This window comes from Rutilus rutilus, assembly GCF_951802725.1.
Source record: "Rutilus rutilus genome assembly, chromosome: 18".
NCBI classification, from domain to species: Eukaryota; Metazoa; Chordata; class Actinopteri; order Cypriniformes; family Leuciscidae; genus Rutilus; species Rutilus rutilus.
Window position 1 is genome coordinate 4,616,244 of NC_140231.1, and position 72,089 is coordinate 4,688,332.

Sequence of the window (72,089 nt, forward strand, 5' to 3'; positions counted from 1 at the left end):
CCCCAAAAACACCTTAGACCCCAGAGGGTTAAAGATGGGCCTGACATTTTCTCTGCCCTCACCGGTTGGATCCAGTGACTTTTCTCAGGGTCGGGAAGCACGTGCTGCAGTTTCTTCCACCCCGATGAGGCACCGGTGTTACAATTATTCAGCTCTGAGGAGTTGGAGGACTCACCATCTCACACTCCTGCATATGAGGAGCTTATGGAGGCTGTGACTCATGCTGTGGCCAGATTAAACATTGACAGGCCAGCTGAGAAGCAGAACGTTCGTCCTAAGAGCAAACTGGATGAACGTTTCAAGCCCTCACGGTCATGGCCTCCTGTTTTTTTCCCTATCTCCATACTGAGGTCTGAGTCTGCATCATCCCTAAAGTCCCATACGTTACCTACCAAGCCAGTAAGAACAATGTCGGCTCTGGTGGGGAAAGCATATTCGGCAGCAGGTCAGGCTGCGGCATGTCTCCATACTATGTCGTTGCTGCAAGCTTATCAGGCTGACCTGCTAAGAGACCTTGATGAGGGTGGGGCTGTGAGCCTGGATGCTTTGAGAGAGGTGCGCCAGGCTACATATATTTTTCTCCGGTCCACCAAGGAGACGGCCAAATCCATCGGCCGTTCTATGGCAGCCCTGGTGGCCATGGAGAGACACCTTTGGTTAAATCTATTAGAGAATCCAGATCTACAGACGATATTTTATCGTTCCAAAAAAGGATTGGGGGTTGCATCCCATTTTGGATCTACGTCAGCTGAAACAGCCAGTTATGCAGCTCAAGTTCAAAATGTTAACCTTGAGACAAATCGTGCCACAGATCAGGTCCGTGGACTGTTTTTTTTTTAGTTTTTTTTTTACAATAGATCTCAAGGACGCCTATTTCCATATCTCCATCCTTACACAACACAGGAAGTTCCTGAGGTTCACTTTCGGGGGGCGAAGAGTACCAGTATCGGGTTCTTCCTTTCGGCCTAGCTTTATCACCCTGCACTTTCACCAAATGTGTGGATGCAGCACTGGCGCCATTACAACTCCAGGGCATTTAAGTTATGAACTACATTGACGATTGGTTGATTTTAGCTCAGTCAGAATATGAAATATTGCCCATATGAAAATGTTGGGGTTAAAGGACAATTCCGGTATTTAACACTTTGAGTCTATTTTGTAGTTTGTTTTGGATGAACAAGAGTGGTGGACAAAGAAATTTTGACAATGGTTACTGTCTTTACTATTTTAGAATTGCCCATGACTGCTTTAGAATGGGAGTCTATGGCCATGCACAAACATGCCCTTAAAACAACCCTCAACGTTCGTTTTCAAAACTGTGCAACTCACCGAGTGGTTAGTGGTGTTCGTTGATGTTCCAAAACAAGTAGCGTAGCGAAATACAGTTTCTGTCGTGTTTTATTTGGCATTTTGTAAAATCCCATTGATTTCCGTTGGAGGACTCATTGCTCGTTGATATTACTGCGCTACCGGAAACGGAAAGGGGGCTGTTTACATTTGGTTGTAGTCTTTTAGGTCTTTTCGCTCGGTTCTCTGTCTCTCAGAAGGCTAGCGTGAGCAGAGCAACGGAAGTTGCGGAAGAGCGGAAGTTTATACGCGGTTGTGAGGTATCTGAAAAAATTGTTCCACTATAGAAAAATAAACGGATTGAAATCATACATTACGCCGATATATTTGTTTTTAATCATCAACGAACACCACTAACCACTCGGTGAGTTGAACAGTTTTGAAAACGAACGTTAAGGGCATAGACTCCCATTCTAAAGCGGTCATGGGCAATTCTAAAATAGTCAAAAAGTCGAGACAGGAACCATTGTCAAAATTTCTTTGTCCACCACTCTTGTTCATCCAAAACAAACTACAAAATAGACTCAAAGTGTTAAATACCGGAATTGTCCTTTAAGGTTACACACCAAGAAGAGTGTGCTTTTTCCAGCACATATGACTTTATGTGACTTTTCCAGGTGTGGTGTGGGATTCAATTACGATGCAATCATATCTCTCTCCTGCACGCATTAAAATTATTATTTCTGTAATATATCTCTCCTAAGAAAATAATTTTCTGTTCTATTGTTTTCTTGACCTCAACTAGTTTAATGATTGTGAGAAGTTAGTATGTAGATCCCTCCCAAAAAGACTTTCAGATTTTTCTTCTTTTTAGAAGAAGCCCTGGTACTTTCCCCAAGGTGCTGTGTTGGGAGCTCCTTGTCATTGCAAAATGCTAATGAGGGATGCTTCCCTCACAGGCTGGGGAGCGATCCTAGACAGTAGCTCACCTGAAGGTCTGTTGAGTGGTCATCAGCTCTCCTGGCCCATCACATTTTTCTTGCTCTCAAAAACTTCCTCTCAGACTTCAGGGGCCACCATGTTCTTGTCTGGAAAGACAACACATAGGTGGTTGCCTATATAAATCTTCAGGGGGGGTTGTGTTCGGGTCCACTTTGCAAACTGGCGCACCAGATCCTCCTGTGGTCTCAGGGAAAGCTACTCACTTAGGGCAGCTTATATCCCTGGGTGCCAAAACCAGGGAGCAGACACCCTGTCGAGGCAGGGGCTGAGGCCCAGGGAAGCTGGCTCCAAGGGTGTTTGGCCAGGTGGAAGTGGATCTGTTTACGTCTCGAGAGACCTCATACTGTCCCCTATGGTTTTCCCTCATGCATCCAGCTCCTCTGGGGCTGGATGCTGTGGTGCAGCTGTGGCCAAGGCTACGCCTGTACACTTTCTATACGTTCTGGAGAGAGCCGGGACAAGGTGTGTCTTCTCTTAGTAGCCCTGCTGTGGCTGGGCCAAGTATGGTTCTCAGATCTTGTGTCTCTCCTCGATGGCTCTCCTTGGGAGACTCCTGTCAGGAGGGACCTTCTATCCCAGACAGGGGGTATAATTCCACAGCACTCATTTCCACTGTCTTCCAAACCATCTGAGATGAACTCAGGCCCAGAGAACTTAACGCGATCTCTGAATTGAACAGTTGTTTAGCTTCTTGCGTAACAGATATTCAAGTTGCATTTCTTGATGCAGCAGTAGACTGTGTTAAATAACAATTGTTTTCCAAAGTACTCCCGAGCCCATGTGGCAATATTGTACACAGTAGCATGATAGTTTCTCATGCAATGCCATCTGAGGGCTCAAAGGTCACGCACATTTAACAGAGGTCTCCTGTCTTGCCCTACACAGGCATAGACAAAATAATAAATAAAAAAATCTCATCTTAGCTGACTGTGTGCAAGAGACAGGGATAAATATCTCTCCTTTAAAGAATATAGTTGCTCAACATGTTGAAGGACTGAAACAACAAATCGGGTGTTATTTCAGTGAGGATTTAATTTTAATTGATTCTTTCATAGATCATTTCAATTTCCCAGGAAAATACCTTTCAGTTGACATGGAGGAGCAGTTAGTCTAATTAAAGAGCGACACCAGATTGTGACACCTCTATAGGTCTTGCTTTCTGCCTTTGTTTTGGTTAAGTGTGATGACTGAATATCCTCAGTTGTGTGACGCTGCCCTAAAATTACTTCTTCCACTTGTATTAACTTATCTGTGCGAGGCTGGGTTTTCAAAATTGACTGCCTTGAAAACCAAGTACCGAAATCGGCTCGAAGTGGAGGATGACATCAGGCTTACGCTGTCCAACACTGAACCACGAATTGCGGTTCTTTATAAAAAGAAACAAGCACGGGTGTCCCACCGATCGATTATGTCATGGCTAACGAGACACACATTTTGTCAGAATTTGCATAATTCGTATTCATATGAGACTGTTTTTACAATGCAAGATGAATCTAATGCAACATGTTTTACATGTTAAATAGTATGTTATTACAACCGAGTTCTCTTCTTCAAAGTAGATATGGTGTTCAGAAACTTTTTTGATAATTCATGTTCCATACCTGTCCGTTATATAGTTTTATAAAATCTATCTATCTATAATAAAAATGATAATAGATTAGTGTTATATATAGATACATTTTATATTGACAGGCCAGCTGAGAAGCAGAACGTTCGTCCTAAGAGCAAACTGGACGAACGTTTCAAGCCCTCACGGTCATGGCAGCATGCAAGCATGTATGACATTACAAAAATTATGTTTTCTATTATAAGTGGACATTATAATAATGTTAATACTATAGTTCCTATGATCCTGTTATTAGCATGTGTGATAGATTTTTAATTAATAAAATAGTAAACTGCATATTAAACTAACCATGTTTCTAACATCTAACCTTACTACCCTTTTTAGGCCTAACATGCTAACACCATGTACTAAAACATTCTGTTCTGTGTTTTTGGATGTTGTATTTTTGCCATACCCCTTTTACTTTGGTTGTGTGAGTGTAAAAATAACAAATATGGGAAATGAAACTAGACACATGACTAGGTTAGAATCTTGTGATTAACAATGAAGTAATCATTAAAACAAAGTTTGCTTTATCTAGTAACAGAAAGGTTTGCATATGAAGAACCAATCAAATTCATGTCATTTTGCCATACCTTCCTATTCTATAAAACTGTTGTATTCGTGTTTTCGTTGGGATTCTCAGTGGAATTTGTCTGAGATCCTCCGGCCTTGCTTCTTCTTGGGAGAGATTCCCTGAGAACTGCTCGGGAACTCTTCCGGCCGTGATTAAAGCATTTGAAGGACATTTGCTGAAGTCTGTTTGTCGATCATTGCTGCGCAGTAAGGAAGCTAGTTAGGGGAACAGGTATTACCACCCAGCTGACGTCGATGCGTAGACGCGCTAGGGTATAGGATTAGACTTAGGGGAGGTCGATTGTAGACTAAACCCAAGTACGTAGGTAGGTTTAGGGAAAAATCTACCACACATGCTCACATGTCTTTTTTCTTCTTTTTTTTACAGATGTGAGAATGACAGTGACCAGATACCGGCCCGGATGTGAACATGGACTACAAACTCTCCCTTGACTCTCTTCAAACTTTTTTTTTTCCCTGAGAGTGCTGTCTTCGTTCTGTGCACACAAATGCTCAGGCTGTCAGGGCAAATGCAAAAGGACAACAAAGCCCTGAACACAAAGGAAGATATTTGGAAGAATGTTTGTAACCAAACAGATCTCAGTCCCCATTAACTACCATAGTATATTTCTTTCCTACTATGGAAGTCAATGGGGACCGAGAGCTGTTGATTACAAACATTCTTCCAAATATCTTCCTTTGTGTTCAGCAGAACAAAGAAACTCATACAGGTTTGGAACAACTTGAGGGTGAGTAAACAATGATAGAATTTTCATTTTTGGGTGAACTATCCCTTTAAAGTTCCTGCTTTTGTTCAGTTCTTGGTCCAGTAGTGTTCATGTTATGTTTGCACGCTGTTTCGCATGTTGGCTCTTATCTTTGTATGTATCTAAAAAACCTTGTATTACCCTGATCATCTTCTTCCTTGAATTACAGAATACCGGACCAAAAGATGGATTTAAGAGAGAAATGTATCATCCTGGCTCAGGAGAGCCACAATTTAATTTCTTTAGTTAATGACTTTTGTTGTTTGGCTATCACCTGCCCCCTTGACGACGAGACCCTGAAGACCTTGTTCTGAATCAGGGCAACCTTCCACCACCCTATCGACCTCCCAGACACCACAGGGCTGGACTGGTGGGAGACCGTCATTAGGTGTCTGGAGAGCGTTGCACCCCGATTCAGAGCACAGCCAGACCCAGAGCCCGTTTCATCCCATACAGCTGCAAAGAAGTCAACTGAGTCCCCCGCAGACAGAGCACCGCCACAAGTGAGTCAGAGCCTGTGGACAAGAAGACAGAGCTTACCATCATCCCAGAAGTGGAGACCCAGCATGGATCTGTGGACCAGGGGTGTGGCCCGCGACACCAGCAGCCGAGGGAATTGAGACGGAGCTGATAGACTTCGACGGGGACTTGTCAAGTCCCACCCTATCCCACCTGGTATCTGAATCATCTTCCATGTTTGTAGAACACAAGAAAGACCTTAAAGACTATTCAGTTACTGCTTTGTCAACCTGTTCGGACAATAATCTGTCAGTTTGTTCGGAAATTCCACTGTCTATGAGAGACTGGGATTAATTATTTGCTTTAACTTGTGTGGACTGTGTCATAATTACTGTTGCTGGATGCTTGCAGCCATGCGCTGTCTCTGGGGCTGCCGGGACATCGAGCCTTGGATCACTTGGATCGCTTGGATCTCTCCATCTCGGCCCGTTGACCTGTCTGCTCAGTCTTGGCTCCTTCCACAATCTGCTCCACCAGAGACCCTCAGCTTAGTGGCTCCTCAGTTTCCCTCATCCCACCTGCTTCTCCTTGGTCAGTCGTCACACCACTTACGCCACAGACTCACGGGCCATCTGCTGAGCTCCGCCCCTTCACCCCTACGGCTGCAGCAGGATCCTCCTTCCCGTCAGCCTCGCCTCTGTCCTCGATCACACAAGATTAAGTCTCATTCACGGCAGAAGTGTGAAAGGTTCATTGAGTGAGAACAATATAACATGAATTAAACTGTTCTCCTCGGCAGACATTAGAAAATAATGGGTGTTTAAAGGGCAATAAAATATTTTATCAGCATCTTATCAGCCTTCTCTAAAAACTCAAAATATGATCTTAGAAAATGTTTAATAAAACTCAGTTTTAGAGAAATAATCCTCAGTTTTGAAATGAAGCATGACCACATCTTTTTTTTTTTTTTTATGTTTGAGCTTATATACACTCACCTAAAGGATTATTAGGAACACCTGTTCAATTTCTCATTAATGCAATTATCTAATCAACCAATCACATGGCAGTTGCTTCAATGCATTTAGGGGTGTGGTCCTGGTCAAAACAATCTCCTGAACTCCAAACTGAATGTCAGAATGGGAAAGAAAGGTGATTTAAGCCATTTTGAGCGTGGCATGGTTGTTGGTGCCAGACGGGCCGGTCTGAGTATTTCACAATCTGCTCAGTTACTGGGATTTTCACGCACAACCATTTCTAGGGTTTACAAAGAATGGTGTGAAAAGGGAAAAACATCCAGTATGCGGCAGTCCTGTGGGCGAAAATGCCTTGTTGATGCTAGAGGTCAGAGGAGAATGGGCAGACTGATTCAAGCTGATAGAAGAGCAACTTTGACTGAAATAACCACTCATTACAACCGAGGTATGCAGCAAAGCATTTGTGAAGCCACAACACGCACAACCTTGAGGCGGATGGGCTACAACAGCAGAAGACCCCACCGGGTACCACTCATCTCCACTACAAATAGGAAAAAGAGGCTACATTTTGCACAAGCTCACCAAAATTGGACAGTTGAAGACTGGAAAAATGTTGCCTGGTCTGATGAGTCTCGATTTCTGTTGAGACATTCAGATGGTAGAGTCAGAATTTGGCGTAAACACAATGAGAACATGGATCCATCATGCCTTGTTACCACTGTGCAGGCTGCTGGTGGTGGTGTAATGGTGTGGGGGATGTTTTCTTGGCACACTTTAGGCCCCTTAGTGCCAATTGGGCATCGTTTAAATGCCACGGCCTACCTGAGCATTGTTTCTGACGATGTCCATCCCTTTATGACCACCATGTACCCATCCTCTGATGGCTACTTCCAGCAGGATAATGCACCATGTCACAAAGCTCGAATCATTTAAAATTGGTTTCTTGAACATGACAATGAGTTCACTGTACTAAAATGGCCCCCACAGTCACCAGATCTCAACCCAATAGAGCATCTTTGGGATGTGGTGGAACGGGAGCTTCGTGCCCTGGATGTGCATCCCACAAATCTCCATCAACTGCAAGATGCTATCCTATCAATATGGGCCAACATTTCTAAAGAATGCTTTCAGCACCTTGTTGAATCAATGCCACGTAGAATTAAGGCAGTTCTGAAGGCGAAAGGGGGTCAAACACAGTATTAGTATGGTGTTCCTAATAATCCTTTAGGTGAGTGGTTATCCATATTAATAATAGTCTTAAACTGTAAACTCTCAAGTGTTTGGCTTTCTAAATATAAGTTGGTTATGTGTCTATTCAGAATGACTAATGCGCAGCCACCTTTTTATTTTGGGTACGGCATTTATGCCCCACTTGCCAAAATGGGGGGTGTGGGGTAAGGAATTAAAATATGGTGATTCTATCCTGTATGTGGATGGAGCTTAACCAGTATCAGATTGATTAACATTATTACCACCTTGTGTAAGAAACATGGGGGGAAGAGAACCCAGCGACAAACAATCCAGCTGTCGGAATCCATTTCCCCACCCATAAATCTCTCATCATGGAGGTGGGGGAATGGATTCCGCTGGATTGTTCGCCGTTGGAATCCATTCCCCCACCTCCATGATGAGAGATGTTGATGTAGTAGCTCAAAAGATGCTGATTCTATCCTGTATGTGGATGGAGCCTAACCAGCATCAGTTTGATAAATATTAGAACCTCATTGTGTAAGAAACATGGGGGGAACAGAATCCTACGGCAAACAATACAGCTGTTGGAGTACGTTCCCCCACCCATATGACGAGAGATGTTGATGTAGTGGCTTAAAAGATGCTGATTCTATCCTGTGTGTGCATGGAGCTTAACGAGCATCAGTTTCATGAACATAAGTACCACCTTTTGTAAGAAACATGGGGGGAACAGAATCTGACAGCAAACAATACCGCTGTCAGTACCCGTTACCCCACCCATATGATGAGAGCTGTTAATGTAGTGGCTTAAAAGATGCTGATTCTTTCCTGTGTGTGCATTAGGGGTTTGCCCGAAGCAAACTACCTTTTTTTGGAAAGGCACGGATAATGCTTCAAAATAATAACGATTAACGAATAATTCTGCCGAAAAAAAGACTGGCTAAGGCTGACACAGTCACTCCTCGTGTTTACTGGATAACAGGTTAGCCAGTGGAAAGCATGATGTTATATATAAACCTCTAAAATCACTAGGAATGAAATGAGTGCAAATCAGTTGCGGTTGTCTCTCAGAAATCAGAGCTTGGCAAGAGTAAATAAACTAAAATACTACATCATGCATATGTTGTACTACTTAAATAATTTAAACCTTGTATGATATGATACACAAATGGAACGAATGGTGTCTCTCAGAAACCAGCTCTCTGAGTAGCCTGATAATCAACTGAGATACATATAATTTTTTTAACTTTATGATAAGTCTATTTAAATGTTTTAAGCTTTGTATGATATGTTAGAGTGAGGCAGAGAAATATGTAGCCTCTCTCAGAGACAGCATTTTTGCAGGTATACACTTTATAATTTGTTCTGGAAAATTATATATACATATATATATATATATATATATATATATATATATATTGGGGGTGTAACGGTTCAGATTACTCACGGTTCAGTTTTAGGGGCACGGTTTCGGTAAGAAAAGGACTTAAAATAAAAATATAATATATAAGAACAAATAATCAAACTACAAGCAACAGCCCAAGTAAATACAATAGAGCAAAGATACAAATAAAATAAACATTGCGTTTCAGGTTTTTATTTAGGTATCTAAGAGTAGTTTTAAGGGACAGAAATTGAATAAAGTAATCAAATGTAAAATAACATTGCACATAATCGTCAGTGTATCATTAGTAAAGTTTTTTGATGTGTATCATTATTAAAATTGATTTCCTTGTCTTTTGTTGTTTGATTAACATTTAAAATACAGACACCAGGAATATTAGGCTACTGTCACTTTAAGACCAAAATACTGATACTGATTCACGTACATTCTGTTTTCATTCACTTAAGACATAACCTACCATTTGCTCGGATACTTGCCAAGATGGGCATGTTGACCAAATACTTGTGTGAATTTATCCGTTAGACTTGAAAAAGAACTCAATATTTGTGAGCTGTGTACACACAAATCTTCTCACAGCGCACGTGAGAGATCTCTCTCGCGTTTTCTTTGAATGTTTAAATTGGCAAGGCTTAAATTAGTTTAGTTTAAACTACCTCTCACCTGCCTTTGCACGCTATCATATCCAAGAGTTTTTGCTTGAAAGTGATGTGAAAATCATCCTGCCTTCTCATTCACATAAAACAATACAATACATTGATTTAAATTTTGTAAGACACTTTTTGTTTATAATTTGTTACATTTATATAGCGCTTTTTCTGAGACCTCAAAGCGCTTTACATATGGAAGGGGGGAATCTCCTCAACCACCACCAATGTGCAGCATCCACTTGGATGATGCGACGGCAGCCATATTGCGCCAGAACGCCCACCACACACCAGCTTATTGGTGGAGAGGGGACAGTGATGAAGCCAATCAGTATATGGGGATGATTAGGAGGCCATGATGGACAGAGGCCAAGGGGCAAATTTGGCCAGGATGCCGGGGTTACACCCCTACTCTTTTTCGAAGGACATCCTGGGATTTTTAATGACCACAGAGAGTCAGGACCTCGGTTTTACGTCTCATCCGAAGGACGGTGCTCTTTTGGCAGTATAGTGTCCCCGTCACTATACTGGGGCATTAGGACCCACACAGACCACAGGGTGAGCACCCCCTGCTGGCCTCGCTAACACCTCTTCCAGCAGCAACCTAGTTTTCCCAGGAGGTCTCCCATCCAGGTACTAACCAGGCTCAGCCCTGCTTAGCTTCAGTGGGCAACCAGTCTTGGGCTACAGGGTGATATGGCTGCTGAGTTTAGAAAGGCAATATGCGTGGGGGTGTGAATGATCATGTAAAATGGTGTGATTCACACTTGAGAAGACAATGACCCGCATAATGAGCTGCTTAATGAGCCTTTAAGTCAGGTATGTCACTGAGAGGGTACCACAAGAAAGAATGCGAGGACAAAAGATATATATATATATATATATATACATGTATTGCTTTTAATTTATTTAGAATATAGTTAACAATATAATCCAAATATAAATGAAAGTCAAAAGCACATTTTGAGTACACAGTAATACCTGGAAATAAATCCTGTTCAAATAGGCTATATGGGCCATTCTAGAGAATTGGTTCAATGTTAGAGTTGGAAACATCTTGAAAAAAATGTGTCTTTTTCCACAAATTTTGTATGCATGCAAATTGTATAATATCCAAGCTAAACATTTCTAGTATTTGTGTATTTTCAGAAAGTTTTGGAATATTTATCCTCTCCACAAATTTGTCACAAATAAAACACAATAATAAATAATTTAAAGGTATAGTGGAGGATTTTTCTTTTTCCGGGTGGATCATCAAGACTATTGGTCCTCCTAGTTGTCAATCATTCTGGTGATATGTTTACGTAAGGCCGTCGTACGTAGGTAGTTTTCACTTTCTGCGCATGCGCACTTTCAGGTTTATATGTGGTGAGCTACGGTTTCAGCCATTCATTGAAGCTCGCCGTTCTCACCGGTTTTTTTTTTAAATGTCTGAGGGTCGCAAGAGAAAAAGTGTGTTTTTGGGAGAATATTTCACACGCTGGCGTGCGCTAAAAGCACAGGTTGGGCTTCCCACTGATGCCTCAGTCGCGACGTTTCTACTCGACAGGTAAAGTTTGGCATGCTATTTGGAGAAATCCATTTAAAATCACTGCTAGTAAAAGTTAATGTAAGCAATGATTAGCGATGCTAGCCCTGGCACAAGTCACGCACTAGGCTCGTGCATGCTCTCTTGTGCACACGTTTAATAGGCGTTCCCTCTCGGGAGCAGGTAGAGTGTTGCGCATGTGCATTTTTTTTAAAAGGCGGTTCTTTTCTAAAATTCGGGAAAATCCTCTGCTATACCTTTAATGAGAAGGCTTATATTGACATATTACAATTTTGTTTACATCTACCTTGTAAATATATTGTTTTCTATTTAATTAAATAGAATTCACATGTAAATCAACAACAATTACAATTTTAACAGTATTTCAAGTGTAATCTTTGTAAAAAGCATACATTTATCATATGTGTTTCAAAGTTAAGGATTCATTAGTTTGAATTGGAACAAACACTACAATAACATCATAACAACATAACAGTTGATAATTCAATATACCTACTTTATTTTTGACAAAACATCCCATATGAGCTGAAATTGTTTGAACAAAAGCTTATTTGATGTGGCAGTAGTCTTTCTCACTGTAAAAACTTTATTATCTATCCAAAACTAGTCAACGAAATATTGTTATATAATAACATATTCATATTCATAATAATTCATATTTCATCTGTAACATATTGTTTTTATGATATATGAACATAGGGCGTATAAATGTTAATTTGCAGTTTAATACGTTGCTTATAAAAAGACTTTTAAATATATATATATTTCAGTCGATTTTTACTTATCTCAGTATAGCAATATAGTTTGGGAAAAGCTAAACTAGTAGATGTTTTTATGTTCATGAAAAAAATAGCAAGTTTACTAATTGTACTGTATGTGTCTGTTAACAACAGCAAACATCTGTGCCGTTCATTCACACATAGACGCATGATTCATATTTATCTTTTAGATTATTTAATAGCAGACACTTAAATGTTTATGAAGATATATTGCTCATGCCTGTGTGATTAGTATTCGCTGAATTTTGTTTAAGTTTAGAGACGTCCTCCAGAAAAAAAGTTCACGGACACGAAGATTTTACAAAAGCACGTTTTGTTTTGATTGTAAGTGGGCACATAAAAAAGTAGACATTTTACAGTTTATGTTTTCATATTTCTTAAGTCTGTATGATAATAAATGACGGAGTATTTTAAGTCTATTTTGCTGCTATGTGAAAAAAATCCAGCAGTTTGTCGACCCCAGAGGGTTAAAGAGAGGATAAACTAACCTCTTGTGTCAGCGATTCATTGTCCAGTTCCTTCTAGAGATGTTGTGGGGAGCAGCCTTTTTCACCAAGCTCGATCTTTGTAGTATCAATCTCTGCATCCGCAAGTGTGACAAATGGAAGACAGCATTTGTAACTGCAGGGAGCCAGGGTGGAGAAGATGGAGCACGAAACCACCAAGGCGGAGCACAAGATGCAGGAGGACACAAACGAGGAGCAGACCAGTGGCGGCTGCTGGTCTTTCAAAGAGGGGAAGCTCATTTTCGGCCTACATCATAAAAATTGTCCATTTATTTATAGGTAAATTTGGGAGTGCTTGGGGCATTACTATGATAGCATCAAAAAAGACTAAGAAGGCTCGACACAACATGACGAGCTTTGCTCGAAGTATCACCAGGGGCTCTAGTGTTTTAAAAATAGTGATTTTTGATGCTATCATAGTAGTGCCCCAAGCACTCCCATTCAAAATGCAATTTGACCGAAAACCAAAATATGGTCAAACTTAAAAGTGGCGTTTCCATTCTAATTATGCTTTTCAAAGAAAGTTTGCCTCTGGTAGATTAACAAAAAGACCCTAGGTTGCGTTTTGGCGACAGTTATCCTTTAACGTAGAAATCACGTGGCCAATGACAAACGAAGCCTCAGTTTCTGTCCAATCACGTGCGCGATTCATTTTGCTTGTCGGAATGTTCGAACACCCAGATCTTACTTTACTGGTAAGTTTTCATTCAGACTTATTCAATTACATTTTTAAATACCCAGTCATACAATTAAAATAAATACAAATTATTTCAGGAAAATATATATATAAAATAAATAAATATATATTTGCCATATGCAATTCATATATGTGTATATTATTCTTCTATTACATCATATTGATATTCATACTGGCATTAAATACCACAGCTTAATGGTTAAACGAAATTTATCACAGAGAGAAATTCAACACACTATTGTGTGACTATTATTTGTACATGAAACTTGGGAATGCATGGTGGCTGCGTTGTCCGACGAAGCTTCTTTCACAGGGTTTTGGCTGCTTTATTTTTTGCTAAACACCAGATGGCGTTGTTTTCGATACTCTCAAAGCTTTGAATCTATTCCCGGAACAATCAGGGGAAAGCCTCAGTGCTTCATGAGGCTTCATTTGCCCATCCCTACCAGATGTCGCTAAAGCACATTGTGTTAAAAGCTTCGAGCAATGAACCGTTTTTCGACACAATTTGATGAAATCCTCAAACGCTTTCAGAAAGCCTTGGTTTCCCATCACACAAATAATATCTAAACACCAGGGAAGACAAGGATCAAAACTGCACACCAGGTGCAGAACTGACGCCAAACAAACAGTCGTACAAGGACAAGACCTGACAAAGAACACAGGAAATACTGGGGTTTAAATGCACAAGGGCTAACAATCTAACAAGACACACCTGGGAACAATCAAGACTAATGAACAGGGGCAACCAATTAACAAAAGAACTACAAACATGGAACAAGGAACACAAAACACTTCAACATAAGTCCAGCGGCAAACAGAGGATGATCCATCTGTTACATGTTCCCTATGTTATTGTGCACTACTCCCCTCCCTCGTTGTTTCACCTTGTGTGTATTTACCATTGACTGATTAATAAATGCTTACAGCAGTCTCCTCCATCATCCTGATCATTCTGTGACAAGGATATTATTCATCTTATTCTTATTCAAATTATATGAATACCAAATGTTCTGTTGCCAGGGTTAAAATAATGTAGCAATTTTATTAAATTAACTTGTTGTCCAGCAGGAACCTTAAAAAGATTGTTTGTCTAGTGATTTAACAGACAGATATTTCATAAGGTACACATCTGTCATCGGTATAAATATAATGTCACATACAATGTGCTAGGATTATGCTCTGTTCATTGTGTTTGGTTCTGTCATTCTAAGGCCTTGTCCACACTAATACGTTTTCGTTTGAAAGTGCATCTTTTTCTCTCCGTTTTGGCCTTCCGTCCACACTGAGACGGCATTTTTATTTATGAAAACAAAGCTTTTTGAAAACGCCCTCTGAAGTGGATACATTTGAAAACTGCGTTTTTGTGTTGTAGTGTGGACTGTCAAATTGGAGGCATTTAAAAACAAGGGCGTAAGTTTAGTCATGTGACGCATATTGTACCAATAGATGTTTATACCAGTATTGTGCCTGTTATGTGCCATTCACTTTCACACTGTTGCTAAAATATGTTACTTTGCACACTCTTCATATCACAGTCCTGAAGATTACAGAATTTATTTACATTTGCTGTCCTGCAGCAAAACATGAGAGCAGTTGCGTTTTAGACCAAACATATGGTGACTGAGTGCGACCTGGAGGCATCAGTGAATGGTGAGATATTTTGGTAAATAAAATTATCCTGTCAGAAGAATTGTGTGTTAACTGTATTATTTATTTTTCTGTATGTATCATCTCAGTGAGGTTTTACGCATGCGCAGTATAAAGTGAATAAGGTGAAGTTTTCCAAAAGTTGCTCACCCACAATGAAACGTAGGAAAACGCCTGAAAACGCTCGTGTGGACGGACGCTGTTTTCAAATGTATTCGGATTAATGTAGATGTAGTGTGCCTGTTTCATTCCGTTCACCTGAGGTTCATTAATTAACTCGTTAGTCCCTTCATTTGGTCATATATTCTCAGTCTTGTTGTTTTCCTAGTATCCGGTTTCATCTTCGTTAAATGGTTGCTGTTTTGCTCCTGATACCTGCGATCTGTTGGAATTTTTTAATTAAAAGACCATTCTATACATTCTTCATCTTCATGTGCTCTATATAGGCTACTGTAGCATCCACACGTGACACAATGTCAGTCTGTGTAACTTGAATTTACATTTGGTATGATGTTGATATCACTGCCTTCAGTGCCCTGTTCATGCCCTGTTTTGAGTTTGACAACGAACACACCTGAAAACACAGCTATACAGCATAGTATAAAACATAATAATAATTAATCATTTCTGATCATTGACTCAGTCTTTATTTTTCTATTGTTTTCTCAATAGAATTCATAATTCATATAGAATAGAATAGCATAGTTCTAATAGGGGCTCATTGTAACTCAGTGTTAGAACGTTCCCCACCTGCACAACTGGGATTTAAACCCTGCTAGTGTCTTCTACTAGTTAGCGAAGCATTAAAGAACCATATCAACTTTTAAATAACATGCTGGAGATTAAAATAATATCAGATTTGTCTCATTTAAAATAAACACCAACAATAGAGATGAAAAATGAACACAAGTAAGAAATTTAAATTTGCTATGGTTAAATAAATGTTCAGTGATATACTGAATTTTGGGTGCAATTTTTTCTCTATATAGTGTTGATATGGCAACTAGTCGTATTAGTTTATACTGTACGGTAATGATAGTATCAGTACTAGAGCAAATACGGTAAAGGGGATTGCGCACTCTCGCCTTGGGCTTATCTGTATTAGACTGTACTACGAAGTAAACGGCACTCACCTCGGCTCTGTCTCTGCATGTGTTATTATTCCTCCACAAATATAACAGTGGCGACGAGGTAAAAGAGTTAAAGAATCTACATCAGGAAGGATTCTGAAGATATCTGTCGAGTGAAACTCTGTGAAAAGGCAACATTCCGCCTGTTTTCGGGTTCGGAGGAAACCAAGACTGCTAGCTACTGAAACGGCTAAGCTTGCCATCAGAGCTAGGAAAGGGACAGATCCCTGAAATCGCATGAGCACCCTCCTGTGGTGAGTGAATGTAACTGAAAAAAAAAAAAAATCGTCTTGCAAGACGAAGCAAGTTATAAAAGGAAAACGGAGATTAACAGACGGCGCCAGAGGAAGAAATGTGCTGGAAGAGGGGAAATTGTAAAGAAATTAAATAAAGAAAACACCTGCATTGATAGGAAGAGTCCCAGAATTTGAAAGTAAGAAAGAAGATTTTGATTCATATTTAGAACTATTTGAAAGATGGCTGTCAGCAAATGAGATTGATGCTGGGAAAAAAGCATGCTTCAGTCTTCAAGGTGGCAAGAAAAATGAACAGCTCACCCTGCAAGCAATGCTTGAAAAGCACAAAGATCTCTTCAAAGACGGATATGGGAAGATTAAAGACTTCAGAGCGAAGATTAGAGTGCAAAGTGAGGCCAAGCCCATCTTCCAAAAACCACGACCAGTACACGGACCAGAATCAGTGGAAAAAGAGCTGGAATGCTTACAGAAGAATGGCATCATAACACAAGTGAAAAGGAGTGAATGGGCGGTGCCTATTTTGTACCAAAAAAAGACAAGGCAGTGAGATTGTGCGGTGATTACAAAGTGACCATGAATCGATGCATACTCCCGGAAGAATATCCACTTCCAAATGCTGAGGACTTGTTTGCTACTCTGGCAGACGGGGCAGTAAGCTAGACCTGTCTTTCGCTTACCAACAACTGCAATTAGATCCAGAGTCAGAGCAGTCTCTTACAGTAAACCCACACAAAGGCCTCTTCAGATTCCATCGCCTTGCCTATGGAGTTTCCACAGCTCCAGCAGTGTTTCAACACACAATGGATCAAATACTGCATGGAATGGACAAGGTTGTGTGCTTTATGGATGACATTCTGGTGTCAGCACCTACAAAGGAAGAACACCTGGCAATTTTGGATCAAGTGATGGCAAGACTGGAAAAGTATGGTGTGAGAATCAAACTTTCCAAGTGTGCATACCTGCAAGACTCAGTGGAGTACCTAGGGTACAGAATAGATGCACAGGGACTGCATCCAACCACAAGCAAGGTCAAGGCCATAGTAAACGCACCAGCTTCACAGAATGTTACGGAGTTAAGATCATTTTTGGGTTTGCTTAATTACTATGGAAAATGTTTGGCAAATCTGTCCACATTGCTACACCCACTTCACCAGCTGCTACAAGCTGAAACACCATGGATGTGGTCTCCACAATGTGAAGATGCATTCCAGGGCTGTAAACAGCATCTCCTGAATAGCAAATGCCTTGCACACTATGATCCAGAGAAGCCTCTCAGGCTTGCTTGCGATGCCAGTCCATATGGTGTCGGAGCAGTAATTTCTCATGTGCTTCCATCCGGTGAAGAGCAACCAATTGCTTTTGCGTCAAGAACTCTCTCATTTAGTGAGAAGAATTACACGCAAATTGAGAAAGAAGCACTGAGCATAATTTTCGGTGTCAAGAAGTTCCATAAGTACCTATACGGTAGAAAGTTTGTGTTGTTGACTGACCACAAACCATTTCTGACAATTCTAGGCCCCAAATGTGCAGTTCCAACTCCGCATGCAACGCTGGGCTTTAATCCTGTTGGCGTACGATTATAACATTCAGTACAGACGATCCAGTGACCACGCCAATGCAGATGCATTGTCACGTCTCCCATGCGAGCACGACACTGTTGACGTTACAGATGAAGGTGGAGTACTCTGTGTGTTCACATGTTGATGAGCTGCCTGTTTCAGCAAAAGACATTGCAGAAGAGACAAGACATGACCCAATCCTTTCCAAAGTTCTTGATCTGACATTGTCAGGCTGGCCAAAGTTTTTGCCAAATCCAGATCTTAAACCATTCTATCTGAGAAAGGATCAGTTGTCTACAGACCAGGGATGTATTCTCTGGGGGTCAAGGGTCGTTATACCACCAAAGTTCAGACGGAGACTATTGTCTGATGGACATGATGGACATACACGTATGAAGGCATTAGTCCTGTGGTGGCCTGGACTAGATCAAGAGATAGAGAACTTTGTTGGTCAGTGTTCTGCATGTGATATCACACTGAACAGGCCTGCAGTAGCACCCCTCCATCCTTGGTCATGGGCTACATCACCGTGGGAAAGAATACATGTTGATTTCGCTCAGATCAATAAGCAGCACTACTTGCTAGTAGTAGATGTCTATTCAAAGTGGCTAGAAGTTTTGCCTACACAGCAGACAACAGCTGAGAAGACTGCACATCTTCTCAGAAACCTATTTGCATAATATGGCCTGCCAAAGGGTGTCAGACAATGGCCCTCCATTTACATCAGCAGAGTTTGAGCAGTTCCTCAAGAATAATGGAGTCTGCCATGTTCTATCACCACCCTACCATCCTGCGTCCAATGATGCAGTTGAGTGAGCTGTGCAGACATTCAAGGAAGCCTGGACTCGACTGGAAGCACAGTCCGTGTCACCCCAGCAACGGCTTGCTTGGTTCCTGTTCACATACAGAGACACTCCTCACACAGTCACTGAGCGCACCCGGCTGAAATGTTTCTAAAGAGACAACCACGCACTCGCCTGTCATTATTGAAGCCGGACATGTCGGAAGTAGTGCTCAAGCATTAGCTACAGCAGAAAAAGGCTCATGACAAGCGAGCAAAGCTACTCCAGACGTTTAAACTGGGAGAGAGGGTGTTTGTTCGAGATTTCAGACATCCAAAGAAGCTGTGGATTCCAGGGACGATTCTGCAACGAAGAGGACCTCTGACCTATGAGGTACAAGTGGGTCTTCAAGTCAAGGTGCATGAGGACCACTTGCGGGCATCTAAAGCTTCATATTTACCAAGCAGAGGGGATGTAGATGATTTCTTGGAGTACTCAGCAGGCTGTGAGGATCCCCCAGAAAGCACAGAGCCAGAAAATGTTGCTGCTGGTCCATCTCCGGAAGTGCAAGAAGAGCGCCGCTATCCAAAAAGGCAGCAGACAGCACTAACTAGATTGAATCTCTAAGTGTTCATGTAGAGATGAGTTATGAATACATTATTCATGTTCAGAGTGCTTACTGCTTTGTTAAAGAAGTTTGTATATGTGGTATAAGTTTATCACTGCATATTATGTTTACGAGAATAGTGATAACAGTACAGTTATTTAGTCTTCTTGTCATAGGTTAAAATCTAGAGGAAAGGAGTGTAGTAGTTTATACTGTACGGTAATGATAGTATCAGTCCTAGAGCAAATACGGTAAAGGGGATTGCGCACTCTCGCCTTGGGCTTATCTGTATTAGACTGTACTCACCTCAGCTCTGTCTCTGCGTGTGTTATTATTCCTCCACAAATACAACACTAGTAAATGCACAAAGTTTTGTCATCCTTGCATGTGTGGAAGAATTTAAAACAAGGGTGTTACAACTAGCCCCGCGTTAGGTTGTGCCCCACTCTCCCCTAGTGTTATTGTGACCAGAAGGACAGTATCCATGTCTGCTGGTCAACCCCTGTTCATGCTCCAGTGACCCGCTCTGCTTGGGTTTTGCTTCCCAGTTCTTGCTATGCTTCAGTAGTCAACAGGCCTGACTGTGGTGGTATTTCACATGCTATCTCATTGTTCAACAGTCATATCAAAAACATCCTCAGCCATTATTATATTTCCTGAAAGCTCTATGATTCTCATATCTGGGTTTAGTATAGATCCAACTGACCTTATTTCATGAAATGATTGAGAGTGGACAGCAACTGGAAGAAGTAACCTAATGGCAACTTCACTAATCCAAGGTCTTTGATGAAACTGTGGCAGAATTTTAAATCCTGCTGATCACATGTCACCATGTCATTCACTGATGCACACTGAATGACCATAAAATGGTGGATGATGACTCTATGCATTAAAACCCCATGGCTGTGGATTAGGATAATGGCTCAGAGTTGTTTCAATGTGAGTGGTACAGGTTATGCCAGCAGATTCAAACAGCATCATTTGAATAAGCTCTTGTGGAAAGAGCTATCATGGGGCAGATGTGATCCCATCAATTCTGAGTGTGAAAAAGGCTGTATCAGCATAGAAAGAGCCATTTTATCACCATTTCATGACAGCCGATGATATAGCTGAGCATGACATTTTATTGCATCAGAGATTTTGTATTGAATAATCACAAAACAAAAATAAATAAATACATAGTTCATAAAAACATCCATATTTCAACAAAAACCAATAACAACAACATCTTTCTACTTAATATTATACATTCTCATCCTGACGGTAAGCAAGATAGCCATGAAATATAAACAAGATATATTTTTCACAACAACTGATAAAATCTAACTTAAAGGCTATTTTATAATGTTTGGATATTACATAAGAGGAAACCTCTAAAATGTAGTATTTATCATTGAAATAAATATATATGTTTCATAAGCAAACACAACATTCTTTTGGCAACACTTTAAAACAACCTTCATTAATAAGTAATTGGCAAATATTACACGATGCTTAAAAGATCAGTAGTGGTGAATTTAATTATACATGTGAATATATTAAGTAAAGTTTCATGACATTTTTAGTATTTGAATGTACATAAACTAATGATCAAGTTTGTAATCTGAGAAAAAAAAGCACAGCAATCATCATGTAAATTCAAACAGTAGAACATTTCAGCAGTCTTTCTCTTCTAATCCCTCATAATGCTTTATTCGATCTTTGTCAATGTCCTTTGGTTACATCTCTCTGCCTCTTTAAAAGCACTTTAGTTTTCCATCAGAGTGAGTCAGAAGAGGAACTCCACTGAGGAACTCCAGCAAGACTTCACGCATAAAAGCTTCAGGATACGCACACAAGCCTCGCAACCACACCGGCTCCTTTTGCACACATAAATTATGGGATGTGCAACTAACACCAGTTGACAAGGGGACACTTGGATAGAGAGTGCGCGTAAAGCATGGCTTGGATACGCACATGTTTTTTCCTGTCTTGGTAAGTAGCAAAGTGTTTTTATCTGACTTCACACATGTTTATTTTTCTGATTTGCTTATTCATGTATGAAATATGTTTACAGTGTTGGGCAGGTGTTGGCAAATCCACCGACTGAGACAAGGATTTATTTGGATAACATTACGCGCATTTTGGATAGGTTGTTAGATGGATATGACAACAGACTCCGACCTGGTTTTGGAGGTAAGCAACTGCAGGAATTACTTAACATATTAAAGTGTTACTTAATGTAGTTTATTAAATACATTTACTTTCATTTTCTCTGTAAATTATTCTGGACTTTGGATGCCAGACTTCCTCAAGTTCATCATCAGAAACTGCCTTACTGCTTTATAAGGTCATTATGTTTAAAATACTTGTAATGAGTGAACTAAGGAGCACTTTCTTTCTTTCTTTCTTTCTTTCTTTCTTTCTTTCTTTCTTTCTTTCTTTCTTTCTTTCTTTCTTTCTTTCTTTCTTTCTTTCTATTACTTATTTATATTTGAAAAACTGTAGGTCCTGTCACAGAGGTTAAAACGGACATATTTGTCACCAGCTTTGGTCCTGTTTCTGATGTGGAAATGGTATGTGATTAAAAACAATTATATATGATACATGCAATCATGCATACAAACCTAAATCCTCTGTAATTGCATGTTTTCTATGTCCACTGCCTCTATTCATGTTGCCCTGGCTTCATTATTCTGACATTTGGGCAGGATGTCATTATAGAAGCTTAGGGATTTTAATCTGGATGACAATCCCTGACACTGAGGGTCCCGGCTCAGCTTTCTTTCCACTGTTACACACTACGCTATTTTCCTACAGTGTCCAAAGCCACCACGCTTGCCATGTGATGCACTGTGACAATCCGAAAGACAGTAAAGATAAATCTCTGCCAAGATTAGTGGGGAAAAAAAGATAAAAATACCATTCCTGATGGTGAATGTATACCAGCCTGATTCGTATACATACCCGATGACACTTTCCTGATGTGTTCACTCATACAAATGTATTGTGGGTTGCTGTTTATATATATATAAAAATAAAAAAAATCACATGCTCTGCACATGACAGTTTAGATTTCTGTTGATTTAGAACTGCAGTCATGGAAAACACATGTGAATATCTAAAAATATACTCTAAAAAGAATAATAATTTCTTAGGAATACACAATGGATGTGTTTTTTCGGCAAACATGGATTGATGACCGGCTGAAATTTGAGGGCCCCATTGAGATCCTGCGTCTCAACAACCTAATGGTCAGCAATATCTGGACACCGGACACTTTCTTCCGAAATGGCAAACGTTCTATTTCGCACAACATGACCACTCCCAACAAGCTGTTCCGCATCATGCAGAACGGAACTATTCTGTACACCATGAGGTAACCTGCGTGCCAGAACATTTGCTCTCCAAGTCAAAGATGGACTGCACACTTGCTCTTTAAAATTGCAGTAGAAATGTAACAACACATTCTTTTACCAGTCCACACATTTTTTTTTTTATTAAACAACAACAACAGTGGATTCTGTTACAGTATATAACATGTAATACAATGTATTCTTATTCGTTTATGCCGATAAAGTAAATAAATGGATTTTCCTATATGAACTATTTTGAATGCCACCGTATATAGAGTTTAACAAGGTCATCTGTTATTTCACATAAATTAAAGGTAAAACGTTTCTTGTTTTCAGGTTAACCATCAATGCAGAGTGCCCCATGCGATTGATAAATTTCCCAATGGATGGACATTCATGCCCTTTGAAATTTGGCAGCTGTATGTATGTTAAAATGGCACATATTCCCTTTGAATGGTTTTACTGGTATGACTGACTTTAGTTTTGATTTGTGCCTATAATATAGATGCCTATCCAATGAGTGAGATTGTTTACACATGGAAGAAAGGACCATTATTTTCAGTGGAAGTTCCTCAAGAGAGTTCCAGTCTACTACAGTATGATCTCATTGGACAGACAGTGTCTAGTGAGAGGTTGAAGTCAAACACAGGTATGATCTTTGGGTCGTTTGATTCAGTGACAAATGACTGTTGTTTTCTGGTTTGCTGAGCACGAATGCCGAGAGCTTTCTTAATACCAACCTCTTGCCAAATGTTCTTTGTCCTGATTTAAATAAATCTTAAACATATGTGTTGAATGTGACATTTGTTAAACAGGATTTTCTATTCGTCTCTAATGTATTTCTACGGAATGTACAGTTTCTTGAACACTTGCCTTTGCCACTAATGTTGTATGTCCATCTGTTGTAGGTGAATACATAGTCATGACAGTGTACTTCCACCTGCAAAGGAAAATGGGTTTCTTCTTGATCCAGACATACATCCCTTGCATTATGACTGTGATCCTAGCACAGGTCTCATTCTGGATTGACAAAGAGTCAGTACCTGCCAGAACTGTGTTTGGTAAGCATCTGTTTTTTGCTTCCTCACAAACTGTTTGTCTGTTGGGTCACTGCGCAAGCACCAGTATGATAATACTAAATCCAAACAGTGTAAGAAGTGATATAATTATTAATAATAAGAATTAATTCAGTGCTGAAAATTATTCATTAAACAGACTATAGACCATTTAGACTATTTTACCTTTTGTGTGTGCTATTTATTCTATGTTCATTGTTAACTTGTTAATGGCTGACTCATTTGAAAATATAGCTACTAGTAGCGATTAAGGGGCCAGATTATTTGAGATGATTGTAGATGATTTTAGAAAAAATATATCAATAAAATCACTTGTAATATGATTTCATTGCTTTTAACTTTTGACCAATTTGTGGAGGTAGCGGGGTTGACAATGGCATACACAAAGTTTGGTGTCAATATACAGATACAGCATCAGATACAGTTTGGCATCATGCCATCAAACAAGTTGATATGTAAAACGATAACGGTTTTATCTATCAGCACAAAATCTATAACTTTTTGCTGGCATGGTCTGAAGATGATCTAAATTAAATTTGGTGAAAATCGGACCAATGGTTTGGAAAAGTAGGTTTTCAAAGAAATGCAAAACAGCCAATGTCCAAAATGGCCTATATGGAAAAATGATGTATCGTTTGACTTGGCATGCTGAAACTTAGTCAAACGAGACCTTAAGATGTTTGTGATTTTTGGCCAAACTGTTCAGAAGTTATAAGCAAAAAGAGCCATTTTTCATATCTCCTGACAACTAGCTGGCACTGCGCCAAAATGTGGGTCTCCTCAGGTCACGGTTGTCATAACACAAACCAAGATTGGTCTAAATATGCTAAAGCTTTGCTGAGATACAGCCTCACTATCATTTTGCCGTTATTTGAGAACGATTTGACTAATGATGAGAAATTATGTCATATGGTGTAATCAAATTGTCTTGAGCCAAGGAATCTGAGGGAAAAATTCTAGTCATTATGGTTCAAAAGTTATTAGCATAAATGTGAGTGGACAGTTGGTGGCGCTAGAGGGATTGAGGTAGAGACTCCAAATTTTCTGTGGTAAATGTTTAGATTGTTCCCTATCCGTGTGCCAAATTTCCAAACTTTCCCTCAAGTGGTTCTATGGGCTGGATTTGACGGATTCCATGGTGGAAAAAGAATAAGAACAATAAGAACACTAGCGATTACAATGGGTGCCTGCGGACTTTTGGTGCTTGGGCCCTAATTGACTGTGTGTTGAGTCACTTGAATGCTTTACAGAAGTAGCACTCTGAGTTGAGTATGATGCTGTTTTAAAAGGCAGCAGCCTATATAGGCAATAGAGGAAAAAGCAGCTCACTCCGTTTTGGAACAGTTTTGCCAGTGTTTGAATTTTAAGCACACCAGATACAAAACAAATCATTCTACACTGAAAAGTTACAGCACAATTTAAAGTGAAAATTGTACTTGTCATAAAAAGGGTTTCTTTATAAACAAAAGGGTAACACTTTATTTAAGGGTCAAATTCGCACTTCTAACTAGTTGCTTATTAGCATGCATATTACTAGTACATTGGCTGTTTATTAGTACTTATAAAGCACATATTAATGCCTTATTCTGCATGACCATATTCTACATCTCTTAATCCTTACCCAATACCTAAACTTAAATGCTACAAAACTACAGTAGCCTACTAAGTATTAATAAACAGTAAATCAGGAGTTTATTGAGACAAAAGTTGTAGTTTATGGATATGTGTTCCCCATACTAAAGTGTTACCACAAAAAGAATCCAGATGAATTTGCTAGGCACTTGATGAGATGATGCACATTTTATTTTTTTATGTAGATCTCATTTCTGCTTCATTATCTTAATGCACTCTTCTTGGCAGCTGTTGGCAATGGTCCTAAATCACTTAACGTGCCTTGGCCCTTGTTCTGTGGTGCTGCAGTATAAAGAGCAAACATTTTGAGATCCTCTGCCTTGCCTTCCTCTGTTTGCTCTCTTTTTCAGTTATAAAATAGAAACATGGGTGCATGTGAAGATTACTCAAGTTTTCAGTTGTGTAAAGAAGAGTATGGAAATATCTTGCATTAAACTTTACTGCACACTAAATAGTGCTACTTAACCTTTAAAGACAGAGACAGCCGCCCGTGGCTAAAAATATCTATTGTTTGTTCCTCTGAGCAGGAATGATTGGTGATGTGTGGTTGAAACTACTCAAACAATAAACATACGTTTTGGTCTTTTCAACCACCAATTATTAGCATGTTTCTTTGGAAATTTAAACAAACGCAAAGTGAAAGTAGTTGTGTGCGTGCGTATTTGTGTGCATGAAAACAAACACAAAATAACAGATTTGCATGAGAATACTTTTGATTGTATATAATAAATGGCTATAACTTGCTTAAGGATGTTTACATGTAGACAAAAATTGATCTGGAAGTCTAGAACATCCAAGTATAACTTCGCAACATTTTGCTGGAGTTTTTCTTAATTCTGGTAAATTCATCAATTCTCAGACAAAATAAATGTAAAATTGGGACTTTAAATGAGTTAGATTGAAACTTCATGTTATCCTGTTTAAAATGATATAAGGCACTCGATTCTGTCTGCTAGAATGGGTTAGAAAAACAGAAAAGTACAGGCGAGTCAAGTGCCCCCAACATGTTCTAGGTCTTTATGAAGTAGTCTTAAAATGTATGAACTTTTTCTTTGTCTTCAATGCTTTTTCAGCTGATTAATTGTGCTATTTAAGAATGAAGCACCTGTCTTTGTGGTCGCCTACTTGTGTTTCACTGGGGCTATTAGAATGAGTTTTTTGGCAATTCGGAGTGTATCAGTCTATAACCTACAACCAAAGGTTTTCTCTTTATGAACACATCAGCATTTGAATTTTCAGTGCCAAAATGTGTCTTGGTAGGGACACTAGAAACGTATACATTGAGATATTAAAGATGATTTGCCTATCAGTCAGTGAAGTTGCCAGGTGCATTTCAGCTTTAGTTGCCTGCAATTGGGATATGTTCTTCTTTTGCTGATAGAGTCACAACTTCAGTATAAAAATGGCTTGCTCTGAGTGAGGTGTTAATTACACCATGTCAGTAGATTACAAGCAAACATCGGCTCATGTGGAGAAGTGAGTAACCTACAGCATGTTTCTCAGTTCTGAGGTGAGTGTTATGCCTGTGAAAATAGAGGTGACAGAAAACTTAAAACAGTGTAAAAAAGAAAAGGAGTGAGAGTTTCTGACAAATGACTTGCTGTAGAGAGTAGAGATGAATAGGTAGAAGCACTCACTGTCCATTTCTATTGTAGTTGCTCTACATCTCAATCTTTTACCACTAAGAGCTGAAATAACCCAAAGCATTTGGTTCAGAGATGTAATTGACTGAGGTTCATTTGGACCAGCTTTTTGCCGTTAAAAGCATGATTTTGCCCCTAAGGCAATTAGTGTTTGTTCCTTTGCTTTCTTTCTCTTTCTTCACTACATTTCTGTTCATGCTCAGGACACGTTAAACGTGTTCTCGTGTACAAAAGCTCTGTCTAAATATCAAACTTTGATTTGAAACTGAAGTTGAACATTCAGTTATATTTTTAATAAGATTGTGAAGATAAAAGCTTAAATTATATTTATTTGTGGAAGATATCAATTTGGTAGGGCCATGAAGTTGTAAATGAAGCTATGTGTGATATTTAATACAGTAGTTATGAGTGTAAGTTATGAGTTCGGATTTAGTCAATTGACCTATTTAAGTACATTGCTTTTAAACATAAAGTTTAAACGTTTTCTTGTCCCTTCTGTAAGAAATCATCCTGGGCTGTCCTCATAGCAGATACTCACTCTCTCTCTCTCTCTCTCTCTCTCTCTTGAACTGACAAAACTTATCTGATTTCTATCTGCTCAACCAATTGACCATGAGCTGCCCTATAGATCACCCACATCAGTCCAACAAAAACACAGCAAGCTAGTCCTGATGTGGATAGTCCAGCAGATTGTATCAGCAACACCTTTGGCTTTAAAGTAACCTGTTTTGAGAAGGTGGGGTAAAGTGTGGTGAAAATGCAAAAAGTAAAGATTGTTTTACAGATGAGAGATGTCTGTAAGATTGTCCTTTATTGATGGTAGGGAGCGTGACATTAACTTTTTAAACATAATCATAGCAAATAGAAAGTAAAGTGACAGCATATGACTTGGCATGTCATCATGCTCTTGATGGAGAATAATAAAAGTTGCAACCCAGACTCATTGGAAATACATGCCTCTACCTATTTTTTTTATGTTTTTTTTATTTATGTGTGGAAATTTCAAAATAATACTTTTATTCATCTAGGATGCATTAAATTGATCAAAAGTAACAGTGAATGCATTTATAATGTTACAAAAGATTTCCATTTAATAAATACTTTAATAAAATACTTTAATAAATGTAATAAATAAATGTAATAAATGCAAATAAATGTTGTTCATCGAACTTTCTATTCATCAAAGAATCCTGAAAAAAGTATCACCATTTCCACAAAAATGTTAAGCAGCAAAAAACTGTTTTCAACATTAATAGCAATAATACAAAATGTTACCCGAGCACCGAAGCAGCATATTAGAATGATTTCTGAAGGATCGTGTGTCATGTGACACTAAATACTGGAGTAATGATGCTGAAAATGTAGCTTTGTCATCACAGGAATAGATTATATTTTAACTTATATTCAAATAGAATTATTTTAATAATATTTCACAATATTACTGTTTTTAACATGCAGCTTTGGTAGATATATATAGACTGAGAAGTGAGTGTGCACACTTGCACACTTCATTAAACTGCACGCACAATGCACACTTCATTAAACTGTGAGAGATGGAGAGAATGGCAGAAAGGAAATGTAGCTTGGTGTAGTGTAGTGTAGTGTAGTGTAGTGTAGTGAACGCAATGAGTTTTTGCAAGTTTGTGGCTCTGTGTCCTTGATGATTCACTGGAGAAGTGCAGACAATGAAATGAGGCGGACCATGCTGAAACTGGATGGTGTAACTGATGTTTCCCTAAAGCACTCTTAGGTAACTATGGTCGTAAATTCCATTGAACTCTATTGGTAACAACAGAACTTGCGACCATAGTTGCTTTTGGGAAACTCACTCCTGGATAGTTTGCAGAACCCAGAGACACATTCGTCAGAAGCTGCTATGTTGTCGAACATCTCACCAGAGGTGCTAGCCGATCTCCGACTGCACCTTGACCTGCAAGATCAACCAGCCCCAGTAGGGTCCACACTCACTGGAGCACACGCCAACCATAGAGAGCAAAGAGGCTATAATAGCATAAGACACAGGCAGAACAAAATCCTCTCAAGGGTCTGCTGGAGGTTTGGAAGTGCACTCATATTGATTGGCACATAAATTGTCTAGAGATGCTAGCGTTATGCCTGGCTCTCGGGAGATTCCTTCTCTAAGGCTGTCATGTGTTGGTCAGGACAGACAATACATTGGTGGTATCTCTCGGCCCCTGTGTAAGCTGGCGAAGCGCATAAAAAGTTTTTGTTCATCAGGGCGATTCATGTCCTAGGACATCTGAACCTGGGGGCGGATTTACTCTTGAGGCAGGGGCTGAGGCTCGAAGAATAGAGGTTGCATCCCATTGGTGGTGAGCATGATATTCGGCAGAGATTCGGTTGAGTGGATCCTATGTTTTTACAGTGTAATTAAATGAATAGCAGTTGAGTTGTTGAAAGAAATCTGTAATCTAGCCAGCTATGGGGATAACTGGTGCACTGTTGTGTTGTTGGTTTTGGACTAGACTTATTGCACTAGACTGTATGCCAATTGGATTGACAGTACTAATATCTTAATAATAATTCGTTACATTTATATAGCGCTTTTTCTGAGACCTCAAAGCGCTTTACATATGGAAGGGGGGAATCTCCTCAACCACCACCAATGTGCAGCATCCACTTGGATGATGCGACGGCAGCCATATTGCGCCAGAACGCCCACCACACACCAGCTTACTGGTGGAGAGGAGACAGTGATGAAGCCAATCAGTGTATGTTGATTTTACTAATATACTATCTTAGTATTTTTTGCAATAATCTAACAACATCAAAAACATAATGAATTATTGCTCCATTTATACTTATTTATAGAATAGTATTGCTATTCTATAAATATATTTATAAAGACCCATTGAGACCTATAATGGATTATGAGAACAGTTATTGTTAATTTATATGATTTGTATTATTTAGTAATGCATTTCCTTTTGTAATGTGCATGCTCATAATCCATTAAACCCTGATTTATAAGTATTAATTAGTCAGTTGTATGGTTCCATGAATTTATTTATAAAGATGCAACCTGCATTTCTATACTGTTATTATATTATAGTTACTATGACATTTTAGTAATTCTGATTTATTTCTGTCAAATAAGTGAATATATTAGTGTTTTGTTCTTATAAATACTTATTGTGAATGATAATACAGTTACTAACCTCTATAAATGCATCATTGATGGCTTTAAGTAAAACATAGAATGCAATTTTCCTAAAGCAAATGTTAAAATAAATCATGAAGATGTGCTCATTATACATTTTAAGTTGTTTATTTGTAAATGTAGCTAATTAACAATAATTCCTGAAATAAAATAATGAAAAAATAAAATAGTTAAAACATTTTTTTATCTTTTTTTATTTTACATAACAGAAAAACACTGTAACAATAATGTAAGAAATGCCATAAATATGGCTGAGGAGATATAGATTTGAACAGCATGTCAAAATTACCATTCATGACCTCTAATGCAAACATTAGCCATTAAAGACATTGATAACTAATTGGTACAGCAAACAATTTTCTCTGTTTTTATTTATTTATATTTGATCATTTATAAATCAGTGTGTAATAGATTATGAACTTGTGAATTGAAAAAGTAAATGCATGACTTGTAAGCAATTATAAAAATAACATAAATGTAACTACAACTGTTCTTATAATGCAGTATAGGTCTTAATGAGTCTTTATAAATCTATTTATATAATAGTAATATTGCATATAAATGAAGCTTTATAGAAAGTGTTACCAAAATATCTAACACAATAGAAGATTTATAGTTCCAAACATTAAGAAAAAACCCAGTTAACACAGAACGTTCCCCTAATGTTATTTTTTGGTTATTTTTTTGGGAACCAAATACTTACGTTAGGGGAACGTTCTTTTTTGGTTTTATTTTTATGTAACAATAACATAACGTTCCCAGAACGTTGCTGGGTGGTTACCATAAAAAATAACGTTCTGGGAACCATAAACTAACATTCTGAGAATGTTCTGGGTACCAAAAACTAACGTTATGGGAACCAAAAATTGTTAGCTGGGAAAGAACTGAATGAAATATAGAAAGGCCATTATTTGCTCATAAAATAAAATCCCTTGCCTTTGGGTTATATATTTTCTATATTTTATTAAATGAAACAACACTTTTCATACTAATGCTCAGGTGTAAAATAAAACATTGCAAAGCATGTTAAATAGTGTTATCTGTCATATTTTAGACAAATCACTTTGAATCTGAAAGGCTTTTCAGTCCTTACTGAACTAATGGTTACTTATCCTGGAGCTATTCCATGGGAGTTCATGCAGAGCTCTGAGTAAATGACCTATTCAATAGAGCCAGCACGCACCAGCAGACCATGGGTCTCTATGAGCCATTATGAAATAACAGTATACTTCTCCCCACCCCCATGTTTTCCCATCAGCCCCTTTATGTTGGTTAAAGGACAAGACCTGACCAGAAACATAGGAAAATGCTCTTCGTCCATACTAGCATTTTCCAAGTTCCTTGTCCACTCTGAAATGTCAGAAAATGCTTAATTAATCTTACAGTGCATGCGTAAAATGTATAAAAACTCACTAAGATGATACACAGACCAGACATAATCAAGACAATAATTGCTCAATCACCATTCCACGTATGGTATAAAACATAATTGCCCTCATGTTTTGACGCAGCACACCAATTATGAATACATTTTTACAGGAATATAATATGACGATTATACAAAGTAACTTTTACAGTATATTTGGCAACACTGTGCAAGTAAACACAGATATCTATGGGTACAATACGTGATTAAACATTCAACAATTTCAATTACCTACTGTCTCAGTGTAGACGGATTATTGTAGACATAGCTAAATATACGAAACCTTGACATTTCTCATGTTGGACTCAAGGTGTTGTTACATCACAGGAACATTAAAATGCATGAAACCACTTCTGTACTGCAGATTTCATACTCATTTCAGCGTAGTTAAAATCCAGTAATGGATCCATGCTTTACATACGCTCCAACAACATTGTTGTCTGTCGTAAAACCATGATGTTTGCAACATTCTTATAACAAGACTTTTGTAACTACAAGAAAAGGTTCTATGTAGAACTTTAAAGGGTTCAGTCAGGTGCTCAGAACCTTTTAGGGGTTCCCATAATGGGATCATTTTATGGATTTAGCTTTAATTAACAGGGTTTTTTTCTAAGAATGATATCATGATAATATGGAAGCTTGTTTCCGCCACAGAAAACAAAAAAGGTAATTGCAACTTTTTATTTCACAATTCTGACTTTTTTTCTCACAATTGCAAGTTTACATCTCACAATTCTGACTTTTTATCTTTGAATTGTGTGATATAAAGTCGCAATTGCGAATTAAAAAGTCAGAATTGCGTGATATAAAGTCGCAAATGTGTGTTATAAAGTCAGAATTGCGTAATTTAAACTTGCAATTGCGAGAAATAAACTTGCAGTTCTTTTTTTCTCAGAATTGCATGTTCATATCTCACAATTCTGATTTTACAATACGCATATAAAGTCAGAATTTTTAGATATAAACTCGCAATTCTGAGGAACAAAGTCTGTCTTTTTTTTCTTAGAATTTGACTTTATAACTCGCAATTGCGAGTTTATATCTCACAATTCTGAGAAAAGATGTCAGAATTGCGAGATAGAAACTCGCAAATGCGTGTTATAAAGTCAGAATTGCGAGTTTATATCTCGCAATTTTGACTTTATAACATGCAATTGTACATTTAAACAGTATCTCGCAATTCTGATTTTATAATATGCAATTCTGACTTTATATCTTGCAATTCTGAGAAATAAAGTCAGAATTGCGAGATGTAAACTCACAATTATGAGATAATTCTCTTTTCAAATGTTTTATTCTGTGGCGGAAACCAGCTACCATGATAACTCTGTCCAAAAATCATGTCTGGTGTGTTTTGGTTTTACAGACTGCGAATGACTAATTGGCCCTTCTTTAAATGATAGTAACACTTAAACATCCATATGGAAGAAAATAAATAAATAAATAAATACTTCAAGTAAATGCCCTTACATTTGTTTTGCTTTTGACTGTATCATTAGCCAAATGACAAGTGTTAACATAAAATAAGTTTACATGCTCCTAGAAAATGTTCATGTTTTTACATTTTCCCAAATAAAAGTTCACAGCTCAGATTGCAATAATGCAATGTTTTTTGTTTTGAATGAGCTATTCATTAAATCACTGTTTTTACTACTGTTTAGGATTAGGTTGAACTGAGGCTGTTTAGAAAAACTTAATCTGGAAACTTTAATATACTTTAAAGATCTTTATCAAGCTAACTGTTTTTTTTTTGTTTTTTTTGGATTTCCATGTATTCTCGACAGGCATCACCACAGTGCTAACCATGACCACGCTGAGCATTAGCGCCCGCCATTCGTTACCAAAGGTCTCCTATGCCACCGCCATGGACTGGTTCATCGCTGTCTGCTTCGCATTTGTCTTTTCTGCCCTGATCGAGTTTGCTGCTGTCAACTATTTCTCCACCTTGCAGGCCAATAAGGAACTTCGGCGGGCCAACATGGCCTGTGCTGCGGCCACAGCAGCGGCCAGAAGTGATGGAGAAGTTGTTTCGGTAATTCTTATCTACATCTTTGTTTCTCCATTCATTCCACCCTCTCTTCTCTCTGCCTTTCATGGCTCACTCTCGTTTTAGCTGATAACAAGCACACTAGACGAAAGGAGACAGCCAGTGGTCTCCCTAGCCCCTAGCCCTAGCTGTTGCAGATTATATAATCAGTGCAATGTAGCAAAACATCCAAGCAAATGCATGCCAGACTCAAAGCGAGGGGATCTATCCTCTGTGTCTTGATCGCTGTAGGGGTAGACACAATGGCTCAGTACGCCTGCCCTGAGTGAGTAAATTGACATGTAAAGTCACAGTCAGATTTCCATTTCATGTCATTGATGTCACAGGCATGATGACAAAGTATGTGGCTCAGTTTTGTTTGGTACACATTCAGAATTGTAGAAGTGCTTACGTTCGCTTAACCTTGATCAGCTCAACAACAGATTATATTGGCTTCTATGCAGTGTTCAAGCTCTAGACAAGAATATTTAACCCTAATATAGTTCAGCTCATGACATAAGTGTCCCATACAAGTGTAGTGTACAACAGTGCTAGGTGTACTATTGCAAGATATTGGCTTTTTTCAACAGGCTTCCTGAATACCCCTGTCTTCCATTAATAGGACAACCTGTAGACTTGCCACAAACACACCCCATTGGTTGAATAATGGTTGAAATGGTATTTGTTAAATAATACATAAAATTTCATTTCATATACCCCCAAAACACTTGGAATATATGACACACGTCACATGGGATCATTCTGCGATACGTACGCATCTTTTTTAAAAAGCTTGATGCTGGTCGGTATATGGACGAGCGCGAGTGGGAATTTTTTTTTTTTTATTCTCCTTTTTTGGTCCATAAAAGAAAGAAGGGTATACGGCATTAGAACAACATCAGCGTGAGTAATTTATGACTTCATTTTAGGGTGAACTATCCCCTTAATGTTTCCTTTGTAAAGGGTTCATAAAGGTGTTCATTTATGACTAATTATTCATTTGTACATAAAAATGCTTAATAAATATATTTATTCATACTAGTGAGACTGAAGGGTGTTGCATTTGTAGTTTTCTCATTAATATCTCATGTCGCTTTTCTTACTGTTCAATAATTTCACTTAAATGGCAATGCAAATGACCTATTAATTGTCATTTAAGTGAAATTACTTAACCTAAATATACAAGCTTTACAAACAAATATCATTCTAGAAGAAAATTTCAGATGGCACTTAGAGGCTTTTGCATCTGAACTCGTCACATATATATATATATATATATATATATATAGATAGATAGATAGATAGATAGATAGATAGATAGATAGATAGATAGATAGATAGATAGATAGATAGATAGATAGATATAGACAGATATTCCAAAATTAGTTACCAGTAAACCTCAATGTAGGGTGGACAATTGTGAACCATTTATTCATGAATTATAAATATTAATAACCTGTGCAAGTGAGCCTTAATGTAAAGTGGACACACAAATTATTTTTTTAATTTTTTTATTAATATTGCACATACAGAAGAGATGGTATTTTTCTGGTGAATTTGGCGAAATGTATTTTATCGTTGACTTCTTTTACGGCACATTGGAACATTACTGAGTATGAATTCTTGAGAAAAGTGGCTTACAAGCAAACTCACAGTAAACAATTCAGAGACATTTTTCAATTCCTTTTGAATTGTAAAAAATACAGGCATTTAATGAGTCAAGAAAAAGAACAGAAGCAGAGCAAGCAGAGATGTAAATTTGCAGGTCATCAGCATACAAATGATAGCTAAGACCATGGCAATGGATAATATGACAAAGTAAATATTCAAAAGAAAAGGTCCAAGAACAGAGCTTTGAGGGACACCTTGAGAGAGAAAACAGATGGAAGTTTTGAAGTTATGGACAGCATTGAATAAGTGTCTATTAGTGAGATAGGATGTAAACCAAGAAAGAGCGCTGCCCATGATGCCTATAGCTGAAAGATGAGAGATAAGTATGTGATGCCAAAAGCTGCTGTTAAATCAAGCATGCGAACAGTAAGATAGGAGAAGGTCATTGCCAATTTTTACCAGTGCAGTTTCAGCCCTATGGCCTGATTGAAAACCAGATTGATAGGGATCAAGAAGATTGTTAACAGAAAGATGAGATTGTAGCTGAGAGGGAACTAGCAGTTTTCTAGCAGTTTAGAATGAAAGGTAGATTGGATATAGGTCTGAAATTATTCATAGCAGAATAATCTAGTACTGATTTCTTCAAAATCGCAGCAGCAGTTTTAATGATAGAGGGACAGACCGAGAGGAAATAGAGCAGTTGATCAGGTGAGCAATATAAGATGCGATTACAGATAGGCAGCCTTTAAGAAGTGAGAAGTGAAGTAACACTGCGATTACACATACAGTATAAACACTTTAAAAAACATATTCTGCGATGTCACCTCAGTTAGCTTACCCGAAAAATCGGTAAACACGATGTGAGATTAAAATTTTGCTTCAGAGAACGTTGGAACAGTCCTGACAGTGTGACTTCTCATGAAAAGTGGCTTTATCAGATGCTCACTAGCGCCAACTACAGGCTTTGGTGATGTGAATCTTTTTTTTATTTCCAAAATGTATCAGTGTATAACAAACAATGCAAAACAAGATACAAATGATCAGAAATGATATAATAACATATCATTTACAGGAACTTCCACATATCTTCCACATTATAATATGTAATGTGCAGTGTATTAATATAATATTGTCACTTCTAGTTTTGTGTTCATCTGCTTAGAAAATCTTGTTTGGATTTTACTGTATTCTGTTGTATTTGTGTTCAGTTCCTTGTTTTGTTCCTGTTTTATTTGGTTTCTAAGTCCTTGTTTGTTTCTATAGTAACTGATTTGGTTCAACCTATCTTGTTTTGTTGCTCATTTAGTCTTGTGTATTTATAGCCCTGAGTTTTATCTTTGGTTGTCAGATTTCGTCTTCATGTGGATGGATTGTTCTCCTGTATTTTTCCTGAGTTCACTGCCCTTCACAAACAAACAACTGTTACAAATATGTATAATATGCAATGCATTATTTGTATTAGTAATATTAGTAGGATATACTTTTGTATACTCTTTCAGCTTCACATCACTAAAGCATGTGTGTTCTGGCATGTGACAGGAGTTTGCACAAGTGAGCATCCAATAAAGCCACTTTACATGAGAAGAAGTCACGCTGTTGGGACTGTTCCAACGTGCTCTGAAGTAACATTTTTATCTCATACTGTGTTTCTGATTTGACAGGTAAGATAACTGAGGTGACATTGCAGACTATGTTTTCCGAGTGTTATGTGTAATTGTTGTGTTACTTCAATGTATTAGTACCATACAAATAACCACACATGCACTCCCGTTAACAGTATTGTTCTGTTGAAAGACATTATCTAACTTTCTATATAAATGTTCGGTAATGTGTATTCAGTAATTGATTACAAAACTGTTAAATTAGATAAAATATATATTTTTTAGATTGTCTTTATTTAGCTTGTATTTATCAAATGTTTTTTGCCTTATAGATGTGATACTTGATTATCATTTGGTGGAAGACTTAATTGTTTCTCTGAATTGTTTAATGTGAGTTTACTTGGATAAGCCACTTTTCATATGAAGTCATGCTTAGTAATTTTCCAATGTGCTGTAGAATAAAATTGTAATCTTTTTTGTTTAAAGTTTACATTTCTGTTTACTTATATAGTTTATCAACACTACCCACACTAGGAAAAAACCCCACTCTTTTCTGTTTGTGCATTAATAATTAATAAACAAATGCTTAAAGCTACACTGTGTAGGATTTTCTCCCATCTAGCGGTGAAATTGTTTATGACTACCAACTGAATATTACTTTCTAGCCCCTCCCATTCCGAGGGCGTTTTAACTCCTACGGTGGCCGTATTATTTCAAATCTGCCGGCAGTCGCGAGTAATCTCCCCCTCGCATTCGTCACGGTGTCGCTGAGTGTCAAAACGCGAAAGGCGAAGCTTGAATTGCCAGGTATGTCCCTCTTTGGCTAATGTATTTTCAAGATGAAGGCGCAACATGGCTTCCGCCATTCGAGCGACTCGCTCGTATGTATTCTAAATGGCAGATTCTACGCTTACGAGAATACTTGGTACTAATTACACATTAATGAGCACATATATTTTTGAAAGAACAAAGTGTTTTTTGCTAAGAATCAACTAACAAAGTGTAGCTTTAAGGTTCACTTTCACATGTTACAAACGTTTATAACTCATGAATAAATGGTTCAAAGGTGTCCACTTTACATTAAGGTGCACTTTCACATGTTATTCATGTTTATAACTCATGAATAGATGGTTCACAGGTGTTTACCCTACATTAAGTTTCGCAGGTAACTAATATTGGAACTACATTTTTCATCGTTATCTCAAGTTATGGTTGTGTTCACAATACAGAATGATACTTTCATCTTGATAAACAAGAAACTAGATTTTATACATTACTGTGGATAGGCATCATGAACTATTTGAAGAGTATCATGAGTAAAATACAGAGTAGCTTTTGGTAAGCAACATAGTAAGAAAAGTGTCACGAATCGTGAGATATTAAGGAGAAAACTACAAATACAATATCATTCAGTCTCACTATATTAGTCTTTTTTTGCTGCATCATGAAATAAATCAGTAATATGGTTTTACATGAAAGTATATTTATTAAGCATTTATAACATGTGAGTTACTGTTTTTATTCATGCAGTTATAATCAACGACTTAAAATGTAATATGTAAATAAATTATTAGTCATTAATGTACACCTTTATAAACCCTTACAAAGGAAACCTTGATGTAAAGAGTTACTATTTATTCTTGTATTCCAGTTTAAAAACTCTTGAGGCAGACTTCCCGAAAAGTGGAAACACTGTGGCTTTTGTAAAACAGACAAAACTTCTTCTTGTTCAACCAATGGCAATTCTTTTTGGTAACGCTACTGAGAAATAACACACGTCCCCTAAATCTGAAATGTACATATATGACGGCTCTTTTGGAGAACAGTGCACATTTATAGAATACATATAGAGAGCCAGGCATATGATACAATTGTGTGAATGTCCCATTGCCTTGGCTATTTAGCCTGAGTTAGCTGCTGCCTGTTGCGGTGTCAAAAATAGCTGCGGTATTATGGCAGCTTGAGCCAGGTGCTCCCTGGGCGATTTCACATTGCAGTAGGGGCGACACAGTGATCTGCAGCTGACACTCACAGCTTGGAAACCTGTTCAGTGATGGAACCGAGTCAAAGCCGTTTTCAATGCCAAAACTTTCGCAAGCCAGAAAGGGCTAAGGCGCTGCAAATAAAAAGCCATAAATAGCCTTGTTCGCTCAAAGCAAAGACTGGTTTAAACTCATTTTACCGATATCATTAATTGTCACCTGTCTGGAGAATTGAATGATTATGACCTGAAAATTACATCATCACAAAAAAATTAAAAGCTATGTGTCATACAACAATTCTTTACATAGACAGTAATTGGTAAACATTGGCGAGTTAGCTTCCTGGATTTTATTTTGTTTACAGATAAAATAACACAATAAAATAAAATAAGAGTATAGGTTTAGATCCGGATGTTAGTAGATACTGAGAATGTAGTCGATTTGGATGAAACAAATAAATGTAGGGTCAAAGACAATTTCCAATGTATATTCAATTGGAACATTTTTAATATATCCTTTTTATAAATTTCACAGTATAAATCACGCAACTATTCAACACTAACCAGCAGTAGTCAACACTTCTGCAATGAAACTTACAGTTTTGTTGAATATTTTCAACAAAATCAAAATAAATATGAATGACAAGGGTGAATCTTATTCTTCTTTAAATAAATAAACAAACACATTTTTTTGTTTTGTTTTTTATTTACCATTTTAGCCTTTATTTAGATAGTATTTAGATTATTTTATTTAGATAGACAGTATTGATAGTAGACAGGAATCAGAAAGAACAACAAGCCAGGATTTGAACTTGAGCATCCCGAAGTGCAGTAACAGTGCATATCAGTGTGCTGCTTGCAAAGCTAAATTCTTTATGCAAGGTTTTCATTCTGTTTTATGGACTTTTAGTTTGTTTCACCTTGTTTTCATGTGCTCTGTTCCTGTTCCTGTAGTTGCTGATTGTTTTCATCACCTTTTTCTAGTTGAGTTGCTCATTATCTGGTTACCCTTGTGTATTTATTCCCCTTAGTTTATTCAGTTCTTTTTCAGTTATTGTCTTAGTTACACTAGGCTGTTTTGTTGTGCTTTATCCCCTCCTGATTTCTGTGTCCTGTTTATTATCTTGAATGAAGAAGCTGCACTTACTAGATCCTGTCTCAACTACTCCCTGCCACAACGTGACAGAATAACCGATCCAACAAATAGATCTAGCTGCGACATTCACCAGCTGTCATCACATGGGACTTCCTCTTATTCGTGAGTTTGCTAATTTCTCCAAGTTTAATGATGTCAGTCTGAAGACTGTCTATTGGGTCGGCATGCAGAATAGCCAGTAGATAGATTTGCTGGAGATGGGGGATCTGACTTGGAGGGAGTACGTCCTCAACTGTTTGGAGTCTGCCCAACCGGTGGTGATGGGTTCCTCGGACCCAGAGCCAGAGACCACGCCCGCCATGGACCCAGAGCCCATCTAGCCCTTTAACACACCCACTGCAAACACAAAGCTAGAGTCTACAGCAGACCCAGATTGTTTTGGATTAATTGTTTGGACTTAGATCCTGCCTATTCCGCCATCCTTGACATGGAGTTGCTTGCTGGTTCTACCCAGTCTCCTGTTTCCCTCGTTGCTTCTGGTCCCTCCCAGCCTCCAGTCTCCTTTGTCGCTACTGGTCGCATCCAGCCTCAAGACTCCTCTGTCGCCACCAGTCTCGCAATCCCTCCTCCTCTCACAACGCATTCAGTACCTCGGCCACACCTCCACTGGTTGCCTTCAACCCCTCTGCTCCTTCTTAAGTTGCTCCACCCAGCTACTTGGATCCACCTTGTGCTTTTAGGTCTCCAGCGTCACCCTGGTGTGTCAATCCCCTAGTTTCACCTCGATCCTCCGAGTCTCGGACTCCTTCGCCGGGCTCCCACGTCCTTCTGGCTCTGCCTTGTTCCATTGTCATTCTGGTTTTGCCTCAGACTTCCGGGTCTCCGGTTACCCCTTGACCCTCCACCCCTCTGGCTCCACTGGGCCCCTCCTTCCGTCTGGTTCCAACATTGTCCACAGTCCCCCTGGCTCTATCCCGGTCGTCTTAGTCTCCTGGGCTCCACCTTGGTATCTCCCACTTATAGTTCCACCTCAGTCAGTCGGACTACTGGCTCCATCATGGCTCCTTCCTCCATCGCCTCCACGTGGCCTTTCATCCTAATGGCTCTGCTCTGGGTTGCTTCCTGGCTCATCCCTCTGTCTTCTCCTCCCTGGCTCCTCCCTCTAGCGCCTGCTCCTTGGTCCTTCCCTCTGCCTTCCTCATTTCCCCCCATCAACTCTTCCCCCTGCCTCTCCTCCAAACTTTCGGTTTCTGTTTTTCCCTCTCCATCCACTTATGTGTAGTTTCTGTTTATGGCACGAGGATGCGGCTTCGGGGAGGGGAGGAGTAATCTTAGGTTTTCATTCTGCTTTATTTTAGTTTGTTTAACCTTGTTTTCATGTGTTCTCTTCCTGTTTCCTTTGTTCCCCATGTTTCCAATATGGCTGTGTTTTATCATCCTTCATTGTCGCTGTAATTAACCATTATGGTTAATTACAGACTATAATAATGATAAATATTATTATTATAAACCATAATACCACAATTATTATGGTTTAATTAGCTCATATGTAGAAAGTTAGATAATGTTTTTATGGAACAGTTTAACATTTTAAGGAACACTGAATATGGAATAAGGAACACTTAATATATGACATTTTTGCATTTTCCGTGACCTAATCTAAAATGAGAACTATTTACTCCTAATAACCAATTGACAATTCCTTTATTACAAGCTAATTAAACTATAATAATTGTCTTAACTACAGTGACATTGAATAAAGAACTCACTATTTGTATTTTGTCTATTAATATATGAACAATGTAGATACTACAATATATTAACTATGAATTAATAAACTATGTATGTTCAGTGTGTTGACAGTAGTTTTCATGGACTTTCAGTTTGTTTTAATTTGTCATGTGTCTTCTTTGTTCAGATTCCGGCCACTTGTTTGTCTTTTTGGTTACCGTTATCATTAGTTCATATGTGTCAGCTGTGTGTGATCAGTTATCCTCGTTTGTGTTCCTTCTTAAGTTGTTCCCTCACCGTTTGTGTTTACACGCTGTTTCATATGTTGGCTGTTTACTCTTGAGAATTATATTAAATATTATGTTATTGAATCATCGTCTTCATCTTCCTTGGAACCAGTCAAAAAGTTTGATAACTGTTTGCCTGTTCTTATGTCACAAATGAATCTCTCTGTGTCTAGAATCCTCTAGACCCTGGAGGTGTGTTGAAGAAAAGGCTGAACTCCCTCTCCCAAAGAGATGCTCCTGACAGGTTCTCCAGGCCACCTCAGTGTGATTTCCATCAGCATGGTTCCACTTTCCCTGCCAACAACATGCTGATAGGAACTAGTATTATTGACAAGTACTCACGCATCCTCTTTCCTCTGTCCTTTGGGGCCTTCAACTTGGTCTACTGGATTGTCTATCTCACCAAAGACACTATGGAGTCCAGGTATGGATCTGCTCTGTTTGGTAGACCTTGCCTTTTCATTCTTCTAAAGAATATGAAGAACTATTCGGGGAAAAAAATGGAAGTGGGATGGGCTTCACAAAATTTACTTGAAAAGACCATTTTAAATGTAAAGTTGGTTCCCTGCGTAGTTATCATTTCACAAATATACCTTGTATAATAATAATCATTATTATTTTTATTACATTTATAAAATTGATTTATATATCTTCTAATTGTCGGAGCGGATAGCCTCATAGACAGTGCTTTGAGATAAAAAAACAAAAATGAAATACTAAATGTAAAAAAAAAAAACACATATACAATGGTTTCCAGAGAAACTTTTATTCATGGACAATGTCAGGACAATCATCCACCTCAAATAAGAGAAGTCAAACTCTATATAAAATAGCTGATTAGAGAGCTTGGAAGTAGGGAAGAAAACATTCACTGGTTGAAAATTGTTAAAAACAACTTTTACTATGCAAATGCAAATCCGAACCAGTGATAAAGAATACATTAAATGCTTGCCATCTCCGAGAGAGAGAGGGAGACAGAGAAATATCATGCAGCCTATAATAACTTATACGGTTTAAAACATCTAAATAGACATATCACGTATCTAGTAGAAAATGTGTATGATTCAGTATCTTAGTTGATATTACTCTTAATAGAGAAATGGCCTCTGAGAGACAGTCAGAGACAGCAACACGACTGCGGCTATTTGATTTGCGATCGTGTGATGCTTGTTTCATACATTTGTGTATCCTATCATACAAAGACATATCAAATTGTAGAAAAAGTGTATGATGTAGTATTTTAGTCGTTATTACTCTTGTCAAGCTATGATTTCTGAGAGACACATCTTTTGTAACGAGTTGTCTGGGGTTCAAAACTGGCCAGTGTACACCTTTTAGAAAACCAAGCAAAATAGCTACAGCAAAGCAGTGGCTGTACTGTATGTCAGAATCAGGACTCATTTGGTTGCTTTTTGTTTTGTAATTTCACTGAAAGAAGAACAGGTCACAGACTGCGTAGAGTCTGCGTCTGAGTGCTGTCTGCTGGTCTAAAGAACAGTGCCATTCTCGATTAATGTCTCCACTACCAGGGTTTGCTTCTGACTAAAAGGAAGCATAATGCTTAATGTAACTTAAATGATTTTTTAAAAGTGTACACTCACTATCGAGATGGAACCTGCGTACTGGCTCAGATAGAAAAGGCCGGGAGTATGTATTGAGGAGTTCCTCCCAAATCCAAAAAGAGCATTTAGTAAGACTATGTTGCAAAAAAATTCTCATTCTGAAGTATTTGACCCACATTTACAAAGTACTGTCCACATATACACATCAGTGGGGCCTATCGAGTCTTCGGGAACATGGTAGTAGACTGGTTTCACATGCATTTCCATAGTTATTAACATCATAATTTTTTTTTTTTTTTTTTTTTTTTTTAAGTACATTTATAACAGTGTGCTTTGTTTGATATTACATTGTCATTCAATTATAGAAAACTATTTAATGCTGCTATGTGAGTGTTACTAAAATGGCAAAAAAATAACTTTTTCTCTTATGACAGGGTTATATAATAATTTCCAGGGTTTAGTTTCACTGTGTTTTGGTTTTGCCTGAATTCTGTTTACTACTTAGGTCCACTAGTTACTGATTACATTCACCTGTTGTTCAATGAGTTTCTTCATTATCTTTGTATTTTTAAGTCCTCAGTTTACTCTGTTCATTGTTCCGTGTCATCAATGTCTTTACAAGGTTGTTTTATTTTTTTTCCGTGTGTTATCTCCTGTGTATTCCTGCTTTGGATTTTTTAATTAAAGGGCCCTATGCAGTGCTGTGTTTTCACAAAAAAAAAAGTGTTTTTTTGCTAGTTTCAGCCTGACGCAGTTATCATTTTCACGTCCTGTGCCACGTTATTTAAATAGCAAATGCATTTGCGCCTATCTGTGTGCCCATGGGCTTACACTCTGCTTATAACACACACAGGGACATGCAGTAGCACACAAACATGCCTAATATTAAAAATAAAAGGATTACAGTGTAAAAGATTATTATTGTGTACATAAAGATATGGTGGAATCCGGCTTGTCCCGTAGATGGTCTGCTTGCGCACTTTAACCTTGTGCACGAGCAGATCCGTTTGCGCTCTGGAGACGCATGTAAATAGCGAATCCGCCATAGCGCGAGCACAACTGACATTTAAAGGGAATAGGAGATGAGACTCTGATTAATTTATTGCACGTAAAGCCCAAAACACACCCATTACTCATTAAGAGAATAGGGACCATGCACCGGGAACGCCAACCATTTTTCCCGTCGTTAAACTAGCAAAAGTGGATTCAGACATGCCCTACCTGCACTTGTGCCATGCGCTGTAGACTGTTCGCTTAGATCATTAAAATAGGGCCCAAAGCCTGTTCTTTGTTATATCCTTCATGCAATTTACTGCAGCCACCAATCGTGACACTGATAAATGTGTCAGTTCTTTTTCTCTTCTGGAAAGTCATACAAATGTTGTCATGAATTTGCTATTGGAGCAAATGAAAACGTAAATATATATTTGCTGTAGTTTCCTTTCACCTCTATAGAAGTTTTTCACTTATGATGACTTCCGCTTCTGAGAACCCTGGAAATGTGACAAGGGTCTGTGAGGAGGAAGTAGAATAGCTAATAATTCACTCCGCTCATTGCCCATGCAAAAAAAGTAATTACATAGAACTTTGAAAGGCACACTGGCAATCAATCATTCAATCAATCGATAAATAAAGTCCCAATTATTTCTAATGTTCAGAAAGGGGTGATGGAAATTAATGGAATTATGGAATTAATATTAGTCAGTACTTATTTATACAATTACACAGTAACAAGGGCACCTTAAAATAAAGTGTAACCTAAATTCTGAGCTGTAATCATTATTAAGTTTAATAATGACCTTTATTAATATGTTTATTAATGACTAGGGGTGTAAATCGGACAGTTCATCACGTACCATATGATATTGATTCTCTCAGCCAGCGATACAACATTTGCCGATACCTCAAAAAATTCAGCCTTGTCACCTGACCTGAATACTGCGCGCTGCTTCGCTAAAACGGATATATCGGGTTGTGTTCACAAACAACAAGGGTGCTTGTCGGTTTCTGCTGTAAAACATGACCTCGCAATGCCTTGACAGTGGACAATACCGGCTTTTGTGACTAAACGTGTTTAGGGTTCAGTCAATCAGTCAAGGTTACAAAGACACAGTGGCAGACAGTATGGTGAGTAAACGAAAATTTGTGGAAGTGCAAATGGCGGACGTTATGTGAGGTTGTGGAGAGTGTCAAAATAAAGGTACCATACAATATTTTACGTGTGGCATCGATGCATCATACCGTTAAACGTTTAATCGATGCATTGATCAATATCGATGTATTGTTACACCCCTAGCTAAAGGCACTAGAATTCAGCATACTGTACCTGTATGCGTGACTGGAGACTGTTGTACAGCTGATGTCTTAAGTGTGAAGGAGTTGAATTAGTAGTCTCATTGACTGAATAGAATTAAGACACTTATTAATGCTTTTATGTTGCTGAACAGGGAAAAAAATCTTATGATAGGGCATGTATATACATTTAATTCCAGATCAATGCTGAGACAAATTTCAGGATTCAATTGGCACATTTGTTTCCTGCTATTTTCTCCTCACCCCCTACTCTCTGTTATCCCTCATGTGTAAAGGGTAGCCTTGTTAGCGTATCCATTAAAGAGTGGCGTGACGCAGAATGAATGACTAAACACAATATTGATTAAATAGAGAGTGAGAACACTATACAAACACCAACGATGTTAACGCAGTGCACTGAATAGAAGAAACAGAGAGCTTAAATACACAGGGCTAGATAATCAAGGAGACAAAGAACAGGTGTGCACTAATCAGAAACCGTGGAAACTAACAAAGGACTAGAACTCAGGTAAAACAGTGACAGCACGTAACAAAGAAACTAAACAGGACATGGTTATGAAACTATCAATAAAATTACCCACAACCCTAGAAAGCTAGACCTCGCGCTGAAAATTAGAGTCCAAATTGAGGGGAGGGAGGGGGCTCTAAAGGAGGACAAGGAGCTGGCAGAGGGAAACACCAATAAGATGATGACAATGGGAGTAGCCAGGGAGAAGATGATGGTTGGAGGAACCAGGAAGGAGATGATGGTGGCAGGAACCAGGGAGGCTTAGCTAATTCACTGCAGTGGTGGAAGTGGGCGGGGCTTGCTGCTAATGGCCACTCATTGGCTCCTCCCACTATCACCTCGATTCACTATTCCCTACATTACTCCACTAATATAGTCCACCTGAAGGAGTGAATGAAAACGACTGAGTGAATTCGGACACTGAATGCGCCGGAAGGGCTGCCGATTTTGCAGATAATGGTTTGGAAAATGGTTGGATGATTTGATTCAGCTGCAGGCGCCATCTTCTGGTGAGACGCGGGAATTCATTCGGTGCTCGACTCTCACAGTGCGTTATGGGTATTTTCTAGCCCTTGAGCGTACATCAGTTGTTCACTCATTATTACGGTGCATTGTGGGATTGAATGAGTGCACTCAATAACATCCACTATGGTTTCGGACATAGCCCTAGATTCAGTTTCCTTTTTTGAGTGACAAATGTAGATTGAATGTAGAAATGTAGCCACCTGCTGGTATAGACAGGTATGTCCACACAAGCAGGTGCTCAGACATACAGTATGTGCTAGTTGGCAGTTGGCTGTTGGCTGTTGTCCATTGTTTCCCAACCCTGTTCCTGGAGGCACAGCAAAAGTGCCCATTTTGGATGTCTCCCTTATCCGACACATATATTTCTGGTCTTGGTGATGAGTTGAATCAGGTGTGTTTGATTAGAAAGAGTTAAAAACGTGTAGTGTTGGTGTGCCTCTAGGAACATATTTGGGAAACACTGCTATAGTCTTTGCAGAGTGGAATAGACGCACGTGACGAGGGGCGACAACACAGTCGCCTTTCGTCGCTGCTTTGATGTCGGTTTATTGTGCATGGGCTTAAAAGCTTTCCTAGTTGTTTTCTTTAGTTTTGATAGCAATTTGATTCCAATCTTTTCCTTCCAACAAAATTAGATCCATGACTCCTGAACTACCTGCAGTTCGTGACAGTGTGTATGGTTGACAGTGTATGTGTGGACTGAAGTAAAAACAGTTGAGAACTACTGATATGATATTAAATAAAAGTATATATAAAGGTATATCCCACCCTACCTTCAGAGCTCTCTCCAAAGCCATGTCTCCTCTAAAACACGTGACTGTGCGCAGCCAGAGCAGAGTCTGCAGAGCGTCACGTGAGACGTCGTTGGTGGAGGGGGGAACGTGCCTCATGTGTTATTCACTTGTGAGACATTAACTGTATACAAGTTATGTGATTTGTACTGTATTGTTATATCTCAAAGCCTCATAAATTGGATGGATATTTTATAGTCCTGAGACTTCCAGATTTAGATTATTTTAATTACTGATTGCTATCAGGATGTGAAAAGACTTTCAACCAGCATACTTTATTTAATTTTTTATTTTATGAAAAACATTGCCTACCCTACCTTTAAATGCATTTTAGGTAAACTGACATACAATTAATTGTAGTTTAAATAACTAAACTGAGCTAATACATTAAGGTCAAGGTCAAGGTCAAGGCAAGGCAAGGCAGACCTTGACCTTGACCTAATACATTAAACGTTTTAATGCTGTAGTATTGAAATGTTTCTGAGAACTGATTCATTGTTTTCATAATATACTAGACATAAGTCATATTAAATGGTCTATTTTGGGAATGTCCTAAATTTGAGAGACTTTTGTTCCAACAAATTAATAAACATGAAATTGAGCTTTTCATTCACAAGCTTCACAGGTTTAACCTGTCCTTTTGTCCCCTTTCTCTTTTCAAATCCATTAGGGAAAAAATAAGGCCTCAAAGCCTCTGATAAAGCTGCCACGGGACAAAAGGAAAATATGAGATATCTCCTCTATCACATACATACGCGTTCAGTATGCCGGTGTGTGCTTGACAAAGACATCATCGTAGGCACTACCAGCCTGCTGGTGACTTTCCCATGAATAGTTCCATTCAGGTCCAGACATTAAGAAGCACATTGTCTGAGTTGACTTGCGTGTGTGAATGTGCAGTTTCACAGAAGCTACTGCTGGTGATCAGCTCTTCGCTTGATTGCCCACTGGAGTGCCTGATGTGAGAGGAAGTGCTTTTCTCATAAATCAAAGGCAATGACTGTCAGCACAGCCTGAAATCCCCCATTTTCTCATCTTCACACAGGCCTGTGCCATAACTTTGGTGCAATGACCGTTCAATTACTGCCCAAATATATGTCAGGAAATGTTGGACGTGAGACCCAAAGACCCAGATTTATCATATCTTTATGGATTCACACTCACATAGCACAGTTTAAGGTACCTTTTTTTTGTAGGTGTGTTTCTGTATGAATTTGTTACATTTAGCACTCCAGGGCATAGGATTATTTCATTGAATGAATGAATGAATGAATGCATACATACATATACACAAAGTAGGGAGATGCAGCGATGCCATTATCTGTAAATGTATCTGTATTCAGCTTGGATGTGGGTTGGTCTTAAAGGTGAAGTTTAAGAATGTTAAAATACATTTGCTTAATCCAGTTTAGTGTTTACTGACTACTACTAGTATGCCATTCATGGGTTTATCTCCCCCAAAAGTGTTAACTTTAGCCGTGTTTCCACCGAAATTACCCGGAAAAATTTGTCCCAGGACCTTTTTTCCCCCGAGACCTGTGGCTGTCTGCATGTCCACCACGATCTAAAGTACCGTGAAAAAGGGAAGTATCGTAAGCCTAAATTGATCGTAGAGACCACTGATGGCAATTGTTCTACGATCAACTTAGACTTACGATGGTTTTGGTAAACGCAGCCCAGATACGTTGGATGGGTTTATTATAAGCGAGATGCTCGCGTTCTCTATAGATAAAGTGTTAGCCTTCTCAGTTGCTTACTCATCATGACCTATAGCAACTCAGCAAAAAGTCTTCACAATATGTACTTTTATTGAAAACAGCCTAATTTTACCTGTTGGGACATGCTTTCACAAGCACTGTTAGAGCTGTTTGTGATGTTTAAGGGGGTGTCTGTTTTTTGCAAAGTGAGTGACAAACCCAACAACGTCAGCCCACACATTGTTAAAAGAACAATTATCATAGACAATACAGCTGTAATATTTACACATGCACACGCGAATCAGCTTTCTACTGCAGCAGCCTGCTGTACAGTACTTCTGCTATTTTGTTTTCAGAATTGTCATTGTGTTGTCTGACTTATTTTGTGTTTATAATTTGTTGTTGGATTTTTGGTTTTGTTTTCACGATTGTGATTTGTTTTGCACTTCTCAGCCACTGTAATACTGTATGTGTCTCTGTCTCACTAGCTCCCTGAGACGGAAGGCATTTATGTATTCTTTATAATTTGGACAGATTTGCATTTGTATTCATAGAAATATTCAACCACTGAAAATTTTCTTTCAACTTCCATGTTCTCTAATCAGATATTGCATATAGAGTCCTCTGAGGCTGTGGATGATTGTCTTGACATAACTCTGTAGTTTTCTTGCATGCATGAAGAGTTAAACTACAAATCATGGCTCCAAAATATCGTATTGCCCACCTAATCAGAAATGAAGTGAAGTCAGCAACATCATAGATTGCTGATCTCCTAGTGACACGCTTGCCATAGCTGGCAGGAACCGGGCCTGCTGCAAAAAAAAAAAAGGTATATATTCAAAACCTGCCAACATGAATAAGCAAATCTATAGCGGTATTCAGAACCTTCTCAGTTGTGATGCAAAATCAATATTGTGCATGGAATAAAAGCTGACATTCAGTTAGTTTTTAGTAATAGTTGTCAACACAGTCATTTTCAAAGCATATCAAAGGTGAAATGTGGTTGAAAACCAGGTTTTAGACTATTGAACGGTTATCGGTGTAATGTCATGTTTATGTGTCCATGATGGGTTAGCAAGGACAGCCATATTTGTTAACCATTAGCTAGCTTATAAATATATATATAAAGCTAAAGATAGCTTTGCCTCTTTTGGTTTATTTTCCTTTTTTCTTTCTTCTCTTTCAGGGAAGTGTGAGCACTGGTAGAAACAATGGAGAAAGGTGACTGAAGACAATGACCACCTAATAAACTAACGGATGGACGGAGGAATGAGAGAAACGATAAGGGTCAGCTGCTGAAGAGTTAACTGTGATTGTCCTGAGAGGGCTCAATGTTAATCTTCTTCACCTTTGCCCCTTCCCTCACTGTCGGCCTGAATAGCATGCATTGACCTCTCATTGCTCTGGCATGAAACTATCTGACTACAGAATGATTTTCCTACTCTCTAAAGACATTCAAGTTGCAATAGCACTTGTTGGTACTCTTGTTATTACATTCTTCCTTCACACGTGTATCACAACACTAACAAACTCAGCAGACACTAACAGTATTGTGCGGGTAAAGCATTCCAATGTGGAATACAAGCAGCAAATACAAGCCTTATAGCAGCCATTTTATTTTTACCTTGAAAAGAGGCATCAGGCAATACTAAATTGAATTAAGGCCATCCTTTGCTATAACAGCTTGAGTCCATTCATCGAAGGCTGTCATACAGGTCCAGAACTTTGTGTAGTGGGATAGTGTAACAGTCTACAAGAAACTATTTTTGGATCTGTTGGTTGAGAACTCACTGACAATTGTTTGAACTGGTGCATTATAATCTTTGAGCATTAAAACATCATGAAGGATGCACGTGATTTATTCATTCATGTATTTGTATTTTCATGGGTTACACCTGGTCTTGTGAATGGCTCATGTTATTTGTCCCTTGTATGACTCTCCAGACAATCATTGGACCTAGCCAAACCATTACACATCCCCCAGTGTGCTGATGCATACATTATGGTAATGAGACACATTATGGATTGGATTTTAGGTTCTGATATTTTACTTTTTAGAATTTAGCAACTACTCTGTCTGGTGTCAATTTTGTCCATCAATGCCTAGGGGAATTTTCGGTTGCACTTTATTTTACAGTATGTGCACTTACTATAAGAAAGTACTGAATACAATAAGGTAACTACATGGGTTAGAGTTATGTTTAGGGGTGAGTTTTGGGTATGTATAACTAGTTAATTTTCTCAAATAAAACAACATGTTTTATGTAACATGTAATATTTTACATGTGTACATGTGAAATGGTACCGTAAAATAAAGTGCTGGATTTTCCTCTTGGCACATTGATTAAATGTGCAGTTTGTGCAACTGATGCACTTGCAATTTTGGTACTAACTAATTAGCCTTCTTCAGCGATATATTTACTGTTGACAAATATTGTCAGTCAGCCTAATATGTGACCCTGGACCACAAAACCAGATTTATATTCTCTTTAAATTGACAATATTTGGCCGAGATACAACTATTTGAAAATCTGGAATCTGAGGGTGCAAAAAAATCGAAATACTGAGAAAATCACCTTTAAATTTGTCCATTTATGTTGGTGATAGTGCTGCATCCACTCACAAAAATACATTTTTGATATATTTAAGGTAGGAAATTTACAAAATGTCTTCATGGATCATGATCTTTACTTAATATCCTAATGATTTTTGGCATAAAAGAAAAATCGATAATTTTGACCCATACAATGTATTGTTGGCTATTGCCACAAATATACCCGTGTGACTTGTGACTGGTTTTGTGGTCCAGGGTCACATACTGTATGACTAATCTTTACAACAGCACTTACAGTTTTGTTTTATTTTACGAGTTAAGATGCTTTATTTATTGTGGCTTTTGGTCCACCTTCTCTACAAAAGTCTTTCTAGACACTGGAGTCCACCTAGATCAAAGAATGTGTGCTATTTTCTGACAGTAGCTATTATCTTTTTCACTCTTTTGGCTTCATTGAATGAAGTTTTGGATAAAGGCAGCACTCCTTGGGGACAGCTATGACTATGTACAGTATGTTTCAAATGCTTTGTTTTATTCACACATTTAAAAAAAAAACACACAGATATGTTCTCACTGCTACAGATACACCCTTTTCAAGAGTGCAGGAGTAGACAGATTCAGTGCTGTCCATTTTGGCATTGATAAACTGTTGTTCTTATACAAGGTGCTATAATAACTGAAGATGATTTATTTGCTGGCCTTCATCAAAGCACATTTTAAAATGTACGTTTAAATACATCGCCACCCAAGTCTGCTTTGGAAGAAACTAACATCTAAAGAGGGTTTCCTGGCAACAGTCCATCTGCTATGAAATGAGTTCATTTATTTGTGTGTTTTTTTTTTAGAACAGATTTTTATTTGTATCTATAAATTGCAATTTATAAGTCATGGCTTGAAATTATGTTTAATTCTCATCTTATTATAAGGGTATACTGACTGCCCTTTTTAATGGGGACCAACCCATAAAAATGTTCCCTGGTGTATGTACATGTGTAACTTTGGATAATTTATAATATAATGATTAGCAGGTTCTCTGACCTGCTTATATTTGACATTATGCAGTCTTTTATTTTTAAAGAAATCATAAGCATGTGTGTGTGTGTGTGTGTGTGTGTGTGTGTGTGTGTGTGTGTGTGTGTGTGTGTGTGTGTGTGTGTGTGTGTGTGTGTGTGTGTGTACAGATCTGGCTATACTTGGGCCAAATGTCATTAATTATATGGTCAAATATTATGACAACCGACTAGTGAGGACATTTTACTGCTGGTCCTCACTAGTTAAAAAGGCTTATAAATTGGCTAAAACATGTTTTTATTTACATCTAGTGTTTTGCATGTTTCTTTGATGGGTATGTTTAGGGGTAAAGGTCTGTTGGGTTAAGCGATAGAAAATATCAATAACCTGATATAGATCAATGGAAGTCTATGCAATGTCCTCACTAATATAGTGAAACAAACGTGTGTGTGTGTGTGTGAGAGAGAGAGAGATACCAAAATATATGAATCAAAATATAAATATACATAAATATACACATAACATACACTCATTTAACTAACTAACTAACTAACTAAATAAATAAGAACTACATTACATACATGTAAGATTTCTCTCATACATTCAATTTGTACATACAATTTGTAAAATTTGATCTTTCAATTGAGATAAAACATAATTCAAACTCATATGCTTGACCATATACCAAAATAATGAACACATCTATTTTTCTATTTTGATACTTATATTACAGGCCATAAAATAAACATTTAATGTAAATTCGAAATTCTGTTTTTTTTTTTTTTTTACTAAATTCTTCCAATAATTGAAAAACTGGCTTCAACCTTTCACACTACAAAAAATAAGTGAGACATATCTTCAGGCTCAAAACAAAATGTCTCCATGTATTATCCGCCATTTGAGGTCACCAGTTCTCTAATTAATAAGGAGTTTATACAAAGTCATCGCTACCTTAAGGGGATACATCAAATCCCACTAATCCTTGCCATTTAAAGTCTGAAACACATTTTTAATGATTCAAAATGCATCCCTGTTCTCTCTTTCAAGTATTACATAACAAATTAAGTTCTGGAGTTTTACAATTCAATAACTTTTCTTCATCCTTCAGCCATGTCTCCACAGCTGCCCTTACCCCTAAACTTGGAAACTCAATCATCTCATTAATACAATGTTGTTTTGTTTCCTCCTCCTCCACCAACAACAACAACATTGATGGTATAACAGAAAAAAATTCAGTCCAAAATCTTTCTACAACACGGGGTGAATTAATACCAAGCGTTACTGCAATATCCCTCGAAGACAACCATTCACCCCTACTTAAGAGATGAGAGACTTTTATAAACTGGGCTTTCACCAAAGGAGCCTGCATTCAAGGAGAGTTCACGAATTTCATAGGTAATGCAGGATTATAAAGAGGTTCCTCTTTGATCCATGATCCACTTACAATTGTTCTCAAACAATTCTCAAAACATTCCTTGATTTTAGAACTGTCTTATAAAAAAGTGTTAATTCGACTAGTTCCACATCATTTAACTAATTAATAACAATTGCAATCTAGTCCCAGTCATCCTCCTCTCCTCAAAAGACCACAAGTCACATTAGCCCAACTAACATCCTTCTAAAAGCCTCAGAGCAGCTTGTAGCCTAAAAGCAGCAATCCTACTTCCTATATCAATTAATCCTTGCCTCCCTTCATGAAGAGGCAGGTAAAGTACCGCTGCCAATGCCAATGCTGACCTAGAGGGGTAGATTAAGGTTTACACGAGCCCCTAGGTAGACAAGATAGCAACTCCTGCACTAACATTAGAGCCATGACTTAAAACATATGCTTCCTTTCAGCACAATCCCCATTCAAACTCATATTTGTCACATCTTAAGTATGTTTTTGCTCTGTTTTTCCTGTTCTGTTCTGTCATGTCTTTGTCTAGGTTAGCTTTCTAGTTTGTTAATTATTTTAGTTCTGTCCTCTCAGTTTTCCCTTCCTGTTTGTTTCTATGGTAACAGGTTGATTTGAGTCCTCATTTTAAGTGTGTCATTTAATTATCTTGTTAGCTCCTTTGTTTGCCCTTCTACTTAAGCCCTCACTTTCTGTTAGTTCCTTGTCTTGGATTGTTTGAAGTCAGCGTGATCGTGGTTGTGTTTCCTCCGAGTTATTATCCTGTTTATTGTTTTGATTCTTGGATTCAATATTTATTTTGAATATCTCCTTCGTTGTGCACTTCGTTTTAGCCATCGACCATGACAGAATGCAAGACCCAAGAAACAAAGACTCAACAATGGACAGCGGTTGATGCACTATGCTCCATCTTTCAAAATGGTCGTAATATTGAATCACACGTGGAGGAGTTCATACAGCACTGCCATTTGAGTCCGTTTCAAAGACTGAAATTCCCAGAGTCCATTCCAGTAATTAAAATTCCAGAGTCCGTTCCAGTGAGAAAAATTCCCGAGTCCGTTCCAGTTTTGGTTCCAGTGAGAGAAATTGCCGGGTCCGTTCCAGTGAGAAAAATTACCGGGTCCGCTCCAGTGAGAAAAATTACCGGGTCTGCTTCAGTGTTGGCTCCAATCCCAGAATCCGCTCCAGTGTCGGCTCCAGCCCCAGAATCTGCTCCAGCGTTTGCTCCAGAGCTGCCCGCTCTCCCAGACACGGCCACGGAGATTGTCCCAGAGATACCGTCCCTGAACTGCCAGCATCTCCCTGGCTCCCTGAACTACCAGCACCTCCCTGACATTCTGTATTGTCGGTACCACCCAGGAGGATTTCTGTCCTGCCTAGGCCACCTTGGCCACCCCCTTCTCCAGCCCGTTGTCAGCCTCCTTGGCGGACACCCTTCCTCCCCTTTTGGACTTATTGCGTTGCGAGGATGCACCTTCCAGGAGGGGATTGTACTGTCACGTTTTGAGTTTGTTTTTGCTCTGCTTTTTCTATTCTGTTCATGTCTTTGTCTAAGTTAACTTTCTAGTTTGTTAATTAGTTCAGTTCTGTCCTCCTAGTTTTCCCTGCCTGTTTGTTTCCATGGTTACATAATGATTTGAGTCCTCAGTTCAGGTGTGTTTTGTTAATTATCTCATGAGCTCCCTTCTACTTAAGCCCTCACTTTCTGTTAGTCCCTTGTCTTGCATTGTTTGAAGTCTGTGTGTTTGTGTTTATGTCTGTGTGTTGAGTTATTCTCCTGTTTATTGTTTTGATTCATGATTTAAATATTTATTTTGAATATCTCATTCGTCGTGCGCTTCATTTCAGCCACCGACCATGAGAATATTACTAAGAAAACCTACTGAAATATTCGTAATGTTATTATTTTTTTATATTAATATTTAAAGCTTTTTCTTATCCCTCAGACATTCACATTTTTTGATACTCCATGAGATAGAAAGAGTAGAAAGAAGAGCAGAAGAAAAGAAAAAAAGATGCACAGATATATAGGCAAAGCCATAATGTTTATTTAGCTTTTCCTCAAACTTTCCTTTCATTCACATTTTTTATCCTGCCTTATTGTCGTTATATACTTATGTCTGAACCGTTTCTGCTGTGATAAAACAGTATAATTGTACGTTTTATGTGCCCACACTACAGAAGCTAAACTTATCCTTATCAGGGAAGGAAATCTCCTATGTCTACATTTTTCCTTTTAGTCTCGTCAAAAAAAAAAAAAAAAAAAAAAAACCTTTTGTCCGTTCAACAGAACACAAGTCATCACTAGCGTTATAGAGTTCTGACATACTTAACAAACTCCCGTCATCCTATGTGTCGTAATGTGAGAAACCGCATCCTCCTCTTCCGCACACTCCACACCACTGACAATTTGCTCTTTTATGACAACAGTACCATTTAAACTGTACTGAAAACATTTTTCGGATGTCGGTATTTCTGGTGCTGCTCTTTCTTGGTTCTCCTCCTATCTCTCTGACAGACAATGCTACATTTCAGTACAAGATTTTCGCTCACCTACTGTCCCCCTGAAGCAAGGTGTCCCCCAGGGATCCGTTCTCGGGCCATTATTATTCATAATTTACATAATATCTCTTGGCCAGATCTTCCACCATCATGGTTATAGTTATCATTTTTACGCTGATGACATCCAATTATATACCATCTCGACACCTGCTCTATCTGTCACAACTCACAACCGACAAAATCTCTGCTTGTGTGCATGAAATAAAAGATTGGCTTGATTCAAATGTTCTAAAACTTAACATGGACAAAACTGAGATTATTTTTACCGGACCTCCGTCACTTACTAGCTAAATTCCTACCAATTTCACCTGTGAGATTGCTGGCTCTCACATCAAACCATCTAGTACTGTTAAAAATCTTGGTGTAATCTTTGACTCCTCTCCAGCTCTTTCCCTTCATCAGTATTTGTTGTTACTTTTACCGTCCCTTCGTTGTTGCCGTAACAACCAGCGGAGTAGTGTTAATGAAATGTTCTTTCACCCACAAACTGTTTTCAAAAACCTCGTTGGCCAATGCTTCTGTTTTGAGAAAACCAACTACTGCTTTGTTAATTCTCGAAGCCGAAATTATATTTTCATCTATTTCATCTGCTCACCAAGCACTTGCAGAACATCTTCAGTTGTAGCACTCGCCTCTGGCACACACCTGAAACCATGAAAGAGAGATAATGTCATGTGGATGGCATGTCATGTAATGCCCCAGTGTAGTGATGGGGACACTATACTGTCAAAGAGCACCGTCCTTCGGATGAGACGTTAAACCGAGGTCCTGACTCTCTGTGGTCATTAAAAATCCTAGGATGTCCTTCGAAAAAAAGAGTAGGGGTGTAACCCCGGCATCCTGGCCAAATTTGCCCCTTGGCCCCTGTCCATCAACGCCTCCTAATCATCCCCATACACTGATTGGCTTCATCACTGTCCCCTCTCCACCAGTAAGCTGGTGTGTGGTGGGCGTTCTGGCGCAATATGGCTGCCGTCGCATCATCCAGGTGGATGCTGCACATTGGTGGTGGTTGAGGAGATTCCCCCTTCCATGTAAAGAGCTTTGAGTACCTAGAAAAGCGCTATATAAATGTAACGAATTATTATTATTATTATACCTAACACCAGGTACACTTCTTAATAGAACCCTATATTATTCTCTGCAAATAATAAACTATAAAAGTCAAGAATAGTGAAAAAGCTAACACAAAATAAAATATGAAGAACTGCGCGCAACAGAAACACGCTCTCACACACGAATCTTCTCATGTATGTGTGTTTTCCAAGCATTAATGGTAAGGAACGACCCTTATTATACTTGTGAGTGGCACATATGAGGTGTTTCTGGGTGTTTCTCCCTCATATCTGCTTCAAGGTCTTGATTGTGGCATTTATTTGAGGTTTAGAATCCATTATTCCAGTAATTCTTTTGTCTTATATGAATTTAATAAAGAACTCTCGTATTCTGTCCAAACACACCGTGTCATCTACGTCAGGTGACCTGTAAATGCGCAAAAACTGTTTCCATTGCAGTTTTGCGAAATATTTCTTTTTCGAATTGCCTGAAAAACCTCCTCATGTGAGCGTAAAACTTTTTTGCGATAAATGGGAGTTTTTGCGAAATTGACGTGTTTCCATTGGGCGTATTTTCAATTCGCAATTTCAATTTGCGCAATTTGAAGGGTAATGGAAACGCCTCCATAAGATTGACTTTCTTTCTTTTTTTGCCATTTAATAAATGAGAGCTTTAATGTTTTTTCCCTTTCTGATTGATTGTTAAGTTGTTGTATTTTTTTCCCAATAAAATACATTTTAGCATGCTTATGTAATATGTTGTTCAAATGTAAATTATGTTAAAGCCTTTTTGTTATCTGTATTCTATGACAAGGCCTGATTACATAGCATGTAGACTGTTCTTGTACATGCTGCTGTGGTATGTAAAGATTTAATTTATTTGAACACGTTTAAACTATTTTTCTTTCAATTTTGAAATTGTAATGTTTGTTGCTCTGTTGTATTTCTTTTTTTTTTTGTTTATGGGGACCTTATTGCAACAAGACTGTTTTATTGAGAAATTTAAAGATAAAAAAAAAAGCAATGTGGACTTTACATGCAATTCATGACTGTGCCATTGTATGTAAGGCCATTTAATTAGGATGAAAATTGTGATATTAATTGCAATGGAATAATGAGGAGTGTCCATGGACAGAAATTATCAGTATTTGCAAGCACATTTTGCCAACATTAGCTATATCTATAACTTGTATCTATTTTAAACATCAGTTTTAAAAAGTTCAAGTGCTCATTCACTTGAATTATACATGAATTATGTGCATTATCTGGAAGTTCTCGAATGTATTGTCCTTGGGGATCATGTCTCAGAATGAATGACTTTGTACTGACAGTGTATTGCCCAGTAATAACTACTTACTCTATGCATCTCTGTAATATCTACTTATGTCTCTCCTACAGCCAAAAGGCTTGAGATTATGCAAATAAACTTCAACATTCAAGTCTCCATCCAATTACAGACCCACATCCTCCCGATGCCCAAATGCTCAGGGTTGCCCTTTCTAGTCAAAAAGGGGAGAGTGCCACCTATTGGTACACAGCTTGTAACCTGCCCTATGCACGTACTCTTCCCTTCTTCCTCCACCTGCCTAGTGCCAAGTCAGACATGTTAATACCAACACCAAGTAGGTATGCAACTAATAAACTTTTGTACCATGCTCAGTTTGTGCTGTTTAGAGATGGCGAGCAGTGCGTTTTGAGGAACAGATGGCTGACAAAGAGGCCCAAAAGGCATCATGGGTTGATTCAGAATCTTCTGTGCATGAAATATTACCATAAAACAGAACATTCTATTCTTTCTTTTTTTTTTTTTTTCACTCTCTTTAATTTCTGCATTTCCCAATCAACAGTCAGCTACCACAGCAACTTATGACTCCTCGCATATGTTGCATAATTTAGGGATTTAGTCTTTTCCTTTTTTTTTTTTTTTTTGCTCTTTTGATGACAATCAGAATGATCTCTTTTTTCATTCAAAACTGCCAAAATTAGCTCAGTTCTGCTCCAACAGCAGACTGACAGATGACACGTGATTCAATCTGCGTTCTGACGTAGTAAAAGCAGAGAAAGAGATCAAAGGGAGAGAGGAGTGAAATTACTCATGCCAAATGACGGCAGACTCTTGTCCCTCAAATGCCAAGCTGTCGTTAAATAAACATGACAGTGGAATCCGGCTCTCTCTAGATCCTCCCTAGACTACGACTAAACATGCCCTGATCCATTAGTCTTCAACAATATGGTACTGTTGAATCCCATTTCAAGCATGTGTGGATATTTATGTTCACAAATGTCCTTCCACAAGAAAAGTGCATTGCAATCAGGGTTACATATACCTCAGAGGGTATTTAGGCACATTCCAGGGGTACTTTGAAATATTTTGATTTCTTTTTGTTAAAACTGAAAGTATTTTGTTGGTTGTAAGACTACAAAAGCTCATTAAAGATAGATGAACTAGTTGATGAGTCAGTTTTTCATCCACAGTATCAACTGTTTTGATGAATCATCATAAAGGCACTTTAAACATATTATACTGTAAATGCTCATAGACAAAATCCTTCCAATTTACCTTTGGTTTTTATTGACCATCTTCCTTTTCTAGTCGGCTCATGAGCTGCAAGCCACACACCGTCATGCGTCCTGCTAACCAACATATTTAACGTACACGACTGAGGTACTGTGGTCCATACATCCATTCAATGACCATATGATACATACACCATTTAATGTCATTTTGCAATTCTATTGGGGAGAGACAATTGGGGACACGTATAAGGTAGACAAGTGAGTGTTGTAACTTAACCAAATAGCTACAGGTATAAAATCATTCATTATCATATATGACCACCTATTATTAGAAGTTGCAAGACACTGTGTATAAATATAAGGATTTATATATCCTTTAAATATTTTTGAAAGTTTATAGTTTGGATATAAACGGTATCCAAATGGTACCAATGAAAATAGAGCAAATCCTTTTAAAAGTAAGTTAGTAATTTCATCGTTAAGCCACTAGGTGGCGATAAGTGACTTAAAATGTATGTCATTGAATCATTCATTCAAGAGATTTGTAAAAAAAAAAACTGATTCATCCAGTAATGAAACAAGAATTAATTATGATTGAGTAATTGAATCAGTCATTGTGTGTGTGTGTGTGTGTGTGTGTGTGATTTAATTTCTTATATTTATACGCAAAGTCATACAATGTAAGGATATCAAATATGTTAAACGAGAGAACTGGTATAACCCGATTCAGCAGATTCTCTTGTTTAATGTTATTGTGTAATATCTGCTTAAACCTTGTGCTGTGTTGAAAACCCTATAACACTTGTGGTGTTCCCGGTAAAAAAATAAGTAAGTAAGAACAGATTTTGTATTTATTTTTAGAACTGAGAAATCATAGGCCTTATTTATCCAAGCTTACGTACCTCAGTTCTCTTACGAGAGGTTCTCTCGTATTGTGTAAGTTGCTTACGCTACGGGTAAAGTCATCTTTTCTCGAGATATTGAAGCCAAAACGTTATCCTTAATTTTGTCTTTATTGTCAACGTGTTGCAGCAGCTAGCAGACCTAGAGCGGGCTTACTAGCACGCTCATTGGCTGCCCTGCGGCAACTGCAGCAGCCTATCGCTGAGCCCTGCGTGACGTCGCGCCCTCACGCGTCAAAGCCCGCCAGAATGGGTGTGGCTTAGCGTATATAAGGAAGGGCTCAGGGGCTGCTTACCTGATTTTCATCTCTTCAGCGAAGCTCTCCGCATCGCTGGATCCTCTGAGAGAAGCCGACACCGTCGACACAAGCGACAAAGCACGCCTAGGACAGCGCCTGAAGAAGCCGGACGATCTTCGCCGCCTTCAGCCATCCGTGCCTGCTACGCTATCCGGTGTTATATCCTTTTCTGCCTGTGTGTGCTCGCCGCCGCGACACACACACTTCTCTAAAAGAGCTAGAGGCATTTTACGTATAAATGCCTCGTTTTTCCTGTGGCTCTTGCCGAGCCCCGCTCAGCAACGGAGACCGCCATGTCATCTGCGCTCTCTGCCTGGGCTGTGAGCAGGGCAGCCATCTCCCTTTCCTCGGGCGGCTGCGTCCACTGCGAAGAACTGACCATGTCGACCCTGCGGGCTCGACTTGAGATGTTCGACACTGAAACTCCGCCTCCGCCTGCCTCCGCCCGCCTCCGCCGGACCACGCTGCAAGAAGCGTCGCTCCCAGAGGCTACCGGAGCCTGATATGGCCTGCAAGCGCTCGCCGGAACCTTCCCCGCACTGTTGACGCTTCGGGGGATGACGCGGAAGAGGACGCCATTATCGACAGCTGTTCTCTCTTGGCGTCAGGAAGCGAGGACTGGTCTGGCTCTAACCCAGACCCCTCCCCTTCGCTCCAGGAGTCCGCTGGGTCTCGGGCCAGCGTGGAGGCTGAACTTATTCGCCTCCTCACCAAGGCAGTCGATCAACTCGGCCTCGAGTGGTCCCCACCTCAAGAGCCCACGCCCAACAGACTCGACGGGTGTTTTCTACCTGGCCGCCACCAAGCGCCCGCGTCCAGATCTGCACCCTTCCTGCCGGAGCTTCACGCCGAGCTCACTAAATCGTGGAACGCTCCATTCTCCGCGAGACTTCACTCCTCTATCTCCTCAACGCTCTCTCAAGTGGACGGCGCTAGTGAGAAAGGATACAAGTCAGGGATGGAAATTAACTTTTTTGTCCACCGGCCACTGTGGCTGGTGGATTTCAAAATCTACCAGCCACTCAATGTTTTTACCAGTCTCTCCCGTCTCATACAGTCTGGTCTTCAGAATGGTCCACTGATCTGGGATGAGCTCAACAGCGACCCCCGAGGATGTCAGGATGCTCTGGAAGTGTGTAGTTAATTCCTCCACTTCTGATTCACCAAATTCTGAAAAGAGATGGACATAATGAAACAACATTGAGCTATATGCTTTCATGACTTTGTAGATGAAATGTTATGTATGAACCTAAACCACATACCTTTAGAGCGATCTGCGTCAGGCCAGCTGTTCAGATTCACTAACTTTGTAGCTTGGAGAATTCCTATGGTCATGTCGGTGAAGCGACTTTGCAGACTCTGGCAGAGTTTGTCGAGCAGCTCAAACTTGGCCTTCATGACACGGTTTAGGGCGCTGTCATCATTCTCGTGCTGCTTCATACAGGCTTTCAGCTTGGGCCCAGGTCTGTGGTACATTTACATTAGTAAGTTTATTTAAGATATTCAGCTAAGCAGCAAACACATCAACACAACTTTTCAGTTCTCTGACACTCACCTGGTTTTGTATTTTGTGAGCACTGTTTGGGTGGCTGTCAGGCAGCTGTGTACTTCAGCCACTGTGATAGCTGAGGTTTGAAGAGTCAGAGAAAGGCTGCTGAGGTGAGTCAGGCAATCATGCATGAAGTTGCAAAACATGAAAAATGCTGGATCCCGGCAGGTTTGGAAGTAGTGGCGTGCTTTGCTCTTCTGCACTGCATTCACCCCTTCAGCATCTGGTGACTGAATCTTTATACAAAATCCGTCAAATCAATAAAGAAAAGTCATTAGTCAATTTATAATTTTTATATAAGTGTTTTATAAGTGTAAGTTAGTTTGATTTATTAAATTACACTGAACAAATTCCTGACAGTAAACTGACCTAACCTTTTAACTTAACATTCAAGTTCTCTACACTGTTATTTAGCCTACCTGGTCTAGGAGCTGGGTAAGTCCCTGGTAACCCCTCAGAAAATGGTCAATGGCCCTGAAGAGGTGAGAAACCCACCTGGTGCCTCCAACCCTAGTTGGTACAGAGGGGATTCTGGCCCAGAATCTTGAAGCTGTGCTTTAGGTTTGCCCTGTTGAGAGCACTTTTACAATAGAATGTATGCAGCCCTGACAGCACATCTTCAATCTGTTTTGCCATAGAGCAGCTCTTAATGGCATCCTTGAAAGCTAGTTCCAGGCGGTGTGCCATACAGTGAATACCCAGGACGTGCATGTTACTTCCTCTCAGCCTGCTTACTACTCCTTTACGTGTCCCTGTCATCACCGACGCACCATCAGTTGCACATGCCACCAACTTGGCCTGCCACTCTTCTCCACAGACCTCCCTCATCATGTTATCTATTGCCTGAGCGATGTTCTCACCGTCTGCTTTCTCCACATCCTGTATCCCTACAAAGTGGACCTCCACCTTGCCTCGGTTGCACAAGCGCGTATACAGCATTTCCTGTTCCATCACGGCAGTGTCAGTAGACCCGTCAGACATAATGGAGAGGAATTTCGCTGCTGCTATCTTTGACTGAAGGGTCTTCCTCTCAGCTTCAGCTATGTGCTTAATAGGGTATATGTCGAACGTCGCATGACGAAACCGGAAACCTGGTCTCATCGCATCCGCTTGTCATAGAAAGTGTTAACAGCCGTATGAACTGATGCCGATATCTATGGAATTTTAAGGTAATCAGCTAACCTACCTATCTCACTTTGTTATTGGCTTTTTATTCTATTTAAATATCTAAACGTTAGTGTGAAGATTTTTATTTTTTTTTACTTTTAAATATCGATCTTCACATGCGAGGGACATTGGTTATGATCATCTTTGCTCGCTCCTTTTAAGTTATCTTGAGTAAAACAGTAAAAAATGCATGAAGCACATACAAAAGACCTGAACCGGAAGCGATGCGTTCTGTTTTCCGGTTTCGTAATGCGGCGTTCGACATATACCCTATAAACACCCTGGCTTGCTTCCGATTCACGTATGTGCTACCTGTGCTAATTCCCTTTTTCTCATCTAATCTATAAAATGAAAATGGAAAAATAAACAATGAAAAGTAGTTAGAAGTAAATATCGTACCATAGCACTAACGTTATAGGCTACTTTATGCACATAAACTAGCCTAGCCACTGGAATTAGTTACATGGGCGCTATATTCTTCTGACCTTATTCAGCATTTAATCTAAAGTCTACTATTCAACATTTCATAAAAAAAAAAAAAAACTTACTTGCATTGCCATTCGTAGTCTTGAAATGGCCTTCCTTTTTTCGCGATTGTGTGGGCATTCCTAAACAGTATTATCATCTTATCCAACTGGGCTGTCTTCAGGCTGGTAAGTGCCTTCATGGCAGCCGTATTCTCCGGGGCTGCTTTTCCCTGTGCTCTCTTTTTTACCTGGATGTGGCATTTGGATGATTTGTGGTCTTTTATGGCTTCCAGTTTTAGGTTTTTAGTCCCAACAATGAAACTATTAGTTTTGGATTCTTCTGAAGCGTGTTGACGACATACCGAGCAGAACATTGTTAGACTTGTCTCGTCGTAAACTAACCATTCGCGGGGCTCCCCGTTGTCTGCTTTTCTCCATCGTTCTTTAAAAAAACTTTTTTTGACCTTCGCCTCTTTGTCCACTGGCTCCTCCTGGGATGTTTTCTCTGCAGACCTCTTAACGCCTGCGATGTAACGCCACATTTTTTTTAAAGATGTGCCTCCTCTAAAAGTGTCCGCCCGTGCGTGTGAAACATAGACTGTAAAAAAAGATGGACGACGCCCCTTCGCTCTCTTCCATTGATGAGAACTGAAGCCGCCAGAGTCCCGATATGGCGCAGACATATTGGAACTTGAGTCTGCGCAGTAGCGATCTCGGGACCAGACCTGCGCAGTAGTGAGCAGGAAGTAAAGCCGCGAAATCAGCGCTCCGCCCTGGGAGAGTGGATTCTGCACACTTTTTAAAAAATTGATTGCAGTACAACAAGAGGCTTGTTAAAATAAAGTAAATACAATCTTCTCAGTCCTCCGAAGATCCCGAAAAAAAGAAACAGTATGCTATTTTTATTTACCCGCCACGGTGGCCGGTAGGTGAAGCGAGTTTACCCGCCACAACACAAAATCACCCGCATTTGGCTGGTGGCGGGTGCTAATTTCCATCCCTGATACAAGTCCATTCCCCCCGTGGAAGAGGCGGTAGCAGCGCACCTCAGTCCGCCGTCTACTGGATGGCGCGCTAAGGCTGCCCTCCCGTCTAAAGCCTGCCGGGCTACTTCAGCTTTCGTTGGCCGCGCCTTCACCGCCGCGGGACAAGCTGCTTCCACCCTGCACTCGATGGCCATGCCACAGATCCTTCAGGCCGATCTCCTCCGTGAATAGGACGAGAAAGGCACGGATCAGTCCATTGTGACGGATTTAAGGAGCGCAACGGACCTTTCTCTTCGCGCCACGAAATCCCCGGCCCAGGCCATTGGATGATGCATGGCCTCGCTCACTGTTACAGAGAGGCACCTATGGCTAACGCTCATGGACATGAGGGAAGCTGAGCGGGCGGCGTTTCTAAACGCTCCGCTCTCTCCAACCGGCCTCTTTGGCCCAGCCGTGAGCGGGATTGTGGACCGTTTCTCTGAGGTACAAAAGACCACTCAGGCCATGAAGCTCTTTTTACCTCGACGCTCAAGCTCCACCGCAGGCCGCTCTCATTCCACTAGAGGCATGGCCTCTTCGTGGGCTTGGTCCAGCGGGATTTCTATTCACGACATTTGTACGGCGGCGGGCTGGGCCTCCCCCTCTACATTTGTTAGGTTCTACAACCTAGAAGTCCCCGCCCTGCAGGCTAGACTTCTGTCAGTCTAAGTGGCGAGTATGTTCTGCTCAGGTTCGATCACGCGCAGGCTGCTCTCACGCTAATATTAGCTTCCCTGGCTGAACTACACTATCAGGATTGTTATCCACGTGTCAGTATGGACCGGCTGTGCCGCTCTGTATTCTTGCCACATGATACTGTGTGCTTATGTACATGTACTGGCCCACTCAGGTTGGCCGTCTTATTCCCACTGATCTGTGTCCCCCGGGTGTTCCCCTGGGACTATATGTGGTTGATGCTGGCGCGCACGGCGTTGACAAGGGGTTCCCGTAGCGTAAGCAACTTACGCAATACGAGAGAACCTCTCGTAAGAGAACGTACTCGGTTACTAACGTAACCTCGGTTCTCTCTAGAAGAGGGAACGAGTATTGCGTAACCTGCCGTGCCCACCTCGAGCTGGTATCGCTTCAGTCGATGAAAACCAGGTAAGCAGCCCCTGAGCCCTTCTTTATATACGCTAAGCCACACCCATTCTGGCGGGCTTTGACACGTGAGGGCGCAACGTCACGCAGGGCTCAGCGATAGGCTGCTGCAGTTGCCACAGGGCAGCCAATGAGCGCGCTAGTAAGCCCGCTCTAGGTCTGCTAGTTTTAATACAAAATTAAGGATAATTTTTGGCTTCAATATCTCGAGAAAAGATGACTTTACCCGTAGCGTAAGTAACTTACGCAATACTCGTTCCCTCTTCTAGAGAGAACCGAGGTTACGTTAGTAACCGATTACGTTTTTGAGTGAAAAAAAGCATTATTTGTGGATAATTTTGTCAATTTTACATTTTATATATATATATAAACATTAAAGAACACTAGTGTGATAAACAGTGCAATTTTTTTTTTCTGATTTTATGTAACATTGACAAAATTATCCACAAATAAGGGTGTGTTTTTTTTTGTTTTTTTTTTAACAGAGGTATGTAAGCTGAGATAAATAAGGCCTACGATCGATCAATTCAAAAAAGAAATACAAAACCTGTCCTAATTGATAGAAACCAAGTTGACAAAAATATTGCATCCAATAATTGGTGATGATGTTGCAAAATGAGAGATTTATAATAAATATTTTGCAGGCCGGTCATTTTTGACCGGGAACACCACAAGTGTTACAATGTGGGAAAAAATGCATAAAAAATTACACAAAGTACCAAAAACAATTTGGGCAATTGTAAGACTCTCGGTGAGTAAAGTCGGTAAATTTTAGTCCAATGCAATAACATTAACTAGCATTTTCGGGTACGGGAAAATCCTCACCGGGTCAACCCGAACACAACAGAAAATCTTTCACCTAAATTCTAAATGCTATTCTATATATTTGTTCAATATTTTTTGTTTGCATTTAACTTATGCACTATATTTGAAGAGTTCAGATGCAAAAGCCTCTAAGTGCCATCTGAAATTTTCTCCTAGAATGATCATTTTTTATCAAGCTCGTATATTTAAGTTCAGGTCATGACAATTAATAGGTAATTTTCATTGCCATTTAAGTGAAATTACTGATCTTAAATATACGAGCTTGATAAAAATGATCGTTCTAGAAGAAAATTTCAGATGGCACTTAGAGGCTTTTGCATCTGAACTCTTCATTTGTTCATTCAATTGTTTTGAAGCCAGGTAATAGATTCACTAGAAATCTCTGAAATCTCAAAGATGAGTGAAGATTCTTATTGTTTTATTTTTTTTGTGCGCCACTAAAGGTCATGGGTATGGAATAACATGAAAAGTCTGTAAATGATGACAATTATATGTTTGAGTGAATGATTTAATTGAAAACAAAAGGTCTCCTCTATAGTTGAAAATAATGTATTTCCTTTTTATGTAAATTACTGCTTTCTAATATTAAAGGTAGGGTAGGTAATAATTTTTCTAAAAAAAAAACATTCCAAATTTGTTTAAACTGTCTTTATATACCAATACATAATTAAAATGTAAGTACTCTGAAAAAGAAAATATAAAAATCGAGTGACTGTAGACCTTTTAATCTGCAATAAACACAGCTCATTATTTCCATTCACTCCACCCCCTCCCTTCTGAGCTCCTTCCAAAGCCACGCCCCCAAAACACATGAACGCGCGACGCCAAACGCTCAGGCTGGAACAAGACGCATTTATTACCTGAGACGAGTGGAGAGGAAGGAGCGCAGTACATACAGTGACATCATGTCAGAATCACATGTAATAAAATACCTAACTTTATCACTATGAATATAAACAAATAAGATTTCTTTTAGTACTCACTATCAAGCTAGCATATCGATAATGGTAAAGTTTCATTCGGTAACAAGCTATATTTATAAGGCAAAACTAAAAACAGGTTGCATTGATACACGTTTTTCCATTACCATCAGTTACACTGTGATGAAGATGAATTTCGTGTAAGATTCATAACATATACGGTGTTTTGCATGTAAGAGTTTCCATGATTGAAACATTGTTGACTCTAATGAAGACTAACGTACACTCCGAGTCCGGAGACAAGTACCGCATCGTCGGTTCGAGGACAGGTCCGGGGTTGAGGGCGAAGCAGAGGAGGTCGTTCAAGAGTGCGGGCAGGGTCCGAGGAAGTAGTTTTTGCCTTGTTTGCCTTCGCTGACTGCATATGCAGGTGCTTTGAGCTGAATATTTCCGGGAACGGTGACATGTGATGAGTGCACGCAGGGCAGCGCGCGCAGTGGGGCTCGGGGCGGGCACGAGACATGAAGGCATCTGATTGGTTCTTTACATTCGCACCGAATGTCAGAGTTTTTACTGTCCTGCAGCTGCTACAGAGGTCTGATTTTTTTCATTCCTTTTTCTAAACACATAATGTATTGACTACTATCAGGATGGAAGGACCATTTCACCCAGTATAAAAAAAAGTGTTTCTGAACAGGATTACCTACCCTACCTTTAAGTAAAAACCCACCTCTGTCTTAGCGTCTTAATAAGTACATTCTTGTAAGTACATTCTTAACTCTGGAAGAGTTGGGAAAAAGATTATGGAGTGTGGCAAAGTGCTTTGGAGTTGATGGGCTACCAGTTGACTTTTACAAGTCTTTTTGGCCCATAAATTGCTGTAGAGTGGTTCTCACGTTGTTGCCATAAAAGGGAGACTTAAATGATATTAAAAACTGGAGTCTGGTGAGTTTGCTGTGCAGTGATTATAAACTGCTCTCTAAGGCTCTGCCTTATAGATTGGGCAAAGTTATCCATCCTGACCAGACTTATTGTGTACCTGGTAGACACATGTTTGATAACATTTCTTTTATTGGGGATGTTTTAGACATTAACAAGAGTCTCAACTTAGATTCTGGTCTAGTCAATAGACCAAGAGAAGGCTTTTGATCGAGTTTAGCATAATAATTTTTTTATGCCATGTCTTAGCAGTGTGTTTGGCTTTAGTCCCAATTTTATTTCTATGATACAGGTTTTGTACAGTGACGTTGAGAGTATATTGGAAGTTAATTGTGACTTATGTGCTCCTTTTAAAGGTTTTAGAGGTGTTAGACAAGGGTGCACTTTGTCTGATTATGCTCTAAGTTGTATCAATAGAGCCTCTTTTAAATAAGTTAAGAACAGATTTGTATGGATTTTATATTTCAAATTGTTCAAATGTTTAAGTTATCTGCATATGCTGATGATGTTGTTACTTTAATAAGTTGTCAGAGAGATGTGAAATTGTTGCAAAAATATTAATAGATTCTAAAGTGTTTTCTTCTACACAAGTAAATTGGTCTAAAAGTGAAGGAGTTCCCTGGTTGGGAGCTGGTTAAGAGGAGAAGTTTTTTTTTTTTTGTTTTTTTTAAGGGGTTGTTGAAAAACTAAAAGGTCCCCTTGACAAGTGGAAATATTTTCTTCCAAAAATGTCATATAGTACATTGATCATCAATAACTTTGTAGCATCTTCTCTCTGGCATCTGCTAATTTCTGTTGATTCTCCACCAGAATTTTTGTTAGAAATTTAGTCAATTCTAAAGAATAAAGCTGTTTGTATAGCCCAAGGAAGAGGGAGGACATGGAATCATACATTTAAAGAGCAGAACAGCAGCTTTTCAGCTTCAATTTGCACAAAGACTTCTGACTGGACCTGTGGACTCAAGCTGGAATGTTGCTATTTTGCAAGCCTTTTTTTTCTGGTTAAATCCTTAAAAAGATAGACTTGTCCAAGTTACCAACCTTTTATCATAATTGTTTTTAAAGTCTGGACTTTGTTTATTGTACAAATACTCTGTAATACAGGTTCCTTGCACTGGTAAGTTCCTTGCAAGAACTTTTGATTCATGGATCAAGCTTGGATATATCACATGAAGGCCCGCCCTGCACTTGAAGGAATTCTTCTCAGTTCTGGAGTAACAACCCTAGGACATCTATCATGGCTAGCAGGAACAGGCTTTAAGAATGTTGAATGATAGCTGACCATTTGGGCATTCCATCAAAACGCATAGTGGCTAAACTTCTTGAAAAGTGGAGGTCTGCTCTCACAATGGAAGAACTCAAACTGCTGGAGGACTATTTGGAGGGATTAATTATTCCAGTGTATGCAGGCACTAAGATGAAGACACCGAAGAGTAAGGTTCCAAAACAAAGTTTACTTATCATATAATCCCAACAGGTAACAATCTGAAAAGGTAGCAGGTTAACGGACAAGGAGTGCAGATGAAGGAACAACTTTAGTTAACACAAATGAGGATAATTAATCAAACACAGCTGACACATACAAACTAATAATGACAGTAACCAAGGAGACAGAGAGGCGGGAATCTGAACAAAGAAGACACGTGACAAATGAAAACAAATTGAAAGTCCATGGAAATGAAACTAAGCTGAACAGAATGGTGGCATAACGCCCCCTCCGGCAAGGAGCGACCTCATGCCGTAACAGAACGAAGACCGAGGGAGGTATGGAGGGGGTTCCGGAAGATGTGGCAAAGGGATGGTGATGGCAGGACGACGAGACCCAGATGGTACAGGTGGAGGAAGTCCGATGGCGCAGACCCAGAGCTCCACAGAGCCGATAGTCCACGGCGTCGACGAAGGTGGGAATAGCCAATGTGTGGTAGGTGTGGCTGCAGTTAGCAGTTAGCATTTCCCAGATCACATATTGCACCTTTAAGCTGGATGCACACTGTACGATTTATAATAGCCCTTTACGATTGTTGCTTGTCGGACTGTACGAACATGATCATCGCTGTAAGCCATGTCACACTGTACGATCTCAGTTGTCATTAATGTCAGACTCTACGACAGTCAAGACGCGTAATAAATGGACGCACACAAGAAAACTCGACCAGAGTTTTACATCATCAATCAACAAAGAAACGTTTAGTGACAGTGAGCTGCATTACACGCGGGATTGAAATGGTGGCTACATAGAAATTTCCTACGTTAATTTTGTTCATGGCTTGTCTTGAAAAACGAAGACAATATGACAGTCGTCGCAGGAGAAGTCAGACTATTCAGAGGAATCTTTTAGGATTTATTAGAAA

General features: G+C 39.1%; 1 protein-coding gene across 1 annotated transcript; it reads left to right on the forward strand.

Moving 5' to 3' along the window:
* The first annotated feature begins 21,192 nt into the window (after window positions 1-21,192).
* On the forward strand, window positions 21,193-52,165 carry gabra6b (gamma-aminobutyric acid type A receptor subunit alpha6b). The gene is made up of 10 exons (XM_084388059.1): window positions 21,193-21,401; window positions 21,484-21,602; window positions 21,915-21,982; window positions 22,565-22,785; window positions 23,099-23,181; window positions 23,268-23,411; window positions 23,671-23,823; window positions 33,505-33,752; window positions 42,227-42,477; window positions 50,636-52,165. Exons 1-10 carry the CDS (start codon window positions 21,367-21,369, stop codon window positions 50,643-50,645), a joined length of 1,332 nt encoding a protein of 443 aa, XP_084244185.1. The 5' UTR covers window positions 21,193-21,366; the 3' UTR covers window positions 50,646-52,165.
* The last annotated feature ends 19,924 nt before the right edge of the window (window positions 52,166-72,089 follow it).

Excerpts from the sequence above, each read along its gene's own strand:
- gabra6b (XM_084388059.1), top strand. The coding sequence starts at position 21,367 with ATGGCTTGGATACGCACATGTTTTTTCCTGTCTTG. Across the intron at positions 21,402-21,483 it reads ACATGTTTTTTCCTGTCTTG|TGTTGGGCAGGTGTTGGCAA; the intron begins GTAAGTAGCAAA and ends ATATGTTTACAG. Across the intron at positions 23,824-33,504 it reads ACCTGCCAGAACTGTGTTTG|GCATCACCACAGTGCTAACC; the intron begins GTAAGCATCTGT and ends TATTCTCGACAG.